The sequence below is a fragment of the Adiantum capillus-veneris genome, chromosome 18 (assembly GCF_014529385.1).
Source record: "Adiantum capillus-veneris isolate H3 chromosome 18, ASM1452938v2, whole genome shotgun sequence".
Classification (NCBI taxonomy): domain Eukaryota; kingdom Viridiplantae; phylum Streptophyta; class Polypodiopsida; order Polypodiales; family Pteridaceae; genus Adiantum; species Adiantum capillus-veneris.
This window is the reverse complement of record NC_140948.1, coordinates 6946754-7018842: the sequence shown is the minus strand read 5'-3', so window position 1 is coordinate 7018842 and position 72089 is coordinate 6946754. Positions and strand designations below refer to the sequence as shown.

At 43.3% G+C, this 72089-nt stretch overlaps 1 protein-coding gene across 3 annotated transcripts; it reads right to left on the bottom strand.

Moving 5' to 3' along the window:
• Positions 1-32855: 32855 nt before the first annotated feature.
• Positions 32856-60680, bottom strand: LOC147435193 (uncharacterized). Of its 3 annotated transcripts, none has more exons than XM_086487908.1 (5): positions 60497-60680; positions 60222-60305; positions 59713-59922; positions 58961-59606; positions 32856-33423 (listed from the first exon to the last, which is right to left on the bottom strand). In XM_086487908.1, exons 2-5 carry the CDS (start codon positions 60285-60287, stop codon positions 33191-33193), a joined length of 1155 nt encoding a protein of 384 aa, XP_086344034.1. In that variant the 5' UTR covers positions 60288-60305; positions 60497-60680; the 3' UTR covers positions 32856-33190. The 3 variants fall into 3 exon arrangements, with proteins under 3 accessions (XP_086344034.1, XP_086344032.1, XP_086344035.1); XM_086487906.1 differs by having other exon boundaries at positions 60222-60302; XM_086487909.1 differs by lacking the exon at positions 32856-33423 and having other exon boundaries at positions 58770-59606; positions 60222-60302; positions 60497-60669.
• Between the last annotated feature and the right edge of the window lie 11409 nt (positions 60681-72089).

Sequence of the window (72089 nt, the reverse complement as noted above, 5' to 3'; positions counted from 1 at the left end):
AAGCTTGATCCTCTGCATTTCATCTTTTAGTTCTAGAACATCATTTAACTGGACAACATCATTGATCAACGATTGCCAGTTTTTCCATTCAACAATGGATCGCTCATACCAATCCTGAAGATCATCAGTGATGTTATAGTATGTAAGCCGATCCTCTGGTTCTGGATATTGAGGATACAAGGCTGGGAAAAACCTAGGCATCTTAGTTTCCCTAGCAGGCAAGGCATACAGGAAAAATGGGGAATCATGTACAAATTCTAAAAAATTTAGGACAGTATGGTTCTCCTGCTGCATCATCTTCCTGGTGACTCTAACCAGCTGGAACAAACTTTAGAGAGCCGTTGCCTGTGCCCGTAGTACTGTCATTTGAGTTTGTGGTCCCTTATACTGGAAGCTTGATCTTCAATCATAGCTTGTAACCTTTGGTCCAGGACTCCTCTGGCAATTTGCATTTGCAGTAGGACTTCTTTTAATTGATTTCTGACCTCTCTCATACACTTGTATGTGGGCCTATTCCCAAGCAGGAGCTCTAATTCAATGGCTAAGGAATGACAGTCTGCAGTAGACTCTCGTTTCCAGTGTACATTGACTTGCTTATCATCAGAGGCTAGTACCCATTCATGTACTCTCTCTAGCAACTGAATTCGGCTAGGATGCTCAGGCAGTTGGCACACTTCTTAATCATGGCAGGCAGTTGATTTCCAATGTTGGACCATTTCTCTGGCGCCAACGTATAACCTCTGAAAACGTTATAAATAAAAAAGAAGAACATCATCCTCCAAATATATCCTGGTTATTAGAGCTTGCTAATGTCTTAGCCTTTTGTTCAGTGTGATGAGCTACAGTGAATGTTGCTCATCACCTTCCAGAGTTTCAGTCACAACTTTAGCTTTCCCTTTCACACCTGCACAGTGCTGTGACTGGTGTACTGGGAAGTCTTCAATGTTGCATGTTTGCTGATTTTCAATCCCTTGATCTCCTAACTGCTGGCCCTTATACTGGTCTTGCTGGTCCCTGTTGGGTTGACTTCCCCCTATGGCAGTTGATCTACCAGCACCAAATTCTAAAGGCGGAGATGGAGGAGAATCATCATCATCATCATGCTTATCTGCTGGTTCCTCCTCCCTTTCTTCATCCTTCTTTGCTTCTTTCTCAGAATCCTCCTCGAGGTCATTCTGCTTATGAATATAGTCCATAATAGCTTGATTTTCTAGAGCACTGTTATACTCAAAAAGTTTATCCTTATTGAAGACTGCGTTGCCGTGTGGATTCAAAATATCATCCAAATTATTATATATGTATCTTTCTGTTAAAAAGGCTTTCAATGCAGTGTGGCTGGTTAGTAATGAGTTGAATTCAACTCTCTTCATCCTTAGCATAGTTTCAATCTATCAGCAATTGTCTCAGCCTCTGCCTTTTCTTCTCTCAACTGCCTCATCTCAAACTCAATCTTTGTCAGCTTACTTTCCAGTGTCTGAATTGTCCTGGCTGAATGATTTTCAAGAACACTGCCTCAAGGAATGTGCCCCTATATCTTTTAACTTCTCAACTTGCTGCTCACTATTCCTCAGTTCAAGTTGTAACTTGGTCACTTCATCAGTGGACGTTGAGGCATCCATCATTAGTCCCAAGGCATGGACAATTGTATTCCATGATGACTGAATTGTCATTGAGCAACCATCACTGACCGTTGCTGGGTCAGAGGCAAATGACTCATAAACTATAACAGGAGCTATATATGGTTGTGTAGTATAATCAGGTTTGTGCACGATTAATCGTCCTTTGAGAGGATGAGTCTGCAGCTGTTGTAATCTATGCTAAACCAAAACATCGAGGTAAAGTTTCACAATCCGAGGAGTATTAGCTAGGTCCTCCTCCTCCATCCACTTCGCATCAAATGCAGGAAAGTTCTTGAACTTAACCAAGAACCGCCTTCGGACTTTACCTTTCTTCGTATTGTTATGTGCCAAAATCTGTTCATCAACAAGGATCTCCTCGTTTTCTTCCACTTCGGGTTGCTCATCAGGCTCCCGATCATCAGGCACATCACCCTTAACAGGTTTCAAGAGACTCACATGCAATGCATTGTGAATCCTCCAAGTATCTGGCAGTTTCAATCGGAAGGAGACATCATTTATCTTGTCAGTGATCTGGAAAGGTCCGTAGTATCGCATACTAAGCTTTGGAAAAATCCTCTCCTTTCCCTTTTTCTTTCGTAGGCGTGCCTTCTCAAAAGTAAGAGCACCCAATCATCCTCCTTCAGTTTCAAGTCGCGACGATTGCGATCCGCTGCCTTTTTCTGTCGTTCTTGAGATTCCAGCAAAGTCTCGCGAACCTTGGCAAAAGCCGTATCCAAATCTCGTGAATATTCATCCGCTTCAAATATCTAAGCTTTCGTGCTCAGGAAGGATGGAACCTTCGTAGCACTTTCAACAATCTCACATGGCGTCTTCCCCATCGAAGAGTGTATCGTGTTATTGTAGGCAAATTCCATCAAAGGCAAGTTCTTTTCCCATTGAGTCTTCTGATCCGAGATACAAGACTTCAATAAATCTAAAACCATTGAATTGGAAATCTCACATTGCCTGTCAGTCTGCAAGTGGAACGATGACGAGAATTGCAACCGCGTGCCAATGTTCTCCCAAATTGCCTTCCAAAACAAACTTATAAATCTGGGGTCTCTGTCGGAGACAATCGTCTCAGACGTGCCATGTAATCGGAAAATCATCGTGATCATTCTATGTTCTCGGGAGATCAAAAATGAAATCCATTTCAATACTTTTCCAGGGGTGGGTGGGCATGGGTAAAGGCTTTAACAATCTTTGTGCCTTATGCCTGTCAAACTTGACCTTCTAGCATACTGCGCACATCTCTTCCACGTCCTTTTTGAGTCACGGCCAAAAGAAGTATCTCTCTACCCCTTTCATGGTGGTAGTAATGCCGCGGTGACTCGTAAACCGTGGACAGTGGCATTCAGTCATAACCCTTTCCCTCAACGGCTGTGTAACGCACAACATAGTCTTTTTCATCAAGTAGCCTTCCCGAAGGGAGTATCCAACTATTGTCTCCCCATCCCGTATCCGTGTGAAAATATCTGCAAAATCTGTATCTGTGGCATACTGATCGACCATATCCTCGAAGCTCCTATGATGTATCGTTGAAACAGCCAGAACCAACGGTTTTCAAGACAAAGCATCTGCCACCACATTCTTATGTCCCTGCACATGGAAAATCTGGAAGTGAAATTGTGACAAGATGTTCGCCCACCGCATCTGCTTTTCCGAAAGCTGCTTCTGTGACAAGAAGTAGCACAAACTCTGATGGTCTGTAAAGACATCCAAACCAACAACACAGGAGTGTGGTACGGATAAGTATTCGGTTGGACAAGACCCCTTTTCCAATAGGTCTTTCACTTGGTTCATAATTTCTTCATTCTGGGGTCGGCTCACATGGTAAGGTGGCCGGTTCGGTGGTGTGCTTCTAGGTATTAGATCAATAGTATGATCCTCAGGACGACAAGCTGGTGGTAACTCGCCTGGCAGGCCCTCAGAAAATCCATCTTCATGAGTGTGGAGAAAATATTGGCGTTCTTTTCATATATAAAAATATATTCGACCTTCAATCATCATTCCGTTCTCTCCAGAAAATCGAGGAAAGAAGTTGAATTTTATCAAGTATAGGTGCGACAAAGTTTGTACTTACATTCATCTGATTCGATTCAGGTCCCACGCAATGTGGTACCAATTCTGTTTTAATTTTCCTTTTCTGCCACATTCCTCTGCTGCTCTAGAACTCTTTGACCTATCTACAGTTTGTTCTTGATGTGCCTTTTTCGGGCACTTTGCAGAGATGTACCCATGTTCTCCCCATCCAAAATACTTCCCCTCTTTGAGATAGATAACCCTTTCTCTAAGACTCTGTCGGGAGCGTGTATCATTATTTTTGTTCTTTCTCTTTCTACTTCCATTGTGAGAGGTCTGTTGGGTTCTCTGAGTCAAGATCTCATCAGTGGAATAAGTCAAATTTTCCAAATGTATCGCAAAAACCCCGCTTCACATGACCCATCAATTCTTCAAAAGAATTCACCTTCTGTTCCAAGCAGTAGTCTAGAATCTCTGTAGGAAGTCCGCAACAAAACCTCTCAATCTATTCCTTAAACAAGACTTTCATAAATGAAGAGGCTGGTAGGATAAGAGTTCCACAATCTCTCGCAATAAGCGTCCAAAGAATCTCCCTTGGTCATCTGAAGATGATTCCAAGCAGTTCGTATATCTTGTTCGTACTACCGAGTCACTTAAGAAGAAATAAAAGAGCCTTTCAACCATTTAACCGGAGCTTCCTTTCTCAATAGAAGAGTGAACCACCATGTTTGAGCATCACGGAACCCAGAAAAGGATTCAAATCGATTGTCCACCTTCTTTAAATTCTTTGACCTTCTTGCTTTTATCTTCAAGGAAGTCATATTGGTTAGCTTAAAAAAAAATGTTTCTTCTTTATATAAAACATGTGATCGTCGGAGTCCGAAGTATCTGACGATGAGTTCTCGGTATGTCACGTGACACATCCCAACCCTATGTGTCCGTGGACAAGCTACACCATAGCAGGGTTCCCGTCAGTCAAGTCAATTTAGATTAGCAGTGATCTGGCACTTTTGTGAGTCTATTCGTAGACCATGCATGCCTAGTTACTTAGCATAGATGCATATCCTCCGGTTGCACATAGCATGATCATTAGTATTCCCTTCAGAATCCATCAGATTCAGTCAGGGGATTTTTCCAGTGCATTTAGCCTATTTTCCTATTTTTGGTTATTTTCACTTATTATTTTTAAGTGACTTTCCAACAAAAGTAAGTAGGGCAATTTTGCTAAGTTAATATATAAGCAAACCCAAGTTAGCACTTTCTGGCAGAAGAGGTAGCAGGAGCTTCCCGCTCAACAGGCAACTTCTCAACAGTACCCCCCCCCTCAGCAGCCCTAGCGTTTCCAAGTCCTAGGCCAACCTCCGACGTTTTCCCATATCCAGCCATCACCATTCAAGTCCTCCATTGCCTGGCGTTTTTACCATCTACTGGCAGCGGTCGTAGCCTTTCACTAACGCTAGCCTTACCAGCAAATCTTCAGCGATTTCAGCCCTAAAGCCCAACATTTTGGGATCGCAGAACCTCAGCATATCAATGTTTTTCTAGCATGGAAAGCACTGCCAAAATATATTCGACCTTCAATCATGATTCCGTTCTCTCCAGAAAATCGAGGAAAGAAGCTGAATTTCATCAAGTATAGGTGCGGCAAAGTTTGTACTTACATTCATCTGATTCGATTCAGATCCCACGCAATGTGGTACCAATTCTGTTTTCATCTGCCTGTTCTGCCACATTCCTCTGCTGCTCTAGAACTCTTTGACCTGTCTGCAGTTTGTTCTTGCTGTGCCTTTTTGGGGCACTTTGTGGAGATGTACCCATGTTCTCCCCATCCAAAACACTTCCCCTCTTTGAGATAGATAACCCTTTCTCTAAGACTCTGTCGGGAGCGTGTATCATTATTTTTGTTCTTTCTCTTTCTACTTCCATTGTGAGAGGTCTGTTGGGTTCTCTGAGTCAAGATCTCATTAGTGGAATAAGTCAAATTTTCCGAATGTATCGCAAAAACCCCGCTTCACATGACCCATCAATCATCAAAAGAATTCACCTTCTGTTCCAAGCAGTAGTCTCGAATCTCTGTAGGAAGTCCGCAACAAAACCTCTCAATCTGTTCCTTAAACAAGACTTTCATAAATGAAGAGGGTGGTAGGATAAGAGTTCCACAATCTCTCGCAATAAGCGTCCAAAGAATCTCCCTTGGTCATTTGAAGATGATTCCAAGCATTTCGTATATCTCGTTCGTACTACCGAGTCAGTTAAGAAGAAATAAAAAAGCCTTTCAACCATTTAATCGAAGCTTCCTTTCTCAATAGAAGAGTGACCACCATGTTCGAGCATCACGGAACCCAGAAAAGGATTCAAATCGATTGTCCACCTTCTTTAAATTCCTTGACCTTCTTGCTTTTATCTTCGAGGAAGTCATATTGGTTGGCTTTAAAAAAAATGTTTCTTCTTTATATAAAACATGTGATCGTCGGAGTCCGAAGTATCTGACGATGAGTTCTCGGTATGTCATGTGACATATCCCAAGCCTATGTGTCCGTGGACAAGCTACACCATAGCAGGGTTCTCGTCAGTCAAGTCAGTTTAGATTAGCAGTGATCTGGCACTTTTGTGAGTCTATTCGTAGACCATGCATGCCCAGTCACTTAGCATAGATGCATACCTCCGGTTGCACATAGCATGATCATTAGTATTCCCTTCAGAATCCATCAGATTCAGTCAGGGGATTTTTCCAGTGCATTTAGCCTATTTTCCTATTTTTGGTTATTTTCACTTATTATTTTTAAGTGACTTTCCAACAAAAGTAGGTAGGGAAATTTTGCTAAGTTAATATATAAGCAAACCCAAGTTAGCACTTTCTGGCAGAAGAGGTAACAGGAGTTTCCCGCTCAACAGGCAACTTCTCAACAGTACCCCCCCCCTCAGCACCCCTAGCGTTTCCAAGTCCTAGGCCAACCTCCGGCGTTTTCCCATATCCAGCCATCGCCATCCAAGTCCTCCATTGCCTGGCGTTTTTACCATCTACTGGCAGCAGTCATAGCCTTTCACTAACGCTAGCCTTACCAGCAAATCTTCAGCGATTTTAGCCCTAAAGCCCAACGTTTTGGGATCGCAGAACCTCAGCATATCAATGTTTTTCTAGCATGGAAAGCACTGCCAAAATATATTCGACCTTCAATCATGATTCCGTTCTCTCCAGAAAATCGAGGAAAGAAGCTGAATTTCATCAAGTATAGGTGCGGCAAAGTTTGTACTTACATTCAACTGATTCTGTTCAGATCCCACGCAATGTGGTACCAATTCTGTTTTCATCTGCCTTTTCTGCCACATTCCTCTGCTGCTCTAGAACTCTTTGACCTGTCTGCAGTTTGTTCTTGCTGTGCCTTTTTGGGGCACTTTGCGGAGATGTACCCATGTTCTCCCCATCCAAAACACTTCCCCTCTTTGAGATAGATAACCCTTTCTCTAAGACTCTGTCAGGAGCGTGTATCATTATTTTTGTTCTTTCTCTTTCTACTTCCATTGTGAGAGGTCTGTTGGGTTCTCTGAGTCAAGATCTCATCAGTGGAATAAGTCAAATTTTCCGAATGTATCGCAAAAACCCCGCTTCACATGACCCATCAATTCTTCAAAAGAATTCACCTTCTGTTCCAAGCAGTAGTCTCGAATCTCTGTAGGAAGTCCACAACAAAACCTCTCAATCTGTTCCTTAAACAAGACTTTCATAAATGAAGAGGGTGGTAGGATAAGAGTTCCACAATCTCTCGCAATAAGCGTCCAAAGAATCTCCCTTGGTCATTTGAAGATGATTCCAAGCATTTCGTATATCTCGTTCGTACTACCGAGTCAGTTAACAAGAAATAAAAAAGCCTTTCAACCATTTAACCGAAGCTTCCTTTCTCAATAGAAGAGTGAACCACCATGTTCGAGCATTACGGAACCCAGAAAAGGATTCAAATCGATTGTCCACCTTCTTAAAAAAAAAAGTTTCTTCTTTATATAAAACATGTGATCGTCGGAGTCCGAAGTATCTGACAATGAGTTCTCGGTATGTCACGTGACACATCCCAACCCTATGTGTCCGTGGACAAGCTACACCATAGCAGGGTTCCCGTCAGTCAAGTCAGTTTAGATTAGCAGTGATCTGGCACTTTTGTGAGTCTATTCGTAGACCATGCATGCCCAGTCACTTAGCATAGATGCATATCCTCCGGTTGCACATAGCATGATCATTAGTATTCCCTTCAGAATCCATCAGATTCAGTCAGGGGATTTTTCCAGTGCATTTAGCCTATTTTCCTATTTTTGGTTATTTTCACTTATTATTTTTAAGTGACTTTCCAACAAAAGTAGGTAGGGAAATTTTGCTAAGTTAATATATAAGCAAACCCAAGTTAGCACTTTCTGGCAGAAGAGGCAGCAGGAGCTTCCCGCTCAACAGGCAACTTCTCAGCAGTACCCCCCCCCCCCCCCCCCCCCCCCCCCTCAGCACCCCTAGCGTTTCCACATCCTAGGCCAACCTCCGGCGTTTTCCCATATCCAGCCATCGCCATCCAAGTCCTCCATTGCCTAGCGTTTTTACCATCTACTAGCAGCAGTCGTAGCCTTTCACTAACGCTAAGCCTTACCAGCAAATCTTCAGCGATCTCAGCCCTAAGGCCCAATGTTTTGGGATCGCAGAACCTCAACATTTCAACGTTTTTCCAGCATGGAAAGCACTACCATTCTAGCGTTTTTTTCAGCATTGATTGACCTGCTATATCAGCGTTTTCAGCAGTGAAACAGTTCAACGTTTTTATCTTTAGCATGAACCCTGACAAAGCCGTTCATTTTCAGGCATAAGGACAACAGTAAACAGTCATTTTCAGCCACTGAAATAGCCATGAAATTCACCCAATAGAAGATCACAGATTTCAACCTAAGTCGTCATCATCACCGTCGTCGTCATCGGCATAGTCCCATTGCATACGCATTGTACACCTTTGTGCAATCAAAGTAGACCGCTCTCGCCGACAAGAGTTGGGCCTTCGGAGGAGGGTTTTACAACCTCTCGGGTGTCGTATCTCTTCTCTCTCATTCTCTTAGTCTCATTCACTTGCACGCCCAATATCCACTCACTTTTTTCGTGATCATAGCACTCTCCATAAAGATGGAAGGCTCTCTCCTTCCCTAAGAACTAAAAGGAACCTTGAGCAATAAAGATCACTAATCTTGAGAAAATACAACATTCATTCCATTGCACCTTACAAGGGTATAAGAGGCTTGGAAGTGTTCTGCATTACTCAAGGAAAGAACCACAAGAATTTTTTTTGCTTGTTGCGATCACACGAACCCAAGTTCGCTTGGGCGTGCCGATTCCTAATCGTGTTTTGTTGAAGAGTGATAGGAATCCCAAGAAATAAGGGCTTGTCCAGCCTCCCCTTGTGTCTCTTTTCACTCATTGAGAGCGAAATGTGCACTTAGCGGCCGGCCAATCGACGTGAGGTGGGAAAAAGAAACCTTGGTGTGAGCGCAAGGCCGCCAAAGGGTGTGGGTGCGCCTGCAGAAAGGAGTAGAACTCGGGTGAAGAGAAGATCCTTCTCCAACGCGATTTGCAAGCAAAAGAACACCTCCAGAACCCAAGATTCTCACGAATCAAGGACCTCAAAAACCTCAAGACCCTCAAGAACCCAAGTTCCTCGCGAGCTTAAGACCCCAAGATCATAGTGCATGGTCGTCACCCGAAGCGGAATGGATACTTCGCATACAGGTGATGAGCATGAGAGAGGCGACTAAGACTCGTCCCCACCCGGAGATGATTTCTTCAACCCTCCCCTTTCGCCATCTACGCCACCAAGTGCACCAAACCCTATGGAGGCAATGGTTAAGCAAATGATGTCCACAATGGATAGACAAGAAGGAAATCGCCTTGATCAGGACTGTGAGTGCAACGAAAGAGCCCGTGAGCGCGACGACAGAATTGGCAGAATGGCGACAGACCAAACAGCCAAGGACCGCGAGCGCGACGACAGAATTACAAGAATGGCCGCAAACCAAGCAGCCAAGGACCGCGAGCGCGATGACAGAAATGCAAGATTTGCCGCACAACAAGAAGAAAATCGCATTGCTTTAGAACGTGAACGCAACGCAAGAAAAGAAAGAAAAGAACTATGAAAGGAGGAAGCGGGAGCACGAGCCACGGCCTTGGAGGCCGAGCGTGAAGCTCGAAAGGGAGCAACGTAGTCAAGATTTGCTTGCCCAAGTCCTATCCTCGAAGACCAAACCACCCAAAGATCGTGGAAGTTCATCAAGTGGCACGAGCCACGATGTGGATTCCAACCATCCAGTCACAGAGAAGTTGACTTTCAGTAAGTATGACGGTAAGATGGATGCTATGGTTATTCATTCTTGGTTGCATCAATTTAATACTTATTTTGCGACAACTAAAAAGACAGGAAATAGCAAAGTTTTGATGGCAGCTATGTATCTTGCTGGTGATGCCATCAATTGGTACCACACATGGCAAGAGGTACAGCTAGCCGCGCACCTAGAGGCAGGCGACAATTTCACGCCCCTCTCTTTTAGTTGGGTTGATTTCTAAGACAAGCTCAAGGCGCTGTTTATGCCACCTCAGTACCTTGCACGATTGAAAGACGATGTAACAGACTTGAACACTCCAAGTCAAGAATCAACCGCCACAGCACCAAATAACCACTTCAAAACAATTCACAGATCACAATAGATTTGCACTGGCCCGGCGGAGTTGCGTGCCTAGAGATATTGGCCCCAAATACTGGCGCCCCTTTCGGTATTTCTTTTTATATTAATCAGATCAAAGTACAAGAGTGTGGCTAGGGTTTCACTCTTAGACTCTGCGTCCAGATGCTCTGAGAAGTGAAGCCCTCTCCACATATTTAAAGGTACAAGGGATGCCCAAAAGGAGAGCCCTAAAAGCTTTTAAAATAAAAAGCATAAGAGCTCAAAAGCTCTTCTCTCTCAAGTTCTTCTTTTTTTTTTTGTTAAAAAAAGCATTCTCTTTAAAAGCGAAATTCGCGTCGCTCATCATTTTTATTTTTATTTTTTAGCCTCCGCGATTTTTGAAAATTTGGGTTTCTGGCAAAAATTAGGGTTTTTGCTATCTGCCACGTCATCACTTTGTGACATACCCCTCTCTTGAAAGCATTGTAATCGATCGCGATTACGCCTGCAAAACCGACAAAAGCCATAAACCATCTTAGCAAACATCGACTGTTAGTACCTATGTACTAGGAACACACATCTAGCACATGTACAAAATCGACAGTCACATCACAGGACATCACATGACATTCAACATTCATTCGGATCTTAGACCATGATTTATCGGCAATGTAGCTAGCAATCACATCTAGGTCCAATCGGGACCTCAACGATGTCCGATTGACTAACCCCTATTGCAACCATGTCTATTCGAGATCAATTAGACCAAAATGCTGTAGTCATTTCGGCTATCAGTTCCTGCACTCACAAGAAGTCAAGAACAAATCAGTATCATTATCCGGAATTCCATTTCATAAAGTCATCCAGCAGAATACTGTCAGCTCTCAATATCCCTGAATCTCAAAGAGACATCAGTGACTTTAGTATCAAAATTGAGGCATCTGTTGACAAGGGAGCGGGGTGACTCCTCTCTTGTGCATCCTACTGCACCAGATCTCCGGCCAAGCTGAATTCTGGGTTCCATTTGGAGTAGACTATGCTAAACCAAAACATCGAGGTAAAGTTTCACAATCAGAGGAGTATCTGCTAGGTCCTCCTCCTCCATCCACTTTGCATCAAATGCAGGAAAGTTCTTGAACTTAACCAAGAACCCGCCTTCGGACTTTATCTTTCTTTGTATCGTTATGTGCCAAAATCTATTCAGGAACAAGGATCTCCTCCTTTTCTTCCACTTCGGGTTGCTCATTAGGCTCCCCATCATCAAGCACATCACCCTAACAGGTTTCAAGAGACTCACATGCAATGCATTGTGAATCCTCCAAGTATCTGGCAGTTTCAATCGGAAGGAGACATCATTTACCTTTTTAGTAACCTGGAAAGGTCCGTACTCTTTTTTGCTTTTACCTTGCACCTTGAGTTGACTACAACAGGCAAATCAATGTTCCATCATGATACCCTTTCATATTTGCTGCCTCTTTAATTCCATATCTATCAGCAAATAATCTTCAGTACTTTATTAATATTTCCCATGCTAATAAGTACTCCAATAATGTGCGTATCCCAAAGGCACCTTTTTCCCACTGGGTTTTTTCCCTTTGGTCATCTAGGTATTAGACCCCAATTTAGAATCTCATCATCCCACTTCCCTTGTACATACTTTTCATAAATAAACATCAGCCTCATCATTATGCTATTACAACAGAGAAATGCAACATCATCTCTCACATCAGACATATTTGAACCAATCAAGATGCTGCAAAAAATTCAACCTCATCAACAAATTCAACAACAATTGAAGACAATTAGCCCATCAACAACCAATCAAAAACATTCCACAGCCTCCACGAACACTTTTCGACAGTGCTCGAGGACAAGCACTAAAATAGGAAGGGGGAAATGTTAACAGAGTCAACGTTTGTTAACAGAAGCTGCTAAAGACCAAAGACGTACGGATGCACATCGAGGATGAATGCGAAGTAGCAATAAAGATTGGAATTACACATTTTCCACGTTTTCCCAAAATGGTCACGTATTATAAATTCCCGAATTATTTCAAGCCATTGTAATATTTTAATGTGTTACGGGCTCAATGGGAGTTTCAAGTTGTAAAGAATAGGTTACTTACTGTGCCTAGGTTGCAGATTCAGTAAGCAGTGAGCCCTAAAGTCCTTGGGTGGCCAGACATGGCATATTCTTACCTTAGGTATATAAGGCAATGTGTAAAAGAAATTAGGGTTCTCAAGCTTATTTGTTGAGAGCACTCTCAACAAAAACTCAGGGAAAAGACAAATGGTAGGATGCCAACAAAACTTATGAAGAAGGGCTAAAAGCAGATTTCTTGAGAAGTTTTCAAATTGCTGCTTAAGCTAGTCAAGAGACTTCACACTCTCCTTGAAGCCTATCAACAAGGAAATGTAACTTAAGGATGTTTGTAGGATCAAAACCAAGCAAAAAGTTACTTGAAAAATGGTGAAATTTGTTGGAATCAATGTGTCTCCTCAAATGGATTCAAATTCTGATGGAATTTGACAGGGAGCCAGACAAAGCTATGAACTACAGGCCCAAATCATTGGGAATCAAGAAAATGACAAATATCAGGCAAACCATGTGCCCAAAATGGTTCCAAGAAACAGATATGGTCAAGACGGAAAAAACATGGCCATAAACTAGAAAATGGGGTAAACTAAGGAAAAACATGTCCAAATATGAAAAAAAATCAGCTCGTGAGGTGTGTGGATATGGATTCATTGAGCTTCTCCTTGCTCATGAGACTTGATTAACACTAATCAATGATTCATTCTCTCTCACTATGTCTCTCTCTTACTTCTTATGATTGCCTATGATGCTTAGATTAACTAGATCTTAACTAATTAGTGGTTAATCCGTCTCTAATGTTGTGGGGATTGTCCTCTTTTGCTTGTGGGTGCATGTAAGTTTGATTGGAGTGTGGTGCTCGATAGATCTGTGTGTGTGTGCTTGCGATTAGTGTGTTGCATGATAGGATTAGTGTTGTGTGTGTCTTGCAATCGTAGTGTGTGTGATTGGGTTGATTAGAGGTGAAGAGAAGTGGATATGGAGATTGCCCTTCATTGCAGCTTTGCTCCTCCATAGGCCGAGAAGCTCACCTCATAGAGTTAACTATTTGTGTTTCTACAAATTAGCTCACTAACCGTGTAAGTGTTTCCATGCCCTAGCTGGGTAGCTCATCCCTCCGGATTGATAATTTTGTTGGTTTGCAACGATGGGACCCCAAACAGTACCCCAAGGGGCTCGAGGAGGTGGTAGAGAAATCCATCGTCGTGGCTGGCCCTAGTGACATTATAGTTCCACTACCATCGACGGATGAGGCTATCCGAAAGGTGGAAATAAGCCACTTCTCCTCAGTGGTAGTGGATGGGAAGGAGTATGTGTTTATGCATGATTTGGAGAAAGCATTTGGCCTGTGCATACTAAGCTTTGGAAAAAGCCTCTCCTTTCCCTTTTTCTTTCGTAGGCGTGCCTTCTCAAAACGTAAGAGCACCCAATCATCCTCCTTCAATTTCAAATCGCGATGATGGCGATCCGCTGGCAAAAGCCGTATCCAAATCTCGCGAATATTCCACCGCTTCAAATATCTAATCTTTCGTGCTCACGAAGGATGGAACCTTCGCAGCACTTTCAACAATCTCACATGGCGTCTTCGCCGTCGAAGAGTGTATCATATTATTGTAGGCAAATTCCACCAAAGGTAAGTTCTTTTCCCATCGAGTCTTCTGATCCGAGATACAAGACTTCAATAAATCTAAAATCACTGAATTGGCAATCTCAAATTTCCCGTCAGTCTGCAAGTGGAACGATGATGAGAACTGAACTGCGTGCCAATATTCTCCCAAATTGCCTTCCAAAACAAACTCATAAATCTGGGGTCTCTGTCGGAGACAATCGCCTTAAACGTGCCATGTAATCGGAAAATCATCGTGATCATTCTGTGTTCTCGGAAGATAAAAAATGAAATCCATTTCAATACTTTCCCAGGGGCGGGTGGGTATCGGTAAAGGCTTTAAAAATCCCTGTGCCTTATGCCTGTCAAAATTGACCTTCTGGCATACTAAGCAACTGCGCACAAACTCTTCCACATCCTTTTTGAGTCTCGGCCCAAAGAAGTATCTCTCTACCCCCTTCATGGTGGTAGCAATGCCGCGGTGACTCGTAAAAGTTGGACAGTTGCATTCAGTCATAACCTTTTCCCTCAACGGTTGTGTAACACACAACATAGTCTTTTTCATCAAGTAGCCTTCCCGAAGGGAGTATCCAGCTATTGTCTCCCCATCCCGTATTCGTGTGAAAATATCTGCAAAATCTGTATCTGTGGCATACTGATCGACCATATCCTCGAAGCTCCTATGATGTATCACGAAAATAGCCAGAACCAACGGTTTCCGAGACAAAGCATCTGCCACCACATTCTTCAGTCCCTACACATGGACAATCTGGAAGTGGAACTGTGACAAGATGTTCGTCCACCGCATCTGCTTTTTCGAAAGCTGCTTCTGTGACAAGAAGTAGCGCAAACTCTGATGGTCTATGAAGCCAGTAAAATCCGCTCCGAGTAGGTAATGCCTCCACTGAGTAAGAGCATGGATAACCGCCAAAAGCTCTTTCTCATAGATCTGTGCTGTCATCTCCGGCCTAGAGAAAAAATGGCTCTCGTACCCAGACTACGACCACAAGCATCACAATATACTTCAAATGACTTCTACAAGTCCAGCAAAGTCAAAATAGGTCCCGTAGTCAATTTCTCTTTCAAATCCGAAAGGCAGTCACCTCTGTGGGTCCCCACGAAAAACGTACTCCTTTCTGTGTCAAGGTATGCAAAGGGAAAGCAACCTCTGCAAACTTTCATATGAACCGCCTGTAGTACAAACACAGTCCCAAGAAGCTTCTAACTTCATGGACATTCCTCAAATCGGACCAATCACGGATAGTCTCTATCTTGGCCGGGTGCATTTGCACTCCTGCTGCGGACACAATGTGTCCCAAAAAGTGTATCTCTAGTAGGAAAAATTCACTTTTCTTTCCATTAATCACTAACGTGTGATCTCGTAATGCCTGAAACACTTGAAGCAGATGATCTCTGTGTTCTGCCTCATTCTTGGAGAAAACAATGATGTCGTCAAAGAAAGTGCCATCAAATAGCCTGTACTCTCGAAAAATCCTGTCCATCATCCGGTTAAATGTCGTAGGAGCATTGGTTAAGCCAAAAGGCATAACCAAAAACTCAAATAACCCAAAAGTAGTTCGAAAAGCTGTCTTGTAGGACATCTCCTGGCGCTATCCTGATATGATGATATCCACTCTTCAAGTCAATCCTGCCAAAGCATGAGGATCCTTGTAACCTGTCAAGTATATCATCGATCCTAGGAATCGGAAATCTGTTCTTGATGGTGATTTTGTTGAGAGAGCTATAATCGATGCACATTCTCCAAGATCCGTCTTTCTTCGAAACCAACAACACTCGAGAGCAATACGGTGAAGTACTAGGCTGGACAAGACCCTTTTCCAAGAGGTCTTTCACTGCGTTCATAATCTTTTCATTCTGTACTCGGCTCACACAGTAAGGTGGCCGATTCGGTGGCGTGCTTCCAGGTATCAGATCAATGGTTTGATCTTCAGACCCTCTAAAAAGCAATCGGCATGAGTGTGGAGAAAAAAATCATGGCGTTCTTTTGATCAGGTCAAAACATATTCAACCTTTATCCATCGTTCAGTTCTCTCCCAAAAGAATGAGTAAGAAACTGAAGTTCATCAAGTACAATCTCTAAGCCCTTCATTTATCAAAGTCGCTTTCTCGACCCGGTAGTCAACCACGGCATAGTTCTTGTGGTACCAAGGGATCTTGAGTAGAACGTCACTCGCGTGCCCTCAACACCCCTGTCATTGCAAACGAAGTTTGCCAATGCTCGGTGTAATGGCAACATCCCATCCGGGTGCCAATCGAACTACCTCCGCCTGTGGCGTCAGTCTGTCGGGCAAAATTCCAAATCGAGCCGCCAATTTCAAGTGAAAAGAAGTTGGCCTTGGCTCCTTCAAAAGAGCTTCCTGATCCTTCACTTTGCCCCAAAAGCAACAAAGTTTGTACTTTCATTCATTAGAGTTGGTGCAGGTCCCACGCCATGTGGTACCAGTTCTGCTTTTCTATCTGCCTTTTCTGCCACATTCCTCAGCTGCTCTCGAACTCTTAGACCTGTCGTCGTCTTTATCATTCTGTTCTTTCTGTGCCTTTTTAGGGCACTTCGCTGAGATATGTCCATGTTCGCCGCATCCAAAGCACTTCCCCTCTCTGATGAAGCGAGATCCATCCTCAGGAGTAAGCTTGGGTTGTGCATCCTTTTTCTCTGGGTTGCTCTTTCTCTTTCTACTTTCATTCCCAGAAGTCTGTCCGGTTCGTTGTGTCGTGACCTCATCTGTGGGGTAGGTAAGACTTCCAGAGTGAATTGCAAAGCCCCGCTTCGCATGACTCATCAACTCCTGAATAGAAGCTGACTTCTGTTTTAAGCAGTGATCTCGGATCTCTGTAGGTAGACCCAAGGTAAACCACTCAATCTGTTCTCTGAATGAGATCTTCTTGAATGAAGAGGCGCGTAGAAAAGAGCTCCAGAATCTTTCACAATAAGCATTGATTGTGTCTTTCTTGGTCATACGAAGATGGTTCCAAGCAGCTCGTATATCTCGTTCATATTCTTGTGTCAACCAAGAAGGAATAAAAAGCTTCTTAAATTTCAGCCATTTAACTTGCGCAATCCTGTTTAAAAGAAGCGTGGACCACCAAGTACGAGCATTCGCCTTAAAGTAAGAGGCAGCTCTCCGAATTATGGAGTGCTCTGAATAGCGTCCTCCCGCGAAAGCGATGTCAAACTGCTGTATAAAAGATAAAGCCCTCGAAGCATCTGAGTATCCTGAAAAAGTATCAAACTTGATCGAGTGGCCACTTTCCTTAAACTCTCGGACTTTCTTGCTTTTATCTTCGAGAAAGTCATACTGGTTAGCTTTGTAAAAAAAAAAATCTTCTTGTTCGCATAAAAGTTTCCGTGATTAGAATCTGAGCTGTCTGTACACGAGTCCTGAGTAGAATTGTTAGTACACGAGTCCACGAGCTATCTGTACACGAGTCCTCAGTAGAACTGTCAGTCTCTGGGCGAGATGTAGCCTTCTTTGCCTTTTTCTTGCCCTTTCTGAAGCTTTGTTTCTTGCTTCGCTTTTTACCTTTTCTGTCTTCGCTGCTCAAATCCGAGGAGCTAGAAGAACTATCAGAAGAAGAAGAACTGGGTACTCCTTCAAATCGAACACGCTTCTTCTGTTTCTTTGCCTTGTCAAATGTTGACCGACGACCCAAATATCCCGGGAAGTCAGTGTCTTTCTTCTGCTTTTTGCTGTGTTTTTTTCCCTTTCTTTTGCACGTCAAAAAGCTGAGCAAGCTGTGCATCAACCACGTTCTCCAGTTCCTTCTCCGTATATTTTCTTGGAGGCAGAAGGTTTCTGGAGAGCGGGTTTCGGGAGTGGTGTTGTGGTTCTTTGCCACTCCATCTGTACCTCTTCGAAAGACGTCTGGTTCATATATTTTGCCATCTTCGGGTCCTTGGCAAAATTGAGCATCATCTTTGTTGCATCGCCAATCAATTGACGACGCTCCATCTCTCGCCACTCCGCCTAAGTAGGCCAAGGCGGGCCATACTCTCTGTTGAAATCTTCGTTGTGATCCCTGCCCGCATCTCCAGATGCAGAGGGAGTCGACTGATCATTGCCTGAAGCCATAGGTGCCGCGGAAAAAAAAATTCGGGGATCGGATTTCCCGTAGAAGAGAAATCGGTCGTGCTCTGATACCACTGAAACAGACTTGGACACTCCAAGTCAAGAATCAACCGCGACAACACCAAATAACCACTTCAAAACAATTCACGGATCACAATAGATTTACACTGGCCCGGCGGAGTTCCGTGCCTAGAGATATTGACCCCAAAGACTGGCGCCCCTTTCGGTATTTCTTTTTATATTAATCAGATCAAAGTACAAGAGAGTGGTTAGGGTTTCACTCTCAAACTCTGCGTCCAGATGCTCTGAGTAGTGAGGCCCTCACCACTAATTTAAAGATTACAGGAGATGCCCAAAAGCAGAGCCCCAAAAGCTTTTAAAATAAAAAGCATCAGTTCTCTCTCTCTTAGAGAGTCTTTTTCTCTTTTTTTATAAAAAAAGCAAAATTCGCGTCGCTCATCATTTTTCAAAAAATAAAATAAAATTTAATAGCCTCCGCGATTTCCGAAAATTAGGGTTTTTGGCAGAAATTAGGGTTTTTGCTATCCGCCACGTCATCACTTTGTGACACAAACTCTATTCTTGTGGCTTTCACCACCACATGCAACTCCCACAGTCGTAGCAATGCTTCTGCTTGCTCAGTAAACACATACCGGTGTATCTTACTATGGGGAATGAGTGGTAAGGAGGCTTTGATAGAGGTGATAAGTGCTTGAGTCTCTTTTATAGTGTCGTGTATCTTATCCGACATTTTTTTCGGCCCATACAAGGTGAAGACGATGCCTCTGTGGAAGAAGAAGAAGACTTACCCGAATATTCAAATCCGTATCCAGGTGTGTTGGGTAGAGACAAACAATAATCAACTGTTGCTTCCGATGAAGAAGTTTGTGGTTGCAGAGATGAGGCTTCGGAGCTTGGAAATGGTGAATGTGTGACAGCAGGCAAACATCGCACGGGGATTTATGAGGAAAAATGCTTACTCGCCTTATTTTTATACGCTTTCGTGCCATAAAAGCTCCACTACTTACCGTTCCTAGAGTCTTGTGCACCGCAAATAACGTGGCATACATGCATTGGCTAATAGTCTCCATGTTCGTTGAAATGATTACTACTGATGGTCCAACTGGCCCTTTTTCCCATAAAAACTGATACTGGTTCTGACACTTTACAAATTCTGCTACTGACACACTTTTGTCGTACTGGAACTTTTCTAACCCTTGAGCTACCTCTTTGACTTGCTCTGGTACTCGCTGTACATGAAACAAGCTTAGAATAACTGATTCTAAATTTTCCTGGTTTTCGGCTGCCAGAATACCAATATCCTCATCCCTGGAAGTCTATTTGTCATTGGAATAGTATAGCTTGATTTTGGCCCCATTATAAACTCTTGGCAGCAGTAATCCAGAGAAATCTTTCAATCTTACTGTGCCATTGGAAAACACCCAATCAACTTCATATGGACCAGCCCAAGCTATCTTTAAGTTTGGTTTCTTAGGACTCAGTTTTGATTGATACAACATAACCAAATCTCCTTTCTGAAACTCCCTGACTTTGATTCGTCTATCATGCCGGTGTTTCCTTCTTTGTTGCTGAACAATTTCCTGTTCTAGCATAGCCCTCTGTCTTAACTCATCCAGTTGTGTTAACTCCTCCAGTGTCTTCTTCAAATTGTGATTAAAATCCAATCCATACTCTACCGCCATCCTGAGACTGGGTATTGCAAATTCCATGGGTACGACAGATTCAGTGCCATACACCATTCTAAATTGGTGTTAGTCCAGTGGTGACCTTATAGGCTGTTCGATATGCCCAGAGAGTAGTTTGTAGTTTCAAATCCCACTGATGTGGCTCTTCTGCACAATCTTAGTGAGAATAGTTTTGACAGTCTTATTGCTCCTTTCAACTTGCCCACTGCATCTAGGATAATATGGTGTTGATCTTCGATGCTTTACTGAAATCATTTCCATGAGAATGTCCATAGTGTCACTTATAAAGTGTGGTCCCTGGTCAAACACAATCTCCACAAGACATCCATGTCGGCAAACAATATTTTCAAATAAGAACACAGCTGTGGACTTCGCAGTGTTTTCTGGAAGAGCCCTAGCTTCTACGCATTTGGTCACATAACAAGTGGCCATCAATATATACCTATTCTTACTTGGAGTAATTTTCTTGAATGGACCCATAAAATACAGACCCCATTTCATAAATACACTCAACGACTGGATTGGAGTTGAAGGAGTCATATTTGCTGCTGTGGGCCTGCCCATCCTCTGATATATATCACATGTTTTACAAAATCTTCTAACATCAGCTATTAAAGTTTGCCACCATAAACCTGCCTGCAAAATTTTCTTGTAAGTAATATCAGTAGAGAAATGTTCTCCAGGATCCCCATTATGTGCCTTTGAAATTACTTGCATTTTGCCTTTCATAAGTACACATCTTCTAAGAACTCCATCTATTCCTAGTTTGTAAAGTGCTCCGCCAATGATGGTGAACATCAGACTCTTAACAATGAGCACCTTCTTCTTATTCTCCATCCAGTTTTCTAAAAATTCTCCCTTAGAAGGAAACTGATAGACATCATACATCTCCGGATCAATTGTTTCTTCACCTGTTATCTGAAATAGTTCTGCATCCACTAGCTCGTTCACTACCAAATTGTGTCTAAATTTGGTAGCGCTGAAAACCATTCCTAAGGCTTGTCTTCAGTAGTGGTATACCCTTGTTCAGCTTGACTGAATCTTTAACTGGAAAAATATAATGGATAATCAGTTACGCCTTCTGGCTGAGCCAATATTGCTCCCATCGCCAGTACTGAAGCATCTACATGTACATGAAAAATGACATCCAAATTCGATTGTCGAAGTATTGGCTTGCTGATACTAGCATTCTTTAGACTCTAAAAGTTTCCTCACATTCAGCAGTCCAACTGAACTTGCTGGTCTTCTTCGTGAGTTCATACAAAGCTAATTCCTGGGAAGCAAACTTGTGCACAATCTTCTATAAAAATTGATATATCCCAAGAAAGAACTTAACTCTGATGCATTGCAAGGAGCCTTGGCCTGTTGGACACACTGAATCTTGTCATTGGCCATTTCTATACCATTCCTGGACACTAGATGTCCCAGTAGCTGTCCTTTCTAGACCAAGAAAACAGATTTGAATGGGTTCAAACAGATCCCTTTTCCTAACAGTGCTGGAAAACCATTTCTAGAAAAAGTAAATGCTTCTCCTCTGTTGAATATACAGTGAAGTTATCCATGAAGATAGCAAGGAATCGGTGGAGAAATTCACTAAATATTTCCATCATACACCATTGAAAAGTCGCTGGAGCGTTGCAAAGACCAAATGGCATCACCAGATACATGAATGCTCCCCACTCAGTAATAAAGGTTGTTTTACTCTGGTCCTCAAGAGAAATCTGTAATTGGTTATAGCCACTATAACCATCCATAAATCTATACATCTCGTAACCTGTAATGTCATCAAGCAACATGTCCGTAAAGGGTAAGGGTAAGGGAAATGGATCCTTGATGGTTTCAAAATTCAGCTTCCGATAATCCACACAGACTCAAAGCTTTCCATTCTTCTTAGGTACCACCACAATGGGAAATAACCAATTACTACTGGCTATTTCAGTAATGAATCCAGCTTTTAGAAGGTTATCAATCTCTTCCTTCAAATTGTTGGCATAAATGGGATTCATTATGTACCTTTGCAACCGTACTGGTCTGGCACCTGGTTTCAATGGTATTCGATGTTGACATAGCTCTGGATGTACTCCCTTGAGATCAGTATGTTCCCATGTGAACACATCTTTGTAGTGCTGAAACATGTGTCAAACCTTTTCTTTCATCACTGGATTCAGATGCTTGTTGACTTTGATCATTTTAGGATTTTCCTCTGAACCCAGATTCCATTCCTCTTCCTGATCATTTGGAAGCAACCAGTTAGGCCCACCACCTTTTCGTTTGGTTGACTCCTCAGCATAATTCCAAGACAGTCCTCTAAGCTTTGAACCACTATTATGAATTTCAGTGTCGTCTACAGAATATTCTTGTTCAGAAGCCACTGGTATATTGGAATCAACTGGGTCTTCTGATCTTTCAGTTAGCTGAACTGGTCATTGCCCAGAATTCAGTTCAGTGAACTAATTTAGAAATTGCCTCTTTTGCTTTTCAGGCTGATCTTTGTCCAATAAGACTGCGTTGAGGTCTATTTCAGCTAGTGTAAAAATATTCATTGCCGCTAACATCCTCTCAATTTTCTTCACCTTATACTTCTGGTAAAGCTCTTCTAAACACAGCTCCTTTCGCCGGCTCCTAGTCTTGTCTATCTGAAGCTGAATTCTGTTACTGGAACCTTGTATTGTTAGAGTCTGATTAGCATAGTCGTGAACAGCTTCCGCTGCTCGCAACCACGGGCGTCCCAGTAGCATTCCATATGCACCTTGCACATATAGTACTAGGAAGCTAGTTTTGAACTTTTCTTTAACTACTCTTATCTGCAAAATTTCTATCATTCTTGTTGCCTGCACCACTCGATGATTTGCCTTTCAAACTTTGAAAGGTGCTGATTTCAGGTTTGTGATACCCATTCTTTGTTGAAGGTGTGTCCCCAGGATATTTACTCATGTTCCTCCGTCCAGTATGACACCAAATAGTGGCTCCCATTTTTTTCTAACCTTGTAAACTACTTGGATCACCGACACTTCATCATCTCTGACAGCGGCCAAGTCAACTTCTCTTGCCTCCACCTCAGCCTTCCTTCATTGTTTGATGAATTTTGCTGCTTCAGGCAAAGTTTTTCTAATGTCATCTAGGTCAACTGTGAGTTTCTGAATTCTGTCACAAATTTTGACATGAATTTCCTCCCTCTCATGATCAGAGTTGTTATTAGAACTTGAAGAATCAGAAACTTCCGCATAGTACCATTTCTTTGTTCCAGTGCCTTCAGCTCTTCTATCAGTCCTTAATTCTTCCATCAGTCCCTGAACTACAGCCAAAATTTTGACATGAATTTCCTCCCTCGCATGATCAGAGTTGTTATTAGAACTTGAAGAATTAGAAACTTCCGCACAATACCATTCCTTTGTTTCGGTGCCTTTAGCTCTTCTATCAGTCCTTAATTCTTCCATCAATCCCTGAACTGCAGCCAACATGGTTTCAGGAATCCCAGATCCTGACAGATCTGGTTGTGCTTTTTCAGAAGACTGGGCTAGTATCTGCTGAATGACCTGAGCATCAGAACTCTCTAGCTGCTCTGGCAGCTTCTTGGATAAATCCTCTGTGAGTTTCGCTGCCAATTCTCTATGCTCCTGCCATTCATCAACCACCTTTTCTTTACCCTTCGCCTTCCACACCTCTCTCTGTTGAGCCCATTTGCTACCTTTAGGACTGATTGGTTTTACCGGCTCATCTGGAATTTCCTCAATGACCACCCCTGTTGCTAAATGGACTATTTTCTTATTTTCTCGAGTAATTTCTTTTTATTGAAATTAGGATATTTAAAGATGTGCACTTGAACCGTAAGGTTAGGAACTGTAGATCTACTGGAATTATCAAAAGCCATCAGGAATGGAAAACTCTGATGCGTCATATGATGGGTAACATTAAGCATCGCGTAGTGGTTTTACCGTTAGTTCGGTGGGAGGGACCGGGAAACGAATATTCCTAATGCGTCACGTGATGGGGTGACGGGAGCATCGAAAAGGGAATATCTCGTGGGTCTGGCAGGAAACCCGAACTGGAAAGAGGAATACACGTAAAGACGCAAGCACAACAATAAAGATGGGTTCTGAGAAGCTTTTCTTAAAAAGCGGAATATTTTAACGAGTTTTCGGGGAAGAGCAGATGCTTTCCCGCGAGGAATCTATGTTTGTATTGCATTCGTGCATGTGGTTGCATCCAGGGACGCTTGGGAAGTGTTGTGAAAGGCATTGTTTTTAACTTATAAGGTTTTATTGAGTTTTTGAGCAGGTTCATACGAATTTTAAAATATGCCGGCCGCCCACTTAATAAGTGGGCAGCCACTTAGAAAATAAAGCAACAAAACCAGCCAACGAATTCTCTCTCCCTATTTCGGGTAGAACAACGCAAAAAAAAAAAAAAAACGGCCATGATCTCTACGCGAGCAACTATTCGTGCCGTGGACAAGGAGCTATAAAAGCACCACATGCCCTCACTAAAAGGGGAGTTACCAACGCCAGCAAGAGAAGACTCTGCCGTCAGATAACGCAAGAGATCACAAGACTACGAAGCACGGAAGTCGCTTTTCCCACGCAAGAGCGATAGGTATCTATTGTGGATTCGCCATACGAATTGTTGTCACGTGTTTGTGTGTGTGTTTGCAGGTACTTCATCGCGAAGGAGAAGCGAGAAGGCTTCGGTCTACGCTTGGGAATTCCGGGAACGGAATTCGGAAATTGTCTGTGGAGTCTCAACTCCGAGTACAGACGGAAAAAGGATTGAGAGCTTGTCTCTCGGATTTCCCTTTACGGGAAGGAACGACCATCGAGTCAGAGATTTAGAACGGAAGGGTTTTCTCCGGCTCTTGTGCTTGTAAAAAGATTCTCCCTAATAAAGGATTCTCTTTAAGGGGGGGGGGGACCAGCCCATCTTCTGGTCCCAAATATTGTGTCGAGCTTCTCCCTCAACTCTGTTTAGTTGAAAGATTATTTATTTTCATCTTGTTGATTATTCGTGTGCGCTCCCGTTTGTGACAGTGGTATCAAAGCTCCGATTCCTCTCTTTCTCTGCAAAGAAGGACGATTCCGGGAAGGAACGGGAAGAACCATGATAAGCCACGGAAGAACCGTTGAAGACGAACTTCAGCAAGTGCGAGCCCAACTCGCGGAATTGCAACAATGCATTTCGGTGCCGGCTGTCCAAAAGGCTTTGGACGGAATCAAGAAGCCACAAGGAACGGATGCCGATGGACGTCAGGAAAATCCTGTTAATGGAAGCAACCAGCAGGTGGATGGTGCGGAAAAAGGTTCCGAAATGCACAAGGGATCTCCGAATGAGGACAAACGGCCTTCTAAGAGCAAGGGCCAAGAAAAAGAACTCTCTCTGCTTAATGAAAGCAAGGATATCTCTATCTCTTCTCCATCACACTCTCCTGATTATACTACTACATCTACTTCTCATACAGTATCTAAATCTTTTCCCAAGAAGAAAACTCCTACTACTTCTTTACATGCTACTAAAGAGAAGCCTTAGTTCAAGAGGGATAACCGCAGACGTCACCGCAAGATGCAGATTTTCAAATCCGGTGACAAGGATGTGAAGTTTGATAACTACATAGGACAGAGAGATATCTCCAAGGCACTGTCTTTCATTAGGCAGTTTGAAGTTGCTTTTGCCAACGGAAACTTCACAGAAAAATCCAAGTTGTGTCATGTTGGGATGCATCTCAAGTAGACTGCAAGCAACTGGTGGCTAGCCAAAATTCTGGAAGGTACTCAAGCCAGAACCTGGGCTCAATTCAAAGCTGAATTCTATGAACAATTTCTTCCACCGGATTTCGAGAAGGACATTCGGAAGGAATGGGACTGGCTCGCCCAGAAGGAACAAGAGAAAGTCACGGCTTATGTTGACAAGTTTTGGTCGGTTCTTCTAAAAGTTACGCCTTTTATGAAGATTTCCAACGAAGAAAAGAAGAAAAGTTACGCCTTTTATGAAGATTTCCGACGAACAAGAAAAGTCATGGCTTATGTTGACAAGTTTTGGTCGGTTCTTCTAAAAGTTACGCCTTTTATGAATATTTCCGACGAAGAAAAGATGCGAAAGTTTGAAGCAGGTCTTCAACCACCGCTTCGGAAGAGCATGAAGGTGTACCCACATGACACCCTTCAACGGATGATGGAGTCGGCAATCATTGCCGAGGATTTACATTCCACTGGTACCCCCAGACAGATGGAACATAGCACATACCGTGCAAGGCAAAGAGCGGTCTATGATGACCATGGCAACCAAGGCAAAAAGCCCAACTGCCCTGTTCGGCAGCAACGGCAGGAACAAGCATTTTCGAAGAGGGACCAATCGAAGAAGGAACCACTCCACCGAGCTTGAATTCCATTCCTGATGTGCAAGGGAATACAGAAACCGAGAAAGGGAAGCTCCAGGTCCTTAAAGGCTGGGGATGTGTGAATAACCAGCGGGTGTTGATCCTCTACGACCCTGGATCGACGGACAACTTCATCTCACTGGAAACTGCAGAACGTTTGGGCCTTACACCGGCTCAGCTTGGAACTCCAGTCACTTCCGGATAGGCATTTGAGGGGTTGACCACCAATGCAACTCCCGTGCAAGGACAACTCAATATCCGGATTGGTGATACAAGGACCATGAATGCTTTTTGATGGCACCTATCGAAGGATGTGATATCATCTTGGGTATGCCATGGCATTACCATATGCAACCTGTCCCATATTATGTAGAAAAGACCCTCGCTTTTGAGCATGAGGGCAAGAAAATTAAATTTTTGGTGATGCAGGGGATTGGCTATTCCCTATTGTAAGACATATCTCCATTAAGAAGAAAATAAAGAAGTGTGTTTCTGCTTACTTGATTTTCACACGTGAAAGAGATAAAACTAATGAGGGTTCGCTCTCTAGTTTGGAAATTAAAAGTTTTCAATTTCTTGAAAAGTATAAAGATTGTTTCACGGATACTCTACCAGACAAGCTACCTCCGGAACGTCCGGAAGATCATCGCATTGATCTCGTACCAGGTAGCTCTCCCCCAAACGTACCCCCTTATCGGGTTAGTCTTGCTCAGCAAGAGGAAATTTTGAAGCAAGTCAACGAGCTTTTGGAAAAAGGTTTAGTACGACCAAGTACTTTGCCTTACTGCTCTCCAGTTCTACTGGTGCAGAAGAAAGACGGTACGTTTCGAATGTGCATAGATTATCGATCTCTAAACAAGATCACTATCAAGAATCGCTTTCCGATACCCCGGATTGATGATATTCTCGATAAGCTGCAGGGAGCAAGCATCTTTAGTCGCATTGACTTAAAAAGAGGGTATCATCAGATACGCATAGCCCTTGAAGATGTCCATAAGACTGCCTTTCACACAACTTTTGGACTTTGACTTTTTGGTAATGCCGTTTGGCTTGACCAATGCTCCTGCCACATTCAATCCAATGATGGACCGAATTTTCAGCCCACACCGATCTTTCACAGGATTGTTCTTTGATGACATACTCGTCTTCTCAAAGACCGAGGAGGAACATCGGAAGCACTTGAATATAGTGTTTCAAGAATTGCGAAAGCATGAGTTGCATGTGAATGCAAAGAAGAGTGAGTTCTTCCTCACTGAGATACACTATCTCGGCCATATAGTCTCACACAACCAAGTGAAAATGGATCTCGCAAAGATCCAAGTTGTGCAAGATTGGCTAACTCCCACTACGGTACATGATGTACGAAGTTTTCTGGGATTGTGTTCTTACTATCGAAGGTTTATCCGAGGCTTTGCTCAAGTAGCAGGACCACTTCATGAACTAACAAGGAAAAAGATCCCTTTCAGGTGGGGATCGAGACAACAAGGTGCCTTTGGTAGGCTAAAGTATCTATTAAGCCATGGACCTATTTTGATAGTGCCAGACTTAAGGAAACCATTCGAGGTTCATTGCGATGCTTCATGTGATTGCATCGGTGCAGTGCTTAACCAAGAAGCCCATGCAGTGGCTTATGAAAGTAGACGACTTAAGGATGCATAATTGCATGCCTCGATCTACAAGAAGGAACTTATGGCTGTGATCCACGCCTTGTCTACCTGGAAGCATTATCTTCTAGGAGCGGATTTTGTGACCAAAACCAATCACCAGAGTTTGCGGTATTTTCTTACGCAACGGAAATTATCTGAGAAGCAAATGAGATGGGCTAACTTTTTTTCCATGTTTCACTTCCAGATCCTCCATACGGCTGGGAGTAAGAATGTGGCTGCAGACGCATTGTCTAGACGGCCTAGGGTGAACGCAGTTACTTCTGTGTATCACCAAGAATTGAAATCACTTCCAGAGTTGTATCCGAATGACCCAGACTTCTCCTCCATTTGGAATAAATTACAGAACGGAGAGGATGGATATCCCTATTCTATTCGAGATGGTTACCTCTATCACCACCGAGAAATTTGTGTGGCAGAAAATCATGGAAGAAGCACATGCTTCACCATATGCAGGTCATCGAGGAATTCTCCCTACGACTTTAGCATTGGAAAGATATTTCTTTTGGCCAAGCCTTAAAGCAGACATTGATCAATATGTTAGGGAATGCTTGGTTTGCCAAAAAGTAAAGTATGATCGGCATAAGATGCCTGGGTTACTCCAACCTTTACCCGTGCTTGATCAACCCAGGGAGAGTATTGCCATGGATTTTATTATGGATCTCCCAAAGACTCAAACTGGAAATGATGCGATATGGACTATCGTGGACAGATTTAGCAAGCAAGCTCACTTTATTCCAATTAAGAAAACAATCAAAGCAGACCATATGGCTAGAATTTTTCTAGCGCAGATCTTTAAGCATCATGGGCTGCCCAAGTCTATTGGGAGTGATCGAGATCCTCGCATGACAGGCAACTTTTGGCGTGCCTTGTTTGATAACCTTGGCACAAAGTTGAATTTTTCTTCTGCATATCATCCTCAAACGGATGGGCAGAGTGAGATCGCTAATTCCACAGTATTGGATATGCTGAAATCTTATGTGTCAGAAAGACAATCTGACTGGGAGAAGTATTTGCCACTTTATTGAGTACGCGTACAACAATACCGTGCATTCGTCTACGGGGAAAGCACCTTTTGAGATTCTCTATGGTAAGCCTTTGCTTCCACCAATCCTTGCACTAAGGATAAGATTTTCGCAGTAGATGAGTTCGTCCGGGATTTGGACACGGCCTACGGGCAAGTTAAGAGAGCAATTTTGCGCTCTCAGAAAAAACATAAGAAAGCTGTGGACAAGTACAGAAGGAATCTGGACCTAACAGTCGCTCAATTAGTCTTTCTCAAGTTTGAGAAGGCAAGACTAAAGAAACAAGCGACTCATAAAGGGAAAGTGGTAAAACTTTCCAATCGCTATTATGGGCCGTTTAAGATAATTGACCAAGTGAACGATGTGACGTTCCGATTAGACTTACCATCTAATTGGAAGATCAACAATGCTTTCCATGTTATTTTACTCCGGCCATATGTGGGACCGCCTCCAAGTCATCCTATTGCTGAGGAACCTCCTCAGGTTGAGGAAATGGAAGAAATACTCCAACCGAAACATATCATTCATCATCAGGAGCGGGCATTTAAGTCCGGGAAGATTACACGGAAGTATTTGGTAAAGTTTAAGAATTATTCTACTCTAGATGCTCAGTGGATGACCGAGCAGGAATTAGCACCCTATCCCGAGATTTTGGAAGGATATGTACAAGCACTACAGTTGAGGACAACTGTTTAGAAGCCAGAGGAATGTTGCTAAATGGACTATTTTCTTATTTTTTTATTTTCTTATTTTCTCGAGTAATTTCTTTTTATTGAAATTAGGATATTTAAAGATGTGCACTTGAACCGTAAGGTTAGAAACTGTAGATCTACTAGAATTATCAAAAGCCATTAGGAATGGAAAACTCTAATGCGTCATATGATGGGTGACATTAAGCATCGCGTAGGGGTTTTACCGTTAGTTCGGTGGGAGAGACCGGAAAACGAATATTCCTGATGCGTCACGTGATGGGGTGACAGGAGCATCAGAAAGGGAATATCTCGTGGGTCTGGCAGGAAACCCGAACTGGAAAGAGGAATACGCGTAAAGACGCAAGCACAAGAATAAAGATGGGTTTGGAGAAGCTTTTCTTGAAAAGCGGAATATTTTAACGAGTTTTTGGGGAAGAATAGACGCTTTCCCGCAAGGAATCTATGTTTGCATTGCATTCGTGCATGTGGTTGCATCCAAGGACGCCTGGGAAGTGTTGTGAAAGGCATTGTTTTTAACTTATAAGGTTTTATTGAGTTTTTGGGCAGGTTCATACCAATTTTAAAATATGCCGGCCACCCACTTAATAAGTGGGCAGTCACTTAGAAAATAAAGCAACAAAACCAGCCAGCGAATTCTCTCTCCCTATTTCAGGTAGAACAGTGCAAAAAAAAAAAAAAAAAGACCACGATCTCTAGTGAGCAACTATTTGTGTCGTGGCCAAGGAGCTATAAAAGCACCACATGCCCTCACTGAAAGGGGAGTTACCAACGCCAGCAAGAGAAGACCCTACCATCAGATAACGCAAGAGATCGCGAGACTACGAAGCACGGAAGTCGCTTTTCCCACGCAAGAGCGACAGGTATCTATTGTGGATTCGCCATACAAATTGTTGTCGCGTGTTTTTGTGTGTGTTTGCAGGTACTTCATCGTGAAGGAGAAGCGAGAAGGCTTCGGCCTACGCTTGGGAATTCCGAGAACGGAATTCGGAAATTGTCTGTGGAGTCTCAACTCCGAGTACAGACGGAAAAAGGATTGAGAGCTCGTCTCTCGGATTATCCCTGACGGGAAGGAACGACCATCGAGTCAGAGATTTAGAACGGAGGGGTTTTCTCCGGTTCTTGTGCTTGTAAAAAGATTCTCCCTAATAAAGGACTCTCTTTAAGGGGGGGGGGGGGGGGACCAGCCCATCTTCTGGTCCCAAATACTGTGTCGAACTTCTCCCTCAACTCTGTTTAGTTGAAAGATTATTTATTTTCATCTTTTTGAGTATTCGTGTGCGCTCCCGTTTGTGACAACCCCTTTGCTACGTGTAACTGCTCTTACAGGAACTGGCTCTGGGGCCTTTGCCTCAGTAGCGCAGTGGGTGTTTCTGGACATTGAGCCACAAAATTCCCATACTTGCCACAAGTATAACAATTCAAGCTTCTGTTCTGGAAAGTACCATGACCCCGGTCCCGGACCCCGGTCCCGGACCCCGGTCCCGGACCCCGGTCCCGGCCAGTACCTCTTTGGTATCTGCCATGCCAAGCACCAGTGCCACTGGTACCCGATTTCTCTTCTTGGGGTACACTCGTAGTCTCGACTCTAACTGGTTCAATATTTGTAAATGCCACCACAAAAAGATCTTTTTTCTTCTTGAAATGATGAATACGAATGCCACAATTGTTCCATAAATGGCCATAGGCTTTGCAGTAAGTACACTGTGGACACTCATTGGAAACATGATCTTTGGATTTACACTTCGAACACCAGGTTTCCATTCTTCGTACTGATTGTCTAGTCTGGCTGATTTTGGCAATCTGCCGGGCCATCTCATCAATCTTTCTGGACCAAGACTCCTTCTTGGCCTTGTCTTTTCTCTTTTCATTTGAGCTACTTTCCGAGCTACTGGAGGTCTTACTGGAATCAGAATTCTCAGTAGAAGTATTGCTACTACTGGACCTCCTCTTCCTGTGACTCCTTTCCTTCTTTGCCTACTCTTCCAACTTTAGAGCACGCTGTACCAAATCATTAAATTTCTTTGTTGGTGCGGGTACCTCCTGTTCCCTAAGCTTTTTACTATGGAAACCATTTAAAAACCATGCTCGCAACCTCTTCTTTAATGGTGGTTCATGCAGCTGCCTAGTGAGCTCCTTGATTTGCTCAACATAACTTCTGACTAATAATTTTCCTTGCTTTATCTTATCCAGTTCACAGAGGATATCCTCATCTCCTCTGTTGTCTGAATATTCTAGTCGGAAAGCTTTGAGCAGTTTGTTGTATGATTTGAGTTGGCAAGCTGGGTAATGATAGTACCATTTCCTTGTTGCATCCTTCGATGTCTGAGAAAAGTATTCTCCCCAGTCATCTTTATCGATACTCTTCAACTCAACATATTGTTCAAAGGCTTGGATATGAACATCCGGATCATCTTTCTTCCCACCTTTAAACATTGGAAAAGAATTTTTAATTGAAGCGGTATAATCATGTCGATCAACACCGTTTTTGCCTCTTTTGACCTTAGGAACCTGACTCTTTCTTGAAGATTTCTAATAATGGTCCATATCGGCATCCCAATCAATTTCTTCATCAGTCTCATTTTTTGTCAGTTTTTGTCTCCTCCCTGGCTTTCCTGCTAGAATTGTGGCGACTACCTTTACTGCCTCTGGCTCCTTCATCCCTCCGTGTTGGTCCGAGAACTCCTGGCCTTGCGTTCTTCCCTCTCAGCCCTTCTTCTTCTGGACTGATTGGAGTGCTGAGAATCCTTGGCTTCATCAGCATGACTGTGCTCCTCCGGAGCCTCAATATCAGTCACCGGTTCATTCTTAGGATCAGAATCTCTTTCTGATTCCTCAAGGATAGGGTCAACGCGGTAGGATGGTTTATGACCATGACTGGTTTTGGGTGCCATTACTTCAACTGAAAATTCTAACCGGGAGAAGAGTTTTCTGGTCAACGAGCAAACAACTCAAACCACTGTGATCGTCAAAATGGAATTGGAGCTGATCTCTTCAATTAGCTGATTCCAATATTAGAACTTACAGTTACTAGTAAGTCTTCAGTTCAGTCAGAGAAACTAGAATAGAAGGTTGAAATTGGACTGAAATAGTTAACTAAATTGAAATAGTATACTGGAATGAGAAATAGACTAGATGACTAGAAAAGTGTTTACAATTTCAGATTCAGACTCATAGTTCATGAATAACCAGTACAAGGTATATCAGACTGAAGCTCAATTGACTATAGTAATTATGATTACAAAGTGGAGTTACAGGCGAAGAAATTGTAGCTCAGGAACTGTTTAGGAAGCTAAAACCGAGAGAACTAAGAAGTAAGAAGTCAAAAGACAAGCAGCCCAATTACAAAGTAATGGGTGTATTTATAGCCTTTATAAGTTACTGTAGTAACTACCGTGGTAATTACTGCTGGTGTGACCACCCACTATTCGGATTCCAGGAGATAGTCTCTGCCTGCTGGAGCCGTCTTTGCCTTCTACATCTGCCCATAAAAAAACTGCCCCAAAAAAAGGCTTGCAAAATAAAGCAACTTTTAAAAATAAATCCCTTTCTCTCTCTCAAGCTTGCCTAGAAAAATAAAGCAAGAAATTGCGTAGAATTTCCAGCTTGATTCACGTAGAAAAAGCTACGTAGGAAAAAATTCGTACACCTGCTGCCATGTCATCCAGTGTTTTGCGCCAGGATCTGCGAGGGTGTCCGTACGCTCCACCATGTGTCAACATTTGCAACGAGGTCAGCGTTTCAGCCAGGCAAGGGAGGGTATCTGTGTGTGTACAAGGTAGCCACGTCACTAGTTTGTGACATACCTCCCTCTTGAAAGCATTGTAATCGCCATCGATTACGCCTGCAAAATAGACAGAGACCATAAATTGTCTTAGCGAACACTGACTGCTAGTATCGACGCACTATGAACACACACGTAGCACATGTATCAGTCAACAGTCACATCACACGACATCAAAGGACATCACTTGACAAATCACATTCAAAATTCATTCGGATCTCAGACAATGATTAATCGACACCGTATTTAGCAATCACATCTAGATCTAGTTGGGACTTCACAGATGCCCGATTGACTAATCCTTATTGCAACCATGTCTATCGAGATCTTTCAGACCGAAATGCTGCAGTCATTTCATCTATCAGTTTTTGCACTTAAACAAGTCAAGAACAAATCAATATCATTGTTTTCGGGAATTCCAGTTTATAAAGTCATTACAGCAGAATACTGTAAGCTCATAGTATCCTTGAAACTCAAAAGAGACAGCAGTGACTTTAGTATAAAAAATTGGGGCAATTTGTGGACATAGTAGTAGAGCGACTCCCCTCTTGTGCATTCCACCCAAGCTGAGTTCGAGGTTCCATTTGGAATAGACTATCGTAAACCAAATGCTTCAAGGTAAAGATTCACAATTTGAGGAGTATCTGCCAAGTCCTCCTCTTGCATTCACTTCACATCCAATGTGGAGTAGGTCTTGAATTTAACCAAGAACCATCTTATCACTTTACCTTCTATCTTTCTGTGCCAATATCTATTCTGGAACGAGTATCTGCTCGTTTTCCTCCACTTCGGGTTGCTCATCTAGCTCCCCATCATCGGGCACATGACGTTCAAAAGGCTTCAAGAGACTCACATGAAAAACATTGTGAATTCTCCAACCGTATCGGGCAGCTTCAGTCCAAAGGAGACATCATTTATCTTTTCAAAAAGTCTGGAAAGGTCCATAGTATCTCATGCTAAGTTTTCGAAAAATCCGCTTCTTTCCCTTTTTCTTTTTCAGGTGTGCCTTCTCAAAACATAAGAGCACCCAATCGTTCTCCTTCAATTTCAAATCGCGACGATGTCGATCTGCTGCCTTTTTCTGAGATTTCTCCAAAGCCTTCCGAACCAAGTCCAAGTCCCTCTTGAACTGGTCGGCTTCAAAATAAAATCGTATTTTTCGTGCTAAGGAAGGGTGGAACCTTCGTAGAAAATTCAATAATCTCAAATTTCACCTTCCCCATCAAAGAGTTAATCGCGTTTCTATAGGCATATTCCACCAAAGGTAAAAACCTTTTCCCATGAAGTCTTCAGAATCAAAGAAGAAGACTTCAACAAATCTAGTACCACTGAATTAGCAATCTCTGATTGCCCGTCAGTCTGCGGGTGGAACGATCACGAGAACTACAACCGAGTGCAAATGTTCTCCCGTATAGCCTTTTCCGTCTACTCTGTGTGAGAGAGAAAGAGAGTGAGCGTGAGCTTTATCCTCTCGCTACGCTCGGCTCGCTCAACACATTGGAGATCCGACTGCACCATTGCTGTAGGCTCGAGGAGAGCTACGCGACGACGCCAAGCATTCCACGCGAGATGAAGCGCACACGCCGACGCATCTACGAGCTATTTTTGGCCGTAAGTGTATCAAACGATGCCTATTTTCTGCGTGCTAGTAGTCTATAGAATCGTGGCGACATAAGCTACGCGTAGGTACTCATAAATTTCAGTTTCAGGCACTTTCAAAATTTTGCTCTGTCATCCTACCCGTTTTCCGCACATGGGTTTAGAGTGAGGGTTTTGAGTGTAGAAGCGTAGGGACACCAAAACAAACTCGTGAATCTGGGATCTTTGTCAGAGACAATCGTCTTAGGCATGCCATGTAATCTGAAGATCTGGGAAATAAACAATTGCGCCCACTCTGTGTTCTTGGGAGATTAAAAATGAAATCCATTGCAATACTTTCCCAAGGGCGGGTGGGTATGGAAAAATGCTATAACAATCCTTGTGCTTTATGCCTGTCAAACTTGACCTTCTGGCATACCAAGCAACTACGTATAAAATCGTCCACGTCCTTCTTGAGTCTCGGCTGAAACAATTATCTCTCTACACCTTTCAAGGTGGTAGCAATGCCACGATGACCTATAAAAGGTGGACAGTGGCATTCAGTTAGAACCTTTTCCCTCAACGGTTGTGTAATGCACAACATGGTTTTCTTCATCAAGTACCCATCCCGAATGGAATATCCCGCTACTACCTCCCCATTCCGTATCTGAGTGAAAATATCTACAAAATCTGTATCCGTGGCATACTAATCGACCATATCCTTGAAGCTCCTATGATGTATTGCGGAAATAGCCAGAACCAACCGCTTCCGGGACAAAGGATCCACCACCAAATTCTTATGTCCTTGCACATGGACAATCTGGAAGTGAAAATGTGACAAGATGTTCGCACACCGCATCTGCTTTTCCGATAGCCACTTATGTGACAAGAAGTAGCGTAAACTTTGATGGCCTGTGAAGACCGTAAAATCCGCTCCCAGTAGGTAATGTTGCCACTAAGTAAGAGCATGGATAACCGCCAAAAGCTCTTTCTCATAAGTCTATGTTGTCAATTCCGGCCTTGAAACAATCAGCTCTCATAGGCTATGACATGGACTTCTTGCATTAAGACCACACCCAGATTACGACCAGAAACATCACAATATACTTCAAAAGACTTCTGCAAATTCGACAAAGTCAAAACTGGTCTTGTAGTCGATTTCTCTTTCAATGTCTGAAAGGCAATCACCTCTGTGGATCCCCACGAGAAAGGGAATCCTTTCTATGTCAACATATGCAAAAGGGAAGCAACCTCTTCAAACTTTCTAATGAACCGCCAGTAGTAAGAACATAAGCCCAAGAAGCTTCTAACTTCATGGACGTTCTTCAAGTTGGGCCAATCACGGATAGTCTCTATCTTGGCCGGGTCCATCTGCACTCCTGCTGCTGCTGTGACAATGTGTCCCAAAAAGTGTATCTCTGGTAGGAAAAATTCATTTGCATTAATCGTCAACTTGTGATCTCGTAATGCTTGAAAGACCTATAGCAGATGTGGTCTATGTTCTGCCTCATCCTCGGAGAAGACAATGATGTCGTCAAAGAAAGTGCCAACAAATAGTTTGTACTCTCGAAAAATCTAGGCATATCCATCATCCGGTTAAATGTCGTTGGAGCATTGGTTAGACCAAAAGGCATCACCAAAAACTCAAATAACCCAAAAGTCGTCAGAAAAGCTGTCTTATAGACATCTCCCGACGCGATTCAGAGATATCCACTCTTCAAATCGATCCTGCTAAAACAGGAGGATCCCTGTAGTCGGTCAAGAATATCATAGATCCTAGGAATCGAAAATCTATTCTTGATCATGATTTTATTGAGAGCTCTATAATCGATGCACATTCTCCAAGATCCGTCTTTCTTCCAAACCAACAACACTGGAGTGTGGTATGGATAAGCACTCGGCTGGACAAGACCCCTTTTCCAAGAGGTCTTTCACTTGGTTCATAATTTCTTCATTCTGGAGTCGGCTCACACGGTAAGGTGGCCGGTTCGGTGGTGTGCTTCTAGGTATCAGATCAATAGTATGATGCTCAGGACGAGCTGGTGGTAACTCGCCTGGCAGGCCCTCGGGAATCCATCTTCATGAGTGTGGAGAAAATCAGGGCGTTCTTTTCCTATATAATAATATATTCGACCTTCAATCATCATTCCGTTCTCTCTAGAAAATCGAGGAAAGAAGCTGAATTTCATCAAGTATAGGTGTGACAAAGTTTGTACTTACGTTCATCTGATTTGATTCAGATCCCACACAATGTGGTACCAATTCTGTTTTCATCTGCCTTTTCTGCCACATTCCTCTGCTGCTCTAGAACTCTTTGACCTGTCTGCAGTTTGTTCTTGCTGTGCCTTTTTGGGGCACTTTGCGGAGATGTACCCATGTTCTCCCCATCCAAAACGCTTCCCCTCTTTGAGATAGATAACCCTTTCTCTAAGAGTCTGTCGGGAGCGTGTATCATTCTTTTTGTTCTTTCTCTTTCTACTTCCATTGTGAGAGGTCTGTTGGGTTCTCTGAGTCAAGATCTCATCAGTGGAATAAGTCAAATTTTTCGAATGTATCGCAAAAACCCCGCTTCACATGACCCATCAATTCTTCAAAAGAATTCACCTTCTGTTCCAAGCAGTAGTCTCGAATCTCTGTAGGAAGTCCGCAACAAAACCTCTCAATCTGTTCCTTAAACAAGACTTTCATAAATGAAGAGGCTGGTAGCATAAGAGTTCCACAATCTCTCGCAATAAGCGTCCAAAGAATCTCCCTTAGTCATCTTAAGATGATTCCAAGCAGTTCGTATATCTCGTTCGTACTACCGAGTCAGTTAAGAAGAAATAAAAAATCCTTTCAACCATTTAACCGAAGCTTCCTTTCTCAATAGAAGAGTGAACCACCATGTTTGAGCATCACGGAACCCAGAAAAGGATTCAAATCGATTGTCCACCTTCTTTAAATTCCTTGACCTTCTTGCTTTTATCTTCGAGGAACTCATATTGGTTGGCTTAAAAAAAAAAGTTTCTTCTTTATATAAAACATGTGATCGTCGGAGTCCGAAGTATCTGACAATGAGTTCTCGGTATGTCACGTGACACATCCCAACCCTGTGTGTCCGTGGACAAGCTACACCATAGCAGGGTTCCCGTCAGCCAAGTCAGTTTAGATTAACAATGATCTGGCACTTTTGTGAGTCTATTTGTAGACCATGCATGCCCAGTCACTTAGCATAGATGCATATCCTCTGGTTGCACATAGCATGATCATTAGTATTCCCTTCAGAATCCATCAGATTCAGTCAGGGGATTTTTCCAGTGCATTTAGCCTATTTTCGTATTTTTGGTTATTTTCACTTATTATTTTTAAGTGACTTTCCAACAAAAGTAGGTAGGGCAATTTTGCTAAGTTAATATATAAGAAAACCCAAGTTAGCACTTTCTGGCAGAAGAGGCAGCAGGAGCTTCCCGCTCAACAGGCAACTTCTCGGCAGTACCCCCCCCCCCCCCCCAGCACCCCTAGCGTTTCCAAGTCCTATGCCAACCTCCGGCGTTTTCCCATATCCAGCCATCGCCATCCAAGTCCTCCATTGCCTGGCGTTTTTACCACCTACTGGAAGCAGTCGTAGCCTTTCACTAACGCTAGCCTTACCAGCAAATCTTCAGCGATTTCAGCCCTAAGGCCCAACGTTTTGGGATCGCAGAACCTCAGCATTTCAACGTTTTTCTAGCATGGAAAGCACTGCCAAAATATATTCGACCTTCAATCATCATTCCGTTCTCTCCAGAAAATCGAGGAAAGAAGCTGAATTTCATCAAGTATAGGTGCGGCAAAGTTTGTACTTACGTTCATTTGATTCGATTCAGATCCCACACAATGTGGTACCAATTCTGTTTTCATCTGCCTTTTCTGCCACATTCCTCTGCTGCTCTAGAACTCTTTGACCTGTCTGCAGTTTGTTCTTGCTGTGCCTTTTTGGGGCACTTTGCGGAGATGTACCCATGTTCTCCCCATCCAAAACGCTTCCCCTCTTTGAGATAGATAACCCTTTCTCTAAGAGTCTGTCGGGAGCGTGTATCATTCTTTTTGTTCTTTCTCTTTCTACTTCCATTGTGAGAGGTCTGTTGGGTTCTCTGAGTCAAGATCTCATCAGTGGAATAAGTCAAATTTTTCGAATGTATCGCAAAAACCCCGCTTCACATGACCCATCAATTCGTCAAAAGAATTCACCTTCTGTTCCAAGCAGTAGTCTCGAATCTCTGTAGGAAGTCCGCAACAAAACCTCTCAATCTGTTCCTTAAACAAGACTTTCATAAATGAAGAGGCTGGTAGCATAAGAGTTCCACAATCTCTCGCAATAAGCGTCCAAAGAATCTCCCTTAGTCATCTTAAGATGATTCCAAGCAGTTCGTATATCTCGTTCGTACTACCGAGTCAGTTAAGAAGAAATAAAAAATCCTTTCAACCATTTAACCGAAGCTTCCTTTCTCAATAGAAGAGTGAACCACCATGTTTGAGCATCACGGAACCCAGAAAAGGATTCAAATCAATTGTCCACCTTCTTTAAATTCCTTGACCTTCTTGCTTTTATCTTCGAGGAACTCATATTGGTTGGCTTAAAAAAAAAAGTTTCTTCTTTATATAAAACATGTGATCGTCGGAGTCCGAAGTATCTGACAATGAGTTCTCAGTATGTCACGTGACACATCCCAACCCTGTGTGTCCGTGGACAAGCTACACCATAGCAGGGTTCCCGTCAGCCAAGTCAGTTTAGATTAACAATGATCTGGCACTTTTGTGAGTCTATTTGTAGACCATGCATGCCCAGTCACTTAGCATAGATGCATATCCTCTGGTTGCACATAGCATGATCATTAGTATTCCCTTCAGAATCCATCAGATTCAGTCAGGGGATTTTTCCAGTGCATTTAGCCTATTTTCGTATTTTTGGTTATTTTCACTTATTATTTTTAAGTGACTTTCCAACAAAAGTAGGTAGGGCAATTTTGCTAAGTTAATATATAAGAAAACCCAAGTTAGCACTTTCTGGCAGAAGAGGCAGCAGGAGCTTCCCGCTCAACAGGCAACTTCTCGGCAGTACCCCCCCCCCCCCCAGCACCCCTAGCGTTTCCAAGTCCTATGCCAACCTCCGGCGTTTTCCAATATCCAGCCATCGCCATCCAAGTCCTCCATTGCCTGGCGTTTTTACCACCTACTGGAAGCAGTCGTAGCCTTTCACTAACGCTAGCCTTACCAGCAAATCTTCAGCGATTTCAGCCCTAAGGCCCAACGTTTTGGGATCGCAGAACCTCAGCATTTCAACGTTTTTCTAGCATGGAAAGCACTGCCAAAATATATTCGACCTTCAATCATCATTCCGTTCTCTCCAGAAAATCGAGGAAAGAAGCTGAATTTCATCAAGTATAGGTGCGGCAAAGTTTGTACTTACGTTCATCTGATTCGATTCAGATCCCACACAATGTGGTACCAATTCTGTTTTCATCTGCCTTTTCTGCCACATTCCTCTGCTGCTCTAGAACTCTGACCTGTCTGCAGTTTGTTCTTGCTGTGCCTTTTTGGGGCACTTTGCGGAGATGTACCCATGTTCTCCCCATCCAAAACGCTTCCCCTCTTTGAGATAGATAACCCTTTCTCTAAGAGTCTGTCGGGAGCGTGTATCATTCTTTTTGTTCTTTCTCTTTCTACTTCCATTGTGAGAGGTCTGTTGGGTTCTCTGAGTCAAGATCTCATCAGTGGAATAAGTCAAATTTTTCGAATGTATCGCAAAAACCCCGCTTCACATGACCCATCAATTCGTCAAAAGAATTCACCTTCTCTTCCAAGCAGTAGTCTCGAATCTCTGTAGGAAGTCCGCAACAAAACCTCTCAATCTGTTCCTTAAACAAGACTTTCATAAATGAAGAGGCTGGTAGCATAAGAGTTCCACAATCTCTCGCAATAAGCGTCCAAAGAATCTCCCTTAGTCATCTTAAGATGATTCCAAGCAGTTCGTATATCTCGTTCGTACTACCGAGTCAGTTAAGAAGAAATAAAAAATCCTTTCAACCATTTAACCGAAGCTTCCTTTCTCAATAGAAGAGTGAACCACCATGTTTGAGCATCACGGAACCCAGAAAAGGATTCAAATCGATTGTCCACCTTCTTTAAATTCCTTGACCTTCTTGCTTTTATCTTCGAGGAACTCATATTGGTTGGCTTAAAAAAAAAAGTTTCTTCTTTATATAAAACATGTGATCGTCGGAGTCCGAAGTATCTGACAATGAGTTCTCGGTATGTCACGTGACACATCCCAACCCTGTGTGTCCGTGGACAAGCTACACCATAGCAGGGTTCCCGTCAGCCAAGTCAGTTTAGATTAACAATGATCTGGCACTTTTGTGAGTCTATTTGTAGACCATGCATGCCCAGTCACTTAGCATAGATGCATATCCTCTGGTTGCACATAGCATGATCATTAGTATTCCCTTCAGAATCCATCAGATTCAGTCAGGGGATTTTTCCAGTGCATTTAGCCTATTTTCGTATTTTTGGTTATTTTCACTTATTATTTTTAAGTGACTTTCCAACAAAAGTAGGTAGGGCAATTTTGCTAAGTTAATATATAAGAAAACCCAAGTTAGCACTTTCTGGCAGAAGAGGCAGCAGGAGCTTCCCGCTCAACAGGCAACTTCTCGGCAGTACCCCCCCCCCCCCCCCCCCCCCCCCCCCCCCCCCCCCCCCCCTCAGCACCCCTAGCGTTTCCAAGTCCTATGCCAACCTCCGGCGTTTTCCAATATCCAGCCATCGCCATCCAAGTCCTCCATTGCCTGGCGTTTTTACCACCTACTGGAAGCAGTCGTAGCCTTTCACTAACGCTAGCCTTACCAGCAAATCTTCAGCGATTTCAGCCCTAAGGCCCAACGTTTTGGGATCGCAGAACCTCAGCATTTCAACGTTTTTCTAGCATGGAAAGCACTGCCAAAATATATTCGACCTTCAATCATCATTCCGTTCTCTCCAGAAAATCGAGGAAAGAAGCTGAATTTCATCAAGTATAGGTGCGGCAAAGTTTGTACTTACGTTCATCTGATTCGATTCAGATCCCACACAATGTGGTACCAATTCTGTTTTCATCTGCCTTTTCTGCCACATTCCTCTGCTGCTCTAGAACTCTTTGACCTGTCTGCAGTTTGTTCTTGCTGTGCCTTTTTGGGGCACTTTGCGGAGATGTACCCATGTTCTCCCCATCCAAAACGCTTCCCCTCTTTGAGATAGATAACCCTTTCTCTAAGAGTCTGTCGGGAGCGTGTATCATTCTTTTTGTTCTTTCTCTTTCTACTTCCATTGTGAGAGGTCTGTTGGGTTCTCTGAGTCAAGATCTCATCAGTGGAATAAGTCAAATTTTTCGAATGTATCGCAAAAACCTCGCTTCACATGACCCATCAATTCGTCAAAAGAATTCACCTTCTGTTCCAAGCAGTAGTCTCGAATCTCTGTAGGAAGTCCGCAACAAAACCTCTCAATCTGTTCCTTAAACAAGACTTTCATAAATGAAGAGGCTGGTAGCATAAGAGTTCCACAATCTCTCGCAATAAGCGTCCAAAGAATCTCCCTTAGTCATCTTAAGATGATTCCAAGCAGTTCGTATATCTCGTTCGTACTACCGAGTCAGTTAAGAAGAAATAAAAAATCCTTTCAACCATTTAACCGAAGCTTCCTTTCTCAATAGAAGAGTGAACCACCATGTTTGAGCATCACGGAACCCAGAAAAGGATTCAAATCGATTGTCCACCTTCTTTAAATTCCTTGACCTTCTTGCTTTTATCTTCGAGGAACTCATATTGGTTGGCTTAAAAAAAAAAGTTTCTTCTTTATATAAAACATGTGATCGTCGGAGTCCGAAGTATCTGACAATGAGTTCTCGGTATGTCACGTGACACATCCCAACCCTGTGTGTCCGTGGACAAGCTACACCATAGCAGGGTTCCCGTCAGCCAAGTCAGTTTAGATTAACAATGATCTGGCACTTTTGTGAGTCTATTTGTAGACCATGCATGCCCAGTCACTTAGCATAGATGCATATCCTCTGGTTGCACATAGCATGATCATTAGTATTCCCTTCAGAATCCATCAGATTCAGTCAGGGGATTTTTCCAGTGCATTTAGCCTATTTTCGTATTTTTGGTTATTTTCACTTATTATTTTTAAGTGACTTTCCAACAAAAGTAGGTAGGGCAATTTTGCTAAGTTAATATATAAGAAAACCCAAGTTAGCACTTTCTGGCAGAAGAGGCAGCAGGAGCTTCCCGCTCAACAGGCAACTTCTCGGCAGTACCCCCCCCCCCCCCCCCCCCCCCCCCCCCCCCCTCAGCACCCCTAGCGTTTCCAAGTCCTATGCCAACCTCCGGCGTTTTCCAATATCCAGCCATCGCCATCCAAGTCCTCCATTGCCTGGCGTTTTTACCATCTACTGGAAGCAGTCGTAGCCTTTCACTAACGCTAGCCTTACCAGCAAATCTTCAGCGATTTCAGCCCTAAGGCCCAACGTTTTGGGATCACAGAACCTCAGCATTTCAACATTTTTCTAGCATGGAAAGCACTGCCAAAATATATTCCACCTTCAATCATCATTCCGTTCTCTCCAGAAAATCGAGGAAAGAAGCTGAATTTTATCAAGTATAGGTGCGGCAAAGTTTGTACTTACGTTCATCTGATTCGATTCAGATCCCACACAATGTGGTACCAATTCTATTTTCATCTGCCTTTTCTGCCACATTCCTCTGCTGCTCTAGAACTCTTTGACCTGTCTGCAGTTTGTTCTTGCTGTGCCTTTTTGGGGCACTTTGCGGAGATGTACCCATGTTCTCCCCATCCAAAACGCTTCCCCTCTTTGAGATAGATAACCCTTTCTCTAAGAGTCTGTCGGGAGCGTGTATCATTCTTTTTGTTCTTTCTCTTTCTACTTCCATTGTGAGAGGTCTGTTGGGTTCTCTGAGTCAAGATCTCATCAGTGGAATAAGTCAAATTTTTCGAATGTATCGCAAAAACCCCGCTTCACATGACCCATCAATTCGTCAAAAGAATTCACCTTCTGTTCCAAGCAGTAGTCTCGAATCTCTGTAGGAAGTCCGCAACAAAACCTCTCAATCTGTTCCTTAAACAAGACTTTCATAAATGAAGAGGCTGGTAGCATAAGAGTTCCACAATCTCTCGCAATAAGCGTCCAAAGAATCTCCCTTAGTCATCTTAAGATGATTCCAAGCAGTTCGTATATCTCGTTCGTACTAACGAGTCAGTTAAGAAGAAATAAAAAATCCTTTCAACCATTTAACCGAAGCTTCCTTTCTCAATAGAAGAGTGAACCACCATGTTTGAGCATCACGGAACCCAGAAAAGGATTCAAATCGATTGTCCACCTTCTTTAAATTCCTTGACCTTCTTGCTTTTATCTTCGAGGAACTCATATTGGTTGGCTTAAAAAAAAAAGTTTCTTCTTTATATAAAACATGTGATCGTCGGAGTCCGAAGTATCTGACAATGAGTTCTCGGTATGTCACGTGACACATCCCAACCCTGTGTGTCCGTGGACAAGCTACACCATAGCAGGGTTCCCGTCAGCCAAGTCAGTTTAGATTAACAATGATCTGGCACTTTTGTGAGTCTATTTGTAGACCATGCATGCCCAGTCACTTAGCATAGATGCATATCCTCTGGTTGCACATAGCATGATCATTAGTATTCCCTTCAGAATCCATCAGATTCAGTCAGGGGATTTTTCCAGTGCATTTAGCCTATTTTCGTATTTTTGGTTATTTTCACTTATTATTTTTAAGTGACTTTCCAACAAAAGTAGGTAGGGCAATTTTGCTAAGTTAATATATAAGAAAACCCAATTTAGCACTTTCTGGCAGAAGAGGCAGCAGGAGCTTCCCGCTCAACAGGCAACTTCTCGGCAGTACCCCCCCCCCCCCCCCCCCCCCCCCCCCCCCCCCCCCTCCCTCAGCACCCCTAGCGTTTCCAAGTCCTATGCCAACCTCCGGCGTTTTCCAATATCCAGCCATCGCCATCCAAGTCCTCCATTGCCTGGCGTTTTTACCACCTACTGGAAGCAGTCGTAGCCTTTCACTAACGCTAGCCTTACCAGCAAATCTTCAGCGATTTCAGCCCTAAGGCCCAACGTTTTGGGATCGCAGAACCTCAGCATTTCAACGTTTTTCTAGCATGGAAAGCACTGCCAAAATATATTCGACCTTCAATCATCATTCCGTTCTCTCCAGAAAATCGAGGAAAGAAGCTGAATTTCATCAAGTATAGGTGCGGCAAAGTTTGTACTTACGTTCATCTGATTCGATTCAGATCCCACACAATGTGGTACCAATTCTGTTTTCATCTGCCTTTTCTGCCACATTCCTCTGCTGCTCTAGAACTCTGACCTGTCTGCAGTTTGTTCTTGCTGTGCCTTTTTGGGGCACTTTGCGGAGATGTACCCATGTTCTCCCCATCCAAAACGCTTCCCCTCTTTGAGATAGATAACCCTTTCTCTAAGAGTCTGTCGGGAGCGTGTATCATTCTTTTTGTTCTTTCTCTTTCTACTTCCATTGTGAGAGGTCTGTTGGGTTCTCTGAGTCAAGATCTCATCAGTGGAATAAGTCAAATTTTTCGAATGTATCGCAAAAACCCCGCTTCACATGACCCATCAATTCGTCAAAAGAATTCACCTTCTCTTCCAAGCAGTAGTCTCGAATCTCTGTAGGAAGTCCGCAACAAAACCTCTCAATCTGTTCCTTAAACAAGACTTTCATAAATGAAGAGGCTGGTAGCATAAGAGTTCCACAATCTCTCGCAATAAGCGTCCAAAGAATCTCCCTTAGTCATCTTAAGATGATTCCAAGCAGTTCGTATATCTCGTTCGTACTACCGAGTCAGTTAAGAAGAAATAAAAAATCCTTTCAACCATTTAACCGAAGCTTCCTTTCTCAATAGAAGAGTGAACCACCATGTTTGAGCATCACGGAACCCAGAAAAGGATTCAAATCGATTGTCCACCTTCTTTAAATTCCTTGACCTTCTTGCTTTTATCTTCGAGGAACTCATATTGGTTGGCTTAAAAAAAAAAGTTTCTTCTTTATATAAAACATGTGATCGTCGGAGTCCGAAGTATCTGACAATGAGTTCTCGGTATGTCACGTGACACATCCCAACCCTGTGTGTCCGTGGACAAGCTACACCATAGCAGGGTTCCCGTCAGCCAAGTCAGTTTAGATTAACAATGATCTGGCACTTTTGTGAGTCTATTTGTAGACCATGCATGCCCAGTCACTTAGCATAGATGCATATCCTCTGGTTGCACATAGCATGATCATTAGTATTCCCTTCAGAATCCATCAGATTCAGTCAGGGGATTTTTCCAGTGCATTTAGCCTATTTTCGTATTTTTGGTTATTTTCACTTATTATTTTTAAGTGACTTTCCAACAAAAGTAGGTAGGGCAATTTTGCTAAGTTAATATATAAGAAAACCCAAGTTAGCACTTTCTGGCAGAAGAGGCAGCAGGAGCTTCCCGCTCAACAGGCAACTTCTCGGCAGTACCCCCCCCCCCCCCCCCCCCCCCCCCCTCAGCACCCCTAGCGTTTCCAAGTCCTATGCCAACCTCCGGCGTTTTCCAATATCCAGCCATCGCCATCCAAGTCCTCCATTGCCTGGCGTTTTTACCACCTACTGGAAGCAGTCGTAGCCTTTCACTAACGCTAGCCTTACCAGCAAATCTTCAGCGATTTCAGCCCTAAGGCCCAACGTTTTGGGATCGCAGAACCTCAGCATTTCAACGTTTTTCTAGCATGGAAAGCACTGCCAAAATATATTCGACCTTCAATCATCATTCCGTTCTCTCCAGAAAATCGAGGAAAGAAGCTGAATTTCATCAAGTATAGGTGCGGCAAAGTTTGTACTTACGTTCATCTGATTCGATTCAGATCCCACACAATGTGGTACCAATTCTGTTTTCATCTGCCTTTTCTGCCACATTCCTCTGCTGCTCTAGAACTCTTTGACCTGTCTGCAGTTTGTTCTTGCTGTGCCTTTTTGGGGCACTTTGCGGAGATGTACCCATGTTCTCCCCATCCAAAACGCTTCCCCTCTTTGAGATAGATAACCCTTTCTCTAAGAGTCTGTCGGGAGCGTGTATCATTCTTTTTGTTCTTTCTCTTTCTACTTCCATTGTGAGAGGTCTGTTGGGTTCTCTGAGTCAAGATCTCATCAGTGGAATAAGTCAAATTTTTCGAATGTATCGCAAAAACCTCGCTTCACATGACCCATCAATTCGTCAAAAGAATTCACCTTCTGTTCCAAGCAGTAGTCTCGAATCTCTGTAGGAAGTCCGCAACAAAACCTCTCAATCTGTTCCTTAAACAAGACTTTCATAAATGAAGAGGCTGGTAGCATAAGAGTTCCACAATCTCTCGCAATAAGCGTCCAAAGAATCTCCCTTAGTCATCTTAAGATGATTCCAAGCAGTTCGTATATCTCGTTCGTACTACCGAGTCAGTTAAGAAGAAATAAAAAATCCTTTCAACCATTTAACCGAAGCTTCCTTTCTCAATAGAAGAGTGAACCACCATGTTTGAGCATCACGGAACCCAGAAAAGGATTCAAATCGATTGTCCACCTTCTTTAAATTCCTTGACCTTCTTGCTTTTATCTTCGAGGAACTCATATTGGTTGGCTTAAAAAAAAAAGTTTCTTCTTTATATAAAACATGTGATCGTCGGAGTCCGAAGTATCTGACAATGAGTTCTCGGTATGTCACGTGACACATCCCAACCCTGTGTGTCTGTGGACAAGCTACACCATAGCAGGGTTCCCGTCAGCCAAGTCAGTTTAGATTAACAATGATCTGGCACTTTTGTGAGTCTATTTGTAGACCATGCATGCCCAGTCACTTAGCATAGATGCATATCCTCTGGTTGCACATAGCATGATCATTAGTATTCCCTTCAGAATCCATCAGATTCAGTCAGGGGATTTTTCCAGTGCATTTAGCCTATTTTCGTATTTTTGGTTATTTTCACTTATTATTTTTAAGTGACTTTCCAACAAAAGTAGGTAGGGCAATTTTGCTAAGTTAATATATAAGAAAACCCAAGTTAGCACTTTCTGGCAGAAGAGGCAGCAGGAGCTTCCCGCTCAACAGGCAACTTCTCGGCAGTACCCCCCCCCCGCCCCCTCAGCACCCCTAGCGTTTCCAAGTCCTATGCCAACCTCCGGCGTTTTCCCATATCCAGCCATCGCCATCCAAGTCCTCCATTGCCTGGCGTTTTTACCATCTACTGGAAGCAGTCGTAGCCTTTCACTAACGCTAGCCTTACCAGCAAATCTTCAGCGATTTCAGCCCTAAGGCCCAACGTTTTGGGATCACAGAACCTCAGCATTTCAACATTTTTCTAGCATGGAAAGCACTGCCAAAATATATTCCACCTTCAATCATCATTCCGTTCTCTCCAGAAAATCGAGGAAAGAAGCTGAATTTTATCAAGTATAGGTGCGGCAAAGTTTGTACTTACGTTCATCTGATTCGATTCAGATCCCACACAATGTGGTACCAATTCTATTTTCATCTGCCTTTTCTGCCACATTCCTCTGCTGCTCTAGAACTCTTTGACCTGTCTGCAGTTTGTTCTTGCTGTGCCTTTTTGGGGCACTTTGCGGAGATGTACCCATGTTCTCCCCATCCAAAACGCTTCCCCTCTTTGAGATAGATAACCCTTTCTCTAAGAGTCTGTCGGGAGCGTGTATCATTCTTTTTGTTCTTTCTCTTTCTACTTCCATTGTGAGAGGTCTGTTGGGTTCTCTGAGTCAAGATCTCATCAGTGGAATAAGTCAAATTTTTCGAATGTATCGCAAAAACCCCGCTTCACATGACCCATCAATTCGTCAAAAGAATTCACCTTCTGTTCCAAGCAGTAGTCTCGAATCTCTGTAGGAAGTCCGCAACAAAACCTCTCAATCTGTTCCTTAAACAAGACTTTCATAAATGAAGAGGCTAGTAGCATAAGAGTTCCACAATCTCTCGCAATAAGCGTCCAAAGAATCTCCCTTAGTCATCTTAAGATGATTCCAAGCAGTTCGTATATCTCGTTCGTACTAACGAGTCCGTTAAGAAGAAATAAAAAAGCCTTTCAACCATTTAACCGGAGCTTCCTTTCTCAATAGAAGAGTGAACCACCATGTTTGAGCATCACGGAACCCAGAAAAGGATTCAAATCGATTGTCCACCTTCTTTACATTCTTTGACCTTCTTGCTTTTATCTTCGAGGAAGTCATATTGGTTGGCTTTAAAAAAAATGTTTCTTCTTTATATAAAACATGTGATCTTCGGAGTCCGAAGTATTTGACGATGAGTTCTCAATATGTCACGTGACACATCCCAACCCTATGTGTCCGTGGACAAGCTACACCATAGCAAGGTTCCCGTCAGTCAAGTCAGTTTAGATTAGCAGTGATCTGGCACTTTTGTGAGTCTATTCGTAGACCATGCATGCCCAGTCACTTAGCATAGATGCATATCCTCCGGTTGCACATAGCATGATCATTAGTATTCCCTTCAGAATCCATCAGATTCAGACAGGGGATTTTTCCAGTGCATTTAGTCTATTTTTCTATTTTTGGTTATTTTCACTTATTATTTTTAAGTGACTTTCCAACAAAAGTAGGTAGGGTTCTTTTGTCCGTGCACATGGACAATCTGGAAGTGGAACTGTGACAAGATGTTCGTCCACCGCAGTAGCGCAAACTCTGATGGTCTGTAGAGACAGTAAAATCGGCTCCGAGTAGGTAATGCCGCCACTGAGTAAGAGCATGGATAACCGCCAAAAGCTCTTTCTCATAGATCTGTGCTGTCATCTCCGGCCTAGAGAACAAACGGCTCTCGTAAGCTGTGACATGGCCTTCTTGCATCAAGACCGCACCCAAACTACGACCACAAGCATCACAATATACTTCAAATGACTTCTGCAAGTCCCGCAAAGTCAAAATAGATCCCGTAGTCAATTTCTCTTTCAATCTCCGAAAGGCAGTCACTTTTGTGGGTCCCCACGAAAAAGGTACTCCTTTCTGTGTCAAGGTATGCAAAGGGGAAGCAACCTCTGCAAAGTATGAACCGCCTGTAGTACGAACACAGTCCCAAGAAGCTTCTAACTTCATGGACATTCCTCAAATCGGGCCAATCACGGAGTCTCTATCTTGGCCGGGTCCATTTGCACTCCTGCTGCTGCTGACACAATGTGTCCCAAAAAGTGTATCTCTGGTAGGAAAAATTCACTTTTCATTGCATTAATCACTAATGTGTGATCTCATAATTCCTGAAAGACTTGAAGCAGATGATCTCTGTGTTCTGCCTCATTCTTGGAGAAAACAATGATGTCGTCAAAGAAAGTGCCAACAAATACCCTGTAAACCCAAAAGTCGTCCGAAAAGCTGTCTTGTAGAAATCTCCTGGCGCTATCCTGATATGATGATATCCACTCTTCAAGTCAATCCTGCTAAAGCACAAGGATCCCTGTAACCTGTCAAGTATATCATCGATCCTAGGAATCAGAAATCTGTTCTTGATGGTGATTTTGTTGAGAGAGCTATAATCGATGCACATTCTCCAAGATCCTTCTTTCTTCAAAACCAACAACACTGGAGAGCAATACGGTGAAGTACTAGGCTGGACAAGACCCTTTTCCAAGAGGTCTTTCACTGCGTTCATAATCTTTTCATTCTGTACTCGGCTCACACAGTAAGGTGGCCGATTCGGTGGCGTGCTTCTAGGTATCAGATCAATGGTTTGATCTTCAAACCCTCTAAAAAGCAATCGGCATGAGTGTGGAGAAAAAAATCCTGGCGTTCTTTTGATCAGGTCAAAACATATTCAACCTTTATCCATCATTCAGTTCTCTCCCAAAAGAATGAGTAAGAAACTGAAGTTCATCAAGTACAATCTCTAAGCCCTTCATTTATCAAAGTTGCTTTCTCGGCCCGGTAGTCAACCACGGCATAGTTCTTGTGGTACCGAGGGATCTTGAGTAGAACGTCACTCACGTGCTCTGAACACCCCTGTCATTGCAAACGAAGTTTTCCAATGCTCAGTGTAATGGAAACATCCCATCCGGGTGCCAGTCGAACTACCTCCGCCTGTGGCGTCAGTCTGTCGGGCGTAATTCCAAATTGAGCCGCCAATTCCAAGTGAAAAGAAGTTGGCCTTGGCTCCTTCAAAAGAGCTTCCTGATCCTTCTCTTTGCCCCAAAAGCGACAAAGTTTGTACTTTCATTCATTAGATTCGGTGCAGGTGCCATGCCATGTGGTACCAATTCTGCTTTTCTATCTGCCTTTTCTGCCATATTCCTCAGCTGCTCTCAAACTCTCAGGCATGTCGTCGTCTTTATCATTCTGTTCTTTCTGTGCCTTTTTAGGGCACTTTGCGGAGATATGTCCATGTTCCCCGCATCCAAATCACTTCCCCTCTCTGATGAAGGGAGATCTCTCCACAGGAGTAAGCTTGGTTCGTGCATCCTTTTTCTCTGGGTTGCTCTTTTTCTTTCTACTTTCATTCCGAGAATTCTGTTCGGGTCTTTGTCATGGCCTCATCTGTGGGGTAGGTCAGACTGCCAGAGTGAATGGCAAAGCCCCGCTTCGCATGACTCATCAACTCCTAAATAGAAGATGACTTCTGTTCCAAGCAGTGATCTCGGATCTCTGTAGGTAGACCCAAGGTAAACCGCTCAATCTGTTCTCTGAATGAGATCTTCTTGAATGAAAAAGCGGGTAGAAAAGAGCTCCAGAATCTTTCACAATAAGCATTGATTGTATCTTTCTTGGTCATCCGAAGATTGGTTCCAAGCAGCTCGTACATCTCGTTCATATTCTTGCGTCAACCAAGAGGAAATAAAAAGCTTCTTAAATTTCAGCCATTTAACTAGCGCAGTCTTGTTTAAAAAAAGAGTGGACCACCAAGTACGAGCATTCCCCTTAAAGTAAGAGGTAGCTCTCTGAATCTTGGAGTGCTCTGAATAGCGTCCTCCCGCGAAAACGATGTCAAACTGCTGTATAAAAGACAAAGCCTTCGAAGTATCTGAGTATCCTGAGAAAGTATCAAACTTGATCGAGTGGCCTCCTTCCTTAAACTCTCGGACTTTCTTGCTTTTATCTTCAAGAAAGTCATACTGGTTGGCTTTGTAAAAATTCTTCTTGTTCGCATAAAAGTTTTCGTCATTGGAATATGAGCTGTCTGTAGACGAGTCCTCAGTAGAACTGTCAATCTCTAGGCGAGATTTAGCCTTCTTTGCCTTTCTCTTGCCCTTTCCGAAGCGTTGCTTCTTGCTTCGCTTTTTACTTTTCCTGTCTTCTTCGCTCGAGTCTGAAGAGCTAGAAGAACTGTCAGAAGAAGAAGAAGAAGAACTGGGTAGGTCTTCAAACTTGACACACTTCTTCAATTTCTTTGCCTTGTCAAATGTCGACCGACAACCAAATATCCCGGGAAGTTAGTGCCTTTATTCTGCTTTTTGTCGTGATTTTTTCCTTTCTTTTGCACGTCGAAATGTTGAGCAATCCGTGCATCAACCACGTTCTCCAGTTCCTTCTCCATATATTTCTTGGAGGCAGAAGGTTCTCTCGGGTTTCGGGAGTAGTGTTGTGATTCTTTGCCACTCCGTCTGTACCTCTTCCAAAGAGGTCTGGTTCATATATTTTGCCATCTTCAGGTCCTTGGCAAAATTGAGCATCATCTTTGTTGCATCGCCAATCAATTGACGACGCTCCATCTCTCTTTGCTCCGCCTGAGTAGGCCGAGGCGGGCTATACTCTCTGTCTGAATCTTCGTCGTGATCCCAGCCTGCACCTCCAGATGCAGAGGGAGTCGACTGATCATTGCCTGAAGCCATAGGTGCCGCGGAAAAAAAAAATCGGGGATCGGATTTCTCGTAGAAGAGAAATCGACCGTACTCTGATACCACTGTAACAGACTTGGACACTCCAAGTCAAGAATCAACCGCGACAACACCAAATAACCACTTCAAAACAATTCACAGATCACAATATTTGCACTGGCCCGGCGGAGTTCCGTGCCTAGAGATATTGGCCCCAAATACTGGCGCCCCTTTCGGTATTTCTTTTTATATTAATCAGATCCAAGTACAAGAGTGTGGCTAGGGTTTCACTCTTAGACTCTGCATCCAGATGCTCTAAGAAGTGAAGCCCTCTCCACATATTTAAAGGTACAAGGGATGCCCAAAAGCAGAGCCCCAAAAGCTTTTAAAATAAAAAGCATAAGAGCTCAAAAGCTCTTCTCTCTCAAGTTCTCCTTTTTTTTGTTAAAAAAAAGCATTCTGTTCAAAAGCGAAATTCGCGTCGCTCATCATTTTTTCAACCTCCACGATTTCTAGAAATTAGGATTTCTGGCAAAAATTAGGGTTTGCAGGAATTTTAGGGTTTCTGGCAGAAATTAGGGTTTCTGCTATCCGCCACGTCATCACTTTGTGACAGATGATTAGCGCTCTCTCAAGAAAAAAGGTATGTCGGTTATGTCTTTTTCTAATCGTGTTTTGCAGCTAGGTATCCAATTACGCATGTCGGATGATGAACGCAAAGAGGCATTCCTTTTTGGATTAGACGACTATATCAAGTTCGATGTAGAAGTCTTAGATCCAATCGATCTCAACAAGGCGATAGCGATTGCTCTCGCACAAGAGATGAAGCACAAAAAGGGAAAGCCTAAGGAGAACAAGACTTCCACAAGTACCTCGTAGACTTCTCAGAACCCTCCAAACGGTAAGAACGGTAACCCTTCTAACCAATCTTCCAACAGTCTCTCATCAAAGAATTCTTCCAATGAATCTAAGGGTAAGGCTAACACAACTGCTAAACCTAAGCTTACTCCATATGAAAAGGTAGCACAAGGAATTGTAGGCGGATACATCACGTCGGAAGAACAAAGCACTTATTCTAAGGAAGGTTGTTGTTTTCATTGTCACATTAAGGGTCACATAAAAAGATAATGTCCTAAGCTTGAATCGAATGAATCTAAAGAACCCACTACATCTTTCAATGCAATGAATGATAACACGATTGTGTCCAAAGTTTCTCAGGACCCTCCCATTGATGATTCTCTCATTAAATGTTATGGTCATACGTCAGGGCACCGTTTTGTCATATTGTTTGACCCAGGTAGTATGCATGATATGATCAGTTCCTCTCTTGTTGAGAGAGCCCGCCTCGAAGTTAGTCCGAGATCTCCTATCGAGGTCTCTGGCTTTCGTCCTGGTATGGACGCTCTCATCACGGAGGAGTGCCTTGATGTGTTGTTTGCAATTCAACAGACTGCCTTCACTAGAAGATTTATTGTTTCTCCTCTCTCAGGATGTGATATGATTTTGGGGATTCGATGGTTTCGTGATAATGACGCTTTTGTGTGAAATTTGCGGCTAACACTAAAACTCTCAATGCCGACAGTGATTCTCCTATTGTCATTCATGGAGAGGACATTGCTCCTTCTCCATCTCTCATTGCTAATATGCAAGACAAGGTTGAAAGGATTCAAGATAAGGAGATTCTCTCAATCTCTTTTTCTCCACAGCATGACACACAGGATTTGCATGATTATGAGAAGCATGATGATTTGGATGACAATGACAAGCATGATCAAGATATAATTTCTCACAAGCAGGATGAGTTGCATGAAGAAGATTTGATTGTTCACAAGGATGATGTGTTAGTGGATGCTTTTTCTAGCGAAGCTAACCTCGTTGTAGATTCGAGCAGTCATGAAGATCTAATCTTGGCTTTTGAGTCGAGGTCCAAAGAACCCCCACAGGACGATTCGATCATCCAGGACGAACCGATCTTGGCTCTCGAGCCTTGGTCCAAAGAACCCTCACAGGAAGTATTGTGTGTTCGCATGATTGATACGCACGCATTGTTCGAGTGTTTCATTCGTGAAGGTTTCCTGTATTTTAGTCAGCATCGTTATGTGATCCCTTTTCCTAGGCATGACATATTGTATGTTGAGCACGTTTATCTCATGGATGAGCACGAATGTATGCGAATTGATCATGAAAAGCTGCAAAGTTTGTATGTCAGGAAGTCACATTCCAGTCACGAAGTTACATTCCATGTCTCTTCCTTGGCATGACACAGTTTCCGAAAGAGCACATGATAGTATCAGCACCAAGCATGGGCATTTCCATTGTGATTTGCCACCGTTGATTGATTTCGATCAAATAGAAAAGATTCGATCTCATTGTTTGCATATGTTTGGTGAACGGGTTGTCACTCCGTCTCAAGGTTCATCTACATTGCATACACAGTCTTTAGAGAAGACAAGATTTTTTCCTTCACTTTACATGGAATGGGTATGTTCATGGTTTTGTGTTGGACATAGTTTCAGGAATTTTTAGCCATGGAGATTCTTGAAGACGAAAGAAGCAGATCTCTAGACGAAGTTGACGCAAGAAAGGAGATTCAAACGACTTTGTGTCACTTTCAGCGCGGCCCAAAGAAGCAAGCGTTGCAGACCTTTATGAAGTTCAAGTACCGCTCGACCCACACAGCAGAGTGGGCCAGTGAAGAATCCCTTCCACGATTCCGAATGTTGTTGGCGATCTCCCTCGACGCCATACAGTTCGGTACCAGTACCTCACTTTGAAAGGAGGGAATGTCACATGACACATCCCAACCCTATGTGTCCATGGACAAGCTACACCATAGCAGGGTTCCCGTCAGTCAAGTCAGTTTAGATTAGCAATGATCTGGCACTTTTGTGAGTCTATTTATAGACCGTGCATGCCCAACCACTTAGCATAGATGCATATTCTCCGGTTTGACACAGCATGATCATCAGTATTCCCTTCATAATCCATCAGATTCAATCAGGGGATTTTTCCATTGCATTTAGCCTATTTTTCTATTTTTGGTTATTTTCACTTATTATTTTTAAGTGACTTTCCAACAAAAGTAGGTAGGGCAATTTTGCTAAGTTAATATATAAGCAAACCCAAGTTAGCACTTTTTGGCAGAAGAGGCAGCAGGAGCTTCCGCTCAACAGGCAACTTCTCAGCAGTACCCCCCTCAGCATCCCTAGCATTTCCAAGCCCTAGGCCAACCTCCGCCTTCCCTTGGCGTTTTCCCATATCCAGCCATCGCCCTCCAAGTCCTCCATTGCCTGGCGTTTTTACCATCTACTGGCAGCAGTCGTAGCCTTTTACTAACGCTAGCCTTACCAGCAAATCTTCAACGATTTCGGCCCTAAGGCCCAGCATTTTGGGATTGCAAAACCTCAGCATTTCATCATTTTTCTAGCATGGAAAGCACTGCCATTCCAACGTTTTTTTCAGCATTGATAGACTTGCTATATCAGCGTTTTCAGCAGTGGAACAGTTTAGCGTTTTCATCTTCAGCATGAACCCCGACAAAGCCGTTCATTTTCAACCATAAGGACAATAGTAAATAGTCATTTTCAGCCAAAGAAATAGCCATGAAATTCAGCCAATAAAGATCACAGATTTCAGCCTAAGTCGTCGTCATCGGCATAGTCCCATTGCATCAGCCCATTGCATACGCATTGTACACCTTTGTGCAATCAAAGTAGACCACTCTCGCCGACGAGAGGGGCCTTCGGAGGAGGGTTTTACAACCTCACGGGTGTCGTATCTCTTCTCTCTCCTTCTCTCAGTCTCATTCACTTGCACGCACAATATCCACTCACTTTGTTCGTGATCATAGCACTCTCCATAAAGACGGAAGGCTCTCTCCTTCCCTAAGAACTAAAAGGAACCTTGAGCGATAAAGATCACTAATCTTGAGAAAATACAACATTCATTCCGCTCCACCTTACACGGTAGAACTGTCAAAAACTGGCGAAAGCTAGGCTTCTTTGCCTTTTTCTTGCCCTTTCTGAAGCTTTGCTTGTCCATGTCTTTCTGCGAGTACAGGTTCTGCTTTTCTGCACTCGTCTGTCTTTTCGACTTTACTCCCTTTCTGAGAGTAAAAGCAATGGCCACACGCCATCTCGAGTAAATCGTATCAATCGAGTAATTCTTCAGGTGAATTACCAATCTCAGGTTCCTGTAGAACTTAATCAATCTGTTTACACATATGCCAATCTGCAGTTGACGTTTGTACTCTTTTTCTGGCAAACTTGTCCGATTTTTTTTTTGCCCAAATCTTCTTTCTTTTCTTCAGTTCTTGCGTCGGATCTTCAACTTTTCTTTGCCTTCCCACTGAGAGGTGTCATCTCTGTCAGATTCTTCACCAGAACCCATGTGTAATTACTAATCTGAGATTTTTAATGGCTTTATGCCATGTAAGACAGAGTGATGAAGACGGGAGCCCGCCCGATGCGCGATGTATGAAGGGTGGGATTGGCTAATAAGTTCGGGGTCGAGACACGGAGATTCTTTCTCAAAAGCTGCGTGCACTGTAAAAAGGATCGGATCCTTCGTAGAGTAAGAATCTTTATGTGCTCTGATACCACTATAACAGACTTGGAAACTCCAAGTGAAGAATCTACCACGACACGACAGGAATTCACTTCAAAACAGTTTACAATCTGATTTGACACCGGCCCGGCGGAGTTCCGTGCCAAGAGATATAATTGGCCCCAAAGATTGGCACCCCTTTCGGTATTTCTTTTATATTAAATCTGTTGCCAAAGTACAAGGGAGTGGTTGGGTCTCACTCTCAGACTCTGTGTCCGAATGCTATGAGAAGTGGGAGCCCAAACCACACCTATAAAGAGTTACAAGGGATACCAAAAGCAAAGCCCCAAAAGATGCCAATAAAAAAACTGCCCCCCCATGTAATCCCCCGTTTTGCGCCGCAACATGAAGAGGTGTCCCGGCGCAACATGAAGAGGTGTCCGTACGCTTTGCCACGTGTCAGAATTTGCAGCCGGATCAGCATTTCAACCAGCCAAGGGAGGGTATCTGTGTGTGTACAAGACAGCCACGTCACCAGTTTGTGACAACAACTCTCCCCTCCTACACGCAGGTATAGAAAGAGAGAGAGAGAGAGAGAGAGAGAGAGAGAGAGAGCCAGGCTTTGCCGACTCAATCATGGATGCCAACCTACTCACACACGTCCTCATCTACCCACGCCCCTACCTCACCTATCGACATAGCCTTGACCTGCAGGACCCAGTGTTACTCCCCTCAACAATACATTCCTCTCAGGACAGAGCTTGCTTTGTGAAGAGAGAGAGAGAGAGAATGAGAGAGAGAGAGAGATCTGGTCACGTGCAACAGACAGGCAGAGACGATGGTGTCGAGCGCGCATAAGAGAGTCAGAGAGAGATAGGTCGGTTGTCCACAGCCTTCCCTTCTTTCCAAAGACAAGCTTAGAGAGAGAGAGAGAGAGAGAGAGAGAGAGAGGCCTGCTCCAGCCACGCCCTGCTACGCCCCGCTGGTGTGAGAGGGAGGTCGGCTACACCGCCCAAGCCAGCCGTCGCGTCGCCCTTGAAAGAGGCTTCCCGAGCCACCTGGCGCTATTGGCAAGACACCGACATTGGAAACTCTCTGGAACCTGCCGCCAGTTTCAAAAAAAAGAAAAACCACCCACCACTTAAAAACTGCTTTTTCCAGAACCGACCCTACATAAAACTACCCACTTAAATCTGATCAAGATACCACTTTGAAACTGCTTTTTCCAGAACTGACCCTACATACTTATTAGTAGTCGGTTTTTAACGTAGTGATTGTTATTTATTGTGTGTGCATATAAATAGACTAATACCCAAATATGTATTAGTGATTGTTAACTAATTACATGCATGCATCACAGCAATGTTTGTAATGGGCAGGCAAAGCCTCGACTCTATCTAATACACAATTATTTGATGATTCAAGCTCTTTTCCAAGTGATGATAAAAAAAATGCCATTAAACTTGTACATATAAGCTTCATGTTCACATATATAGATCAAAAATCACTGTGTAGTTAACCGTCCTCCCTAGTTAATCTATGCAGAAAATCTAACTTTCAAGCTTATTTGCAAAATTAGCGCCTTAATATACCTCTCTTCTTTTTTGAACTAGCTTGCTTCTTGGGATCGGCAGCCGCAGCCACAACATGAGCCCTTGGCGAGATTGCCCCTCCCGAGCCGAGGAGCCATCCTGAGTCTATCATGTCAAGCACGGCACTAACTTCACTACCATCACTTTGCTCGTCAGTAACTTCTTTGTCCTTTGCTTCAACAATTTCCTCTTCTTTCACTCCCTTCGCCTGTAAGTTCCCTTCCTCTGTGTCCTTCGGCGGCGCACTCATGGCCTTTGTCGCTTCATCCTCTTTGGCATCCTTAATTGCATTTCTGATACTTAAGAGATCCTGGGAGTACACCGCTTCCATTTTGTCCGACATCTTGTGATGAAATTGGATTGCCTTATCCTGGGATTGGCTGTGCCCTACAAGCCAATCGGACATTGCATTCATTGATGGGGCTGAGACTGTGCATACAAAGGGGGTGGCTACACCAATCAATGGAATGGTGTCCACAAAATCAATTGTCCTTTGCAGCCACTCTCTTATCGACACTTCGTGTTGCACCCAAAAGTCAGCAGACATTCCAAGAACACCGCGCTCACGCACTAGCCTGAGGACAAGAGTCGACTTTTCTGATGCGCTTGTGATGGACCCTTCTATCCTCATAATAATTCCGTAAATCTGCAAAGTTTCATAAGCTTATAAGAGATGGACGCAGGTAGACTAATTTGATCAGGCCAAGGCAACCGATATTCGTCAAATTAGGCTCTGTATGAAAATATATAACCTGGTCATCCAAGGCAGTGAGCAAGCGCAAGGTAAATCTTTCAATTGGCACCACCGCCTCCTCTACAGCTTCCATTATGTCACCCATTGGGAATGGCAAGCTTGTCAATTTGCCCAAGCAACTATGGGTGATGACTATACAGCAAGACGCGACATCTTCAAAAACTCCGGATGCCCGCCTCTTGCTTGAATGGTCTTCGATATCTGCCACCTGCTTGTAGAGAACAATGTGCACAGTAATTTTTTAATTTAAGAAGATGCAATCTTGCACGTGATATATATGCAAGAACACCATGCATGCATATATTATAATTATATGTCCATGATATAATTAGAGTTGATCCATTATAATCAGGTATGCATGCATGCGTGTAACAGCCTCATATATATTGTGCATGCCTTGATAGAATTCATGGAGCTAGCGCTGCCGCAGGTCTGCGTGGACTTACAAGTTTGCAATTGTTAATCTTCTTTTCCAAAAACTCCAGGGTTTATAAGTGTCAAACTCACTTGATTTGGAAGACTGACCACACAGTAGCCCTTGTAGCCGTCCTCTTCAATATTATTTGCTCCCATGGAAGCTCGCTTTATCTGCTGCAATATATTTTAGAGACGTAACAGAAAAGAAAATAGATATTTTGTCAATATAATCGTAAAAAGATTAGATCAAATAGCAGCCGAAAACCGAGATTAGGCGCTAGAGCTATATTAATATATCACTAATAATTGTTTAATTAAGAGGAATGCGACACATCAATCTAAACAAAACTGGGTAATAATTGTACCTGGCAAGCTTAACACGTTATTACCCGTTTGCGCCAGCGGCTAATTAATTGACGCGCAAGCACATCCTTATCATTAAGGAAGGGCCATTATAATTAGTAAGTCTTGACAAAGGAGGCATTCTAGGATTCAAATTTGAATTGAAAGCTAAAATTTATTTATTTTTCTTTTAAAAAAAATCTCAAATGAAGCGGGATTGTAGCTCGTTTCCATTTTATCTCAACATGATGACTAGCACCCCTCCAATGCACACGTACACGTTTCGGCTTTCGTCAAGTGGCCTTCAGGACTTGCATATTGCGAATCAAGACGCTAGCCTACCGGATGTGAGAGAGAGACAATCTCGGTGCGAGATATATTATGGCATACCTTATTGGGAAGGTTTGAATTTAAGACCAGGTAACTATGACACCAAACCCATACTGGCGATTGTTTCATAGCTTCTACCTACTTTGGGGATTGGCTATCCTTCCTCGACGTTAGAGCCGGGTTGCACCCAGGTTAGTGGGTTGGGGCGGGGGAGTAGAATGCACAGAGTCGCACCCAGCCTCCTTCCGACGCAAAAAAAGACCACCAAAACAGGGACCAGCTCGTGTGCTTTGCTTTGATTGGCTCACAAATTCCTACGTTGGTGGAGGAAGCAGCTTGTCCTTAACCCTCACTTAATCCCTCCCTTTTTCAAAATGATAGCAGGGTTAGTAGGAGCATTCAGATTTTTTGCAAATGTTTTTGGAGTTTCTGAAAATGGCGAATATCTTCCCCCTCGGGTGCAATCCGATTCTTACTAGGCAATAAACAATAGGTAATTAGGATTGAAAATGGCCAATATCTTCCCTCTGCTCCCCCCACTGCTCTCGGGCCTGCTTCCCCCACTCATCTCAGGTGCGATCCAGTTCTTATCTAATATCAGGTAATAGATAATAGATAATTAGGACTGAAAATGGTGAATATCTTCCCCCCCTCCCCCCACTCCTAGGTGCGATGACCCGACTCTTATTAGATAATAGATAATTAGGACATACATCCTTCTCTTTATTGCGGTCAAGTAAATGGGCGTAAAAGTCTTGCCTCTCTACGTTCTCATCACTAGTACGATTGGCCGCCTTCGGCGGCTTCTCTCTCTCTCCCCCTCTCTCCCTCTTTATTGCGTGCAAGGGGCTTGTTTTTGTTTTGGACTTTAGCCTTCAGGTCACAGATTACAACACGTGTAAAGGGCTCCCCCTTCCGCCATATTATGTTAGCGGATTCGTCGGCATACATACTATGAAGTTTCCTACTTGTTGGTAAAAAGCTTGAAATGAGGAAGGAGTTTAGCAACCTTGCAAATGAGACACAATCATACGCAGTAGGTCCCCAAAACGGGTTTTTCCTGCTGGGATTAATGCGAATCTGTCTAGATGCCAAGCAAACTTCAGGAAGCAAATCAGAGGCGACCCAGGCGATCTGGCGTGTGTTAGGACAGCTGGCGGCAGTTACTGGTGGACAGATTCGCGTGTGTATGGTCATTTTATAAGATGCCGGATATTTTTACTGAGTAGTGCTCGCGACCTGGTTCAGTCCCTTTTCTCTGCGCACGCAAGTGGCTGTTGAATCTAACCAGGAGGAGGTAAGATCTGCTGTGCTTTTTTGTTTATGGTGTGGATTGTCTGGTGAATTGAAGTCAATAGGCTGAGAGCGTGCTGTTGTGTTTGTATTGTGCTGCATCTTGTTGTTTGATGCAAAGGCCTATGGTTCGCCTCAAGGCAGAGGCCCGCTGCAGACAGCACGCAAGTGAGAGGAATGTAGAGGCCCGCTGCAGAGAGCACGCAAGTGAGGGGAATGTAGAGGCCCGCTGCAGAGAGCACGCAACTGGGGGCAATGTATCAAAAAAACGAAAAAGGCAGTCATTGCCAGCTAGTAGTAGGAAGGGTTGAGAAGCCGAAAAGCTCTAGGGTCATGGAGGTTAGTGTCACGGTATCTGTAGGGGGTTGCGATATTGATGTGGCCTTGTTAGCTTCTATTCATGCATTCCTCGAAAGGGAGACAACTGCTGGTCTTTGTGCTGTTGAAAGAGGCGGCACTCTTTTTCACTTGCACTTCCAGATGGTAATGCCGCTTTGGACTAGCTCCTTGGTTGCAGCAAATAGGAAAGTGAAACAGTACTTGAGCTGGGATAAGGCTTTGCCTGGTGGGATGGTGCTTTGCCGTGCTTTGAAACAACGTAATATGCATACCTTCGAGGGTATGCTTGGCTACTGCTTGAAGGACCAAGACCAGTCGTATTTTTGAGTCGTGATGCACAATATTCATGCAGATGAGATTAACAAGGGAATAGAGTTGTACAGCTTGTATGGCGGTGACGACTTGAAGAAAAAAGTCTGTTTGACGCCTGCAAATATATTTGATAGGACATATATGTTCTGGAAGTTTAGATTGGGACATCCACTGGGAAACGATTTCTTGTCGACTGTGCACAAGATGCTAAAAATTGGGAAATATTATCCGTCATCGGCGTGGGTGACACCTTACCAAGGCCGGGGGATGCAATTAGGCAAGACAAAAGCTCTTTGGAGATGCATGGTTTATCCATCAACCACAACCTACCAAGATGTCGCTAGTATCTTCATCAACAACGATGAGTATAGTACAACTCACCCACGTGCCGACTGGTTCCACTCCCGCTGGCAAGGAATTGAGAGGTATGCTCATGAATATGCATAGGAATGATTTTGATTTTGCACTTTGCTAACTATCAAACATGTTCTCAACAGTCCAGCGAGCGTGCGAACTATTCACGAAGATAACTATAGTGAACAAAACCGCAATGATAGGGATGATGATAGCGACGGAGGGAGTCCGCAAATAGGCGATGAGTACATCCCATTGGTGCATAGTGTTGGCGTCACAACAGTTGCATGATACAATGTATTTCTAGTTCATTGTAATTGCTTCTATTTGTTGCATTTGATGAGACTAAAAGTTTCTATTCTGTGAATGCAGGGTAAAATGGACCAGGAAAATGAACTTGGTGGACACAATGACAGAGACGCAAGTAGACGAGTCATTGGATGAAATTCAAGATCCACGATTGGACAAGGTCGAGGAGATGGTGACAGTAATTTTGCACGAGGTCTCTAGGAATCAATCAGAGGGTTATCGAGCTCTTCGATCTGATGTCCTGGATGCAATAGATAGATTAAAAGACGCAATCGATGAACGTGAAACAAATGTCGCTGATATCCAGGTTTCCAAGCTAGAGGAGCAAATCTCAGTGCTGTGTACTGAAGTATCAAAGTTGAAAACACAGCTCAGCAAGCTGAATGCACTCCTATGCAGGCTTGCGAACTTGCTAAACAGGCATCTTGTCAACTAGATCGTCAACATCTGCCGGCGTTTTTGTGACCACAGTCTGGACACCTGCTGTGCTGGTGTGGATCTTTGTTATTTAGTGCTAAATATGTACATCCATTTTGGTTATTTACTCCCAGCATGTATTCCTGAGCTTATGTCTTGATGCAATTTGCTGATTATGTTTAAAATCGATGTCAACATAACAAAACGTTAGGGTTATATCTTTCGTAATCTTGAGATATGCTTTCCGCGTGAACAAGGCTAAGCTATCCATTTCCTCTACGATTTGTTGATTATGTTCAAAATCGACGTTAACGTGACAAATCGTTATGCTTTTGTCTTTCGTGATCTCAAGATATGCTTTCCGTGTGAACAAAGCCAAGCTATCCACTTCCTCTAAACTCACATAAGAAAACATGGAATCTTGCTAATTAATTAATGTAACATTAAGATACAGCCAGTAAGTTGGCACACATTTCTAATGCGATACTACTACAGCCAGTAGTAGTATCGCATTAGGTGGTTATGTTGTGATTTGCTCATCACAACCATTGTTCTCTTAGGGTGGCCCCACACAAAGGGGATAAAAATATTATGAGTTATCCCTCCCCTCCCCCTCCACTAACTGGGCGCAATTAGAAATTGCCTTCTTACCCCCTCCCCCTTTGTGTGTGTATGTAATTCTGTGGGGAGTTGTCACATCAAAAGTCTCTTTTTCCTAGTGTTACAAGTTACCTCATGCTGTGTGGGGAAATCTTATTAGTGTTTCAAGTGCCATCGATAGCTAGAGTATTAATTTTGATGGTCTACACCTTCGAACTCGCACAAATGACAATTGTTATGTAGCCACCCTATTTGCGTTTCCTTTATACAGTCACTTAGGGTAAAAGCCTCACGTTAAGGAAGTAGAAATTGTCCAATTGAATTCTGGAGCTATATTGTAAATTTCGAGCGCAGAATGGCGCAACCTGTAGCTGAGGAGATGGCCTACTTGCAAAAGAAGTGATGATAGACCCGACTGAGATTTCAAGCATCACGAGCGAGATTACAAAATCAAAGTGCAAAAAAAAAGTGCCCTTGTAGCAGGAAACACCTTGGGCGAGAAAGCGGACAGAGAAAAAGACGGGCTTGAACTCTAGTCGCAGCCGATGAAAGCATTACTGTGACGACCCGGGAGTTGGGCCGTCAATGCAGAGAAGCGTGGTGGGCGCGTTTGCGGAAGCTTGCGGAGAAAAGGGCCCGGCTCGGACGGGACCGGCTCGGGTCAAGGTGCGTTTGCCTTCAAGGGGCCTGGCTCGGACGAGACCGGCTCAGGGGCCCGGCTCGGACAGGACCGGCTCGGGCGAGGTGCTTTGTCTTCAAGGGGAGCCCGGCTCGGACGGGACCGGCTCGGGCGAGGTGCTTTGTCTTCAAGAGGGCCTGGCTCGGACGGCTCGGACGGGACCGGCTCGGGCGAGTTGCCTTCAAAGGGGCTCGGCTCGGACGGGACCGGCTCGGGCGTGGTTGCGTTCCATGGGTCGGCGGTCGTGGTGCGTTTCGCGGGTCTTGCGTTCCGGGTCCCTAGCCCCACGTAGCCTCAGGCTCCCCCGCACTCACGGAGGGTCATAGCGTGCCCTGGGGATCCTTGCGTGGAGTCCCCACGGTGCACAAGTGCGTGGAGTGAGGCTAACGTGTCTAGGTGGGGGGTCCCCTCCCGTGGCCGTTTTCGGGTGTCTCATACCCCTTATAATTACACGTCACTGCGAACTGTCCAACTACCCAAGCGGGCTCGTCTTGCCTCAGGTTCAACCTCGTAATAATATATTGGGCTCAGGTTCGGCCTTATTTTGGGAATTGTCCCGTAATTGGGGCTTTTACCCTCAGTATGGTGTTATTCCCCTCAAAAGTCCATTATGTGGGTCTAGGGCAAAAGCGCTAGGTAGTTGCCCAAAACGACCTTTTTTATTTCTTTTTAGAAGGAATCACCAAAGATGCTTATGTAAAAGTTTGGATAAAAGGTTAACTCAATGAAAAAAAGAAAGGGGGTAGAAAGGGGTTCGCACAAGAATCGTACGTGGAGGGGGTAAGAGAAGAAAAGCGACATATGTTGATGTGATCGCGAAGGTAGAGAGAGAGAGAGAGAGAGAGAGAGAGAGAGAGAGAGAGAGAGAGAGAGCAATGTTGGGGGAAAATTGGCATTTTTATTGTCATGCTGCAGACCTGGAGGTGCCAATGCGGAGAGAGATGGCCTGAATCAAGAATAGCAGGAGATAGAGGGATCGAATAGGCGCTCTCTCTCTCTCTCTCTCTCTCTCTCTCTCTCTCTCTCTTCGTGAGCCTTGCAAGAGATAGAGGGATCGAATAGGCGCTCTCTCTCTCTCTCTCTCTCTCTCTCTCTCTCTCTCTCTCTCTCTCTCTCTTCGTGAGCCTTGCAAGTATGCATGCAACAATGTAGATGTTGTATGTGTGTGTGTGTGTGTGTGTGTGTGTCTGTGTGTGTGTCCTTGTTGTGGGAGTGGAGTCGAGAGTAAGCAAAACCATTTCTCTGCAGTGGGTGGTGAGGCACGCTTTGGACATGTTGCGTGGATGAGAGAGAGAGAGAGAGAGAGAGAGAGAGAGAGAGAGAGAGAGAGAGAGAGACGCAGGGGGAGAGAGAGAGACGTAGAGAAAGAAGGGATCGCATGTGTCAGGACATGCGAGGAGACAGATGCAAATTTTTGTGCGGTTCGAGGTGGGAGACAAATTTCTTCTTGTTGTGGTTCACTGGCCGCGGTGAATGGGAGACGGAGGATGCCAACTAGGGCAGAACGATGGAGCTGTACTATGCGCAGGAGGTGTAGGGCACATCAACGTTCAAGTCCAGACGTATGACGGTGGTGAGTTCGTTTGCACGGGAGACAAGAAGTGCCGGACACGTTTGATGAAGCTGATGGGGAGACGAGGGGAGCAAGCTTTGCGCGTGAATGAGGGCTGCAAAATTTTTGCTTTGAGGTTTGCAAGATTCCCTCGGAATCTTGGTGCAAAATTAATTGAGTTTTGCAAACTCGACCAGTAGGTCTCCCAATAGTTGGACAATGTTTACTTTAGAAAGATAATACCCCCTATTTGAATGTGAAGGAGGGTGGGTAGATTGGCTATATTATCCAATGTGTAATCCTACGATTCGCTAGAACGTAGATTGAATTCCGGTCCAAGAGCGCTTTTGCTTATACAAAATGTGTTTTGCACAATTTTGCATTGGGACACACAAATCGTTGTCGGACAACTCCATGAGTCTCCTCAAGGAATTCAATGAATTCTAGTAGAAAGGACTTCTTCCTCCCCATTTTTGCACCTATTCTTTGTTGATTTACTGCCCTAGGCTGCTCGCTTGGAGATCTACCTTAAAGGTGCTTAGGCTGGTGCCTTTACCCTAGAGTCTTGTAGAGATGTCAAGGGCAAAAACCTCATTTTTTAGGACAAAGGTCCTAAGCATGGACAAGGGGGCATGACCTAGTGGCATGGCCACACAAAAACAATGCATGGGGGGCCTTCCTAAGCTAAGGGCTATAGGACCAGGGAAGGGATGGCTAGGAGGAGTGTTAGTCATTACCTTCAAAGGACTCTTGGCCTTTCAATGGTATCAGAGCAGTGTAGGTAACAATCATGGCTTTTTCATGGCTATGCATGCTCATTTATGGATTGTGTGAAGGTGCCCTTACATACAAGGGAAGCACTGAGATGAAAGTAGGTAAGCATGGCTCCAAAGAGGGTTGCCTTGGCAAGGTGAGAGTTTTTGCTTCTTCATGCGGCTCATCCGAGGGGCACATCAAGCATTGTGATCTCCTTTCTCTCTCCCTTGCACTACCTGGGTTGCATATTACGTTATTTACAAAACATTTAATTAAACATGAATATTTTTTTTCATCTGATATGTTCAACCATATTATGTGAATGCATTTTACGATCACACATCACTATTTTTAAAAAGATCGTATATGTTCTTACATGTCGATTAATAAATTATCACAATCAATTGATTAATTGATCGATATGTCATCAATTGATTGAGCTATCCATTGATATAGTTGAGTATAAAAACCCTAAATATTAGCAAGTTTAGCGAATCTCTAAACTTCTCTAAGCTACAAGGTTAACCCAAGCAGTGAAAGGTACACAGATTTACTAAAAAAATCATTATCAAAGAAAAAATCCTAAACGAGTTTCTTAAATGTAGCTCGAATATTGGATACACTAATTCTTACCTTTGAGCTAATAGAATATTGAAAATACATGAGCTCTAAAGTTTTTATAACTCCATCTCCTTTCAATACCTAAAAATACTTGATTGCATTGGTTAACCAATCATCAATGGCCTTGCTATCTTTAGTGTGGCATGGAAAATCCTTGCTTGCTAATAATTAAAGCACTAGGGTCATGTGCTAGGTGTAGAGGTTAGCACATCATATAGGTTTAGGGTGTCATGGATTAGGATAGTAAATTTCAATCACCTTCGTGGATCGGGGTAAAAAGTCAGATAATCCCTTGAGAATGATTACGTAACAACAATGTAGTAATTGGTTTCTTGGTTGTTTGAACATTTTCTCTTACTTATAAGATTGGCTTGGTCTGAGGAGTTCTCTTGGTTGTTCTCAACCTTCGTTATTAATTTCAATGTGATAACAACACTGTAGTAATTGGTCTTAGGTTGTTTGAGCACTTGCTCTTACTTCTAAGATTGGATTGGTGTGGGGAGTTCTCTTAGTTTTTCTAAACCTTTGCCATTAATTTCAATAAGTGGACAAGAGTAGTGCATTAAAAAAACCTCTTGGTTGTTATGAGTTTATACTCTTGCCTCAAGTAGGCTCTATTCATAGTAAGTAGGACATAGAATAGGGCTTTCTTGGTTGTTTTTGAGCAAATGCTCTTACTTATAAGTAGGCATAGATGGTATCTTACTTGAAATTCACTAGTTGTGTTTGAGCTTTGGTTCTTATCTCCATGTTCACGTAGAATTATGTTTTTAGGGTCTCTTGGTGTGCAATCCTGCAATTCTTCATTGTAATCTTGTCAAAGCCTTTATAGTCTACACACATGTGTAGAGACCCATCTTTTTCTTCACAAGTATTGGTTCCTTTGCTGGTGACTTTAAATGTGGTGTAAACCCCTCGGCTATGTTTTCATCAATATACTTCCAAAGCTCTACACAAGAACATATTGGGATAGCTTCTATATTGAATCAAAGGGTGGTTGAGTCCCTTCTTGCATTTCAATGGTTAATGCTAGGGAAGAATTCCCACATTCTTCTTTTCAAATACATCCTTGTAATCATGATACTTAGGTGGAAAGGCTTTCATACTTCGTCTTATGGAAGAGTCAACTAGTGTTGCATATATCAAGAATGACGGGTTTCTTTTGGTTGCATGCATGAAGACCCTAGTTCGAGCCTCGTTCCAACAATGAGTGGTTTGACATACTTGCTTTTGTCATGTCGTGGTAATTTTTTCTCAACACTTCGAGACCTCTAATCAATGTCTAGATTGTGTGACTCAAGCCACGATAGGCCAATAATGGCTGGATTTGCTAGGCAACATATGACATTGAAAGCTATCGTAAATACTTGCTCATATATATTGTCACCTCCAAAGGTTGGGTTTCATACTAGATGTCTCCTGATGCAAGTGGGGAGCCATCACTCACCTTTGCATATGTTGGAGTCGGTTTTTCCATAAACATTCCTTACTGCTTAGCAAAATTTTCATCGATGAAACAAGCAGTGGTGCCACTATCAAGTAGAGTTTTCACCTCCACTTGACCTTTTATTACACAAATCCTTATTGGTATGGTGAAATTTAATGTTGAATCAACATGTAGGAAGAGACATTATTGAGTTTTAGTTTGCACATGGTCCAAGTGAGGTTCGATGTCTATGTTTTCTAAACTTGATGGAGCTGTAATGCTTTGTACCTTAGGTTTTCTTTTGTTAGGACAGATTTGAGTAATATCTCTAGGTGCCCCACAATACATGCATATCCTATTTATTCTTCCTGTTGTGGTGAAAGCGGTTTGAACCATGTTGCATCAATCTGCATGGGTTTGGTGTTGACTTCTTGATTCCTTGAACTACCTTTACTAGAGGATATTATTGTAAAGGGAGTGGATGGAGCTGCCTCCTGCCTCTTCTCTTTCCTTCTTTCAAAGAGTCTATTATCAAACTCTATGGCTTGAGACATGAATTCACTTAGGGTTTGAACCTTCTGCATAGTAAGCAAGATATCTTTTTTGTTCGGGGTTTCCATCGTTGCATAGCTCCAATGACCAACAAAATTATCAATCTGGAGGGATGAGCTACCCGGCTAGGGCATGGAAACACTCACACGATTAGTGAGCTAATCATGGCAGCATGAATGGTTGGCTCTACGAGGTGAGCTTCTAGGCCTATGGAGGAGCTAAGCCACAATGATGGGCAATCTCCACATCCACTTCCCTTCACCTCCAATCAACCCAATCACACACACTAGCGACTGCAAGATGCACACAATAGTAATCCTATCATGCAACACACTAATCGCAAGCACACACACATAGATGTATCGAGCACTACACTCCAATCAAACCTACATGCACACACAAGAAGGGAGGGAAATCACACAAGATTAGAGAGGGATGAACCACTAATTAGTTAAGATCTAGCTAATCAAAGCATCATAGGCAATCATAAGAAGCATGAGAGAGGCATAGTGAAAGAGAATTAAGCATTGATTAATGTTAATCAAGTCACATGAGCAAGTAGAAGCTCAAGGACTCCATAGCCACACACCTCAAGAGCTCTCACCAAAGAGTGCTCTCAACAAATCAGCTTGAGAACCCTAATTTCTTTTACACACTACCTTATATACCTAGGGTAAAAATATGTAATTTTTGGGCGCCCAAGGCCTTTAGGGCTCCATCACTTACTGAATCTGCTACCTAGTCACACTAATTGACCTATTCTTTACAACTTGGAACTCCGATTGAACCCATAACACATTAAAATATTACAATGGCTTGAAATAAATCGAGAATTTACAATACGTGACCATTTTGAAAAAACTAGAAAATGTGTAACTCCAATCTTTACTGCTTCTTCATGTTGATCTTCGATGTGCATCCATAAGGCTCGGTCTCTAGCAACTTTTGTTAACTTACGTTCACTCAGTTAACATTCCCCCCTTCCGATTTTAGTACGTGTCCTCGGGAACTGTTGAAAACTGTCCGTGGAGGCTGTGGAAGGTTTTGATTGGTTGTTGATGGGCTGATTGTCTTCATTTGTCATTGGAATTGTTAATGAGGTTCAACTTGCTGCAACATCTTCATTGGTACGAATATGTCTTTTGTTGTGAGAGATGATGTTGCATTTGTCCATTGTAATAGCATAACAAGGAGGCTTTTGTTTATTTATGAAAAGTATGTACAAGGGAAGTAGAATGATGAGGTTCTAAATTAGGGTCTAATACTTGGATGACCAAAGGGAAAAACCTAGTGGAAATAAGCACATTATTGGGGTACTTATTAGCATTGGAAATATTAATAAGTACTCAAGGGATTATTTGCTGATAGATACGAAATTAAAAAGGCAGCAAATATGAGAGGGTAGCAATGGAACAATTGTAGTCCGCTCAAGGTGCATAGGTGGAAGCAAAAAAAGAGTGTCTAATGCATATGTCCAATGATGGGACATCCTACTTATGCATACACAGAAATGCATGGAAAACTGTGTGTTGTGCAAGAAAGATTTTGAGGGGTTCTTCAGAAAGATTGTGTTGCTATAAAATATGTGTTTGTGTGTGTGTGTGTGTGTGTGTGTGTGTGTGTGTGTGTGTGTGTGTGTGTGTGTGTGTGTGTGTGTGTGTGTGTGTGTGTGTGTGTGAGAGAGAGAGAGAGAGAGAGAGAGAGAGAGAGAGAGAGAGGGCCAATCCCGTTTAGTCCTACTGAAGAGTGTGTATGTCTATTTATGCTCGAAAGAGAGAGAGTGCTATTGATTGGCCTTGGCGCTTGATAGAGAATGCTCCCCTCCCCCCCCGCCCCCCCCCCCCCTTAAACTTGATCATGAACACAACATTTACTTCATGTATGACTTCTCAAATGTTGTTGCAATAGGCCTCATATAGTCTCCTCTATCAACACCTCTGGTTGCCAACATCTGATCTGCCACAAGCCAAATTTTCAAGTAAAGAGAGGGCATGTGTCACTCTCTCCTTCATTTCAAGAACTTACTTCAAGAAACATTTGGTTTGAAATCTAAAAGTGAAGGGTAAGTAGCACGTA

Bases quoted from the DNA above. Each gene is read 5' to 3' on its own strand.
- LOC147435193 (XM_086487908.1), bottom strand. From the start codon at position 60,287: ATGGGAGCAAATAATATTGAAGAGGACGGCTACAAGGGCTACTGTGTG. The intron at 59,607-59,712 runs GTTATATATTTT...GAAACTTTGCAG, and splicing joins TCACTGCCTTGGATGACCAG to ATTTACGGAATTATTATGAG. The intron at 33,424-58,960 runs GTATATTAAGGC...TCTATTTTGCAG, and splicing joins TAGTTCAAAAAAGAAGAGAG to GCGTAATCGATGGCGATTAC.